Here is a 60,948-nt window from a genome sequence, read left to right on the forward strand (position 1 = left end):
CTCTTAGAGCATTGAATGATTACTCATGCGACATATTTGGAATGTAGATTTTTTGTAAGTGTATTATCTTTATGAATCACATTTTGTGTTGGAGCAAATGTTTTTTTTAGTTTGACAGTCAAAGGTGTTTTCTCTCTTGCGGCTTGGCTGCTAAGTGGCAAGCCGCAAGAGGTTGTCAAGTTTCAACTCTGAATTTTATAGTTGATCTCTGTTGCCACTTGAGCTACTCATTTGCTCGGTTTGTATCGGAGCTAATGGTGAAACTTTGTAATTGGTGCTTAGAAAATCTTTCCCTTTTACAACTCGTTTAGACGGTGAGAAAAGAAGAGATAAAAAAAGGGAGTCATTTCTCATCAAATATCGTTATTTTGGTGAGAAAGGGGAAGAGCTAATCAAAACTGTTTTGGTTTGTACTTTTCATTTCTCACCAAAATGTTCAATTCAAACGAGAAATTTCACAAAAAAATCACAAATTTTCCATTTTTTTTCTTTTCTCATAGAGAACCCCTTCATCCAAAGGGTTGTATAGTAATCATTACTGATTATTATGAGTGATTAAAACAATACAATTATAGAGAAACACTGAGGACCCTTGACAGCCCACATCCAGCAAATAGGACAAAATTGTATAACGTGATTTTAAGGAATTCGTAATTTATTAGTACTCCTTAAGAAAGTGTTACTGTCAAGGCGACATCAGCAAATTCTATCTGGTACACTTTACTTGGCAAATTCTCTGTTTTATACGTATTTAGCAATATTTCGTACTAACCAAAAAAAAGAGAGGCACTTTCCTATTTTAATATTAAAAAATTGAAGAAATAATTTTAACTGTCTCTTTTGTTGCAACCACATTTCTTTTGTTGTTTATACTCACGTGAATTTACATTATTTTCTTTTGGTTTACAAATGTTTGTATGAAAAACAAATTCAATAAAAGAAGTTTTATTGTGTTTTTTTTTTTTTTGATCCGCAAGTTTTATTGTGTTTGAAATTAATTTTTCAAAATATGGGCCCTAAGGAAAATAGAAATGTAAAGCGCGACGACAGATTTTCCTTCAACTTTAGTTCTTTTCCTTGTAATTTCACCTTTTCCCCTTTGACTGGCCCCATAAAGGAGCAATGGTATCAGTGCTTTTAGCTTTGCTTTGTTTCAGGCACATATCCTCCATTCTCAGGTGCTTTCTCGGCAATGAGAATGGCAGGGTTTCCTTTCTCATTCTGGAGGAAAGGCATATTCCTTTCATGATCTGATGGAACATCTTGATCATAAGGTAAATGGGTCTCCCTTAATTTCAGTTTTCTTCAATGGGTTTTGCTTATTTATTAGTCTTGTGTTTCTTGCTATATGTTTAATACCCATATACATTTGGGATTTATATTCTCTGTTGGAAGCTGCATTTGCTTGATCTCATTATTTTCTCTATGGGTTTCGTTCTGATTCCGATCTGCTCAGTTCATTTGCATTTTTGCTCTCGTGTTTGTTGTTGCATGTTTGATACCCATACACATTTGACATTTCTATTCTGTGCTGGAAGCTGCATTTACTTGATTTCATCATCTTCTCTCTGGGTTTTGTTTTGAGTCCGATCTGCTGAGTTCATCTGGATTTTTATGCTAATTTCATATTGTCTGTGGCTATTTTTTTTTGCTTGGCGGAAGTTAGTATTGTTAGGGTATCTCCAATGGTATAGCCAAAATTGGATAATCAAAACTTGTCATCTCATTTTTTGATTATGAGTTGCTAAGATTAATAATGTGAAGTCCCATAATGGTCCATAATCAATAACTCATTTTTAGTAGATAGAGATAGAGAGAGTTGAGAATTAATGTAAGTAGGTGGGTCCATGGATATTGATGGAGGAAAGAGAAAGAGAGGGAAAGGGAAGAAAGAGAGTGTGGTCCCTATTAAATTTAGTTATCCAAAGAGAATAGGTTGCTAGTTTTGGTTATTCTAAGGCCAAAATTTGCTTATTGGTTAAGGGGTTGCTAAGTTTGATTATACCATTGTAAGCCATATTTTGGACAAACATTGCTAATTTAGAAATCTCTTGGTTTGGTTATGCCATTGTGTGGATACCCATACAATAGTTAGATTAGCAACTTAAAGGAGTTAGCAGCTAAGTGCACCCTTGATGCTGTTGGGCCAAAGGTCTCTTGGTTGTCTATGGCTATTCTCACTCTTTCTCCTTCACTTCACTCTATTTGTATAACATTTTCTTGGTGCTAATTTGGAAAATACATCACCTTTGGGAAAAACAATCAGATTTTGGAGTTGATGCTGTAGCTTGGTGATGGTGAACCATGTTTCATTTTGTTCTGTTTTTTTTTTTATTTTTACTTTCTATAATCCACTTCTGATTTAACTTTTGGGCTGAGTCTTAGTTTATAACTGTGAAGAGTTTGCACCCAACTATCTCATACCTGGATTGTTTGGAAAACAGGTTCTTTAAAGTCTGCACTCCCGCAGTGAACTTACACAAAGAAGGATTGTGAATATGCAAGCCTGAGACAATGTTTCCAATATACCATACCAACGTAGTTTCTTTCAAACTATAAGCCTCCTCATCATTTCTATCTCTCCTACGTGACGTTTTCTCAGTAAACGTCTTTTTTATGTACTTTTCTACTCCTTATGGAATACACTAGCTTTCGTTTTGATGTGCTATTCCTTTTAGGGTGTAGGCACTTGGCACCTTTCGGCTTAGAGAGCAAAGGGGGAACCCCGTGAGGCTAGTCGTTGGCCAGGGGCAAAATGTACAATACTTCATGTGGGGGTTTGGCTGCGCATCAAGTGATGTGGCTATTTTTCTATTTTTCTATTTCACGCTGAATTGGTAATTTTGAACATGCATTCTCTATATATTCACTAAATACAGATGTAGAACTGAATGATATACAAGGGCAGATGAGTGAACACATAGTTGGAGTTAAATCAATATAGGTTTAGAATCGGTTGCGATTGTGCAGCGCCATCTTTAGTTGCAGCACCATACTGCATATTGAGGAAACAAAGTTTTCTGGTTTTTCACCCAAACCAATCCAAGCAGTGTGTCCCAATCAAAATCAGTTGCCTTGTGTAATCAAAATCAACAATGTCCTTACTGTGGAAACTGAATTTCCAATGTGGATGAGAGATAGGCCAAGGGTTAGTGCAACTGATGCCAAGGAGGGAAACAAATGGCATGCTAATAAATCTGTGAGTAAGTATTCATACAAATGGCATGGTAATCAAAGCGGATGCTGGAGTGGGACTCTCCATAGCATGAGCTAACCAAGTACACAACTGTGCTTATTTCCCAACAGCACCATGGTTATTTGACCATAATCTTCCAAATTGACTTGGAAAGTTCTACTTGGGAAGACATTGGCTATAATTGTATGGTCAAGTATAGTGTTCCTTGAAACTCTTGGCTTATGAGTCGCAAGCAGTGTGCTTTGAAGATTTGTTGTACCTTTTTGATGATGCTGATATTCTAGGTCCTTCCATGCTTAGGCGACATGTTCAGATTTTTTAGCTTCTGAATGTTCTTTTTTTTTTCTTATTCTTCTTCAAACCATTAGATCTAACAAAAAAATTAAGCTCGACTTTTGATTCATATGGCATTATTTTTTTGGGTAAGGTAGAAAATTTAGTATAAACTATATGCAAGATGATCTAGTATAAACTAGATGCAAGATAATTTGCTCATCTTCTTTTCTTTTGTATCACGTAATAGAATTTGTTTGAATGTTCTATGAATCTAGTTCATTTTCACCTGATGATGAACTCTTATGATGATGAACTCTTATGACACGTTTGGCCCGTCTTCCTATATTGCAGGTAAGAACTAGGTATTGACTGATTCCGGGTTTCACCCTTACTCATGAAACCTGGATCAAAGAAGGGCTGGCGCTCAGTCATGCCTCTAGCTTCACGAGACATTTTGAGGACCCATTTTTGCATGTTCCCAAAAGTGAAGTCAACAAGCTATGATGCAGGCAGCTCTCCTGTGTATCTCAATGTGTATGACTTGACGCCTGTCAATGGTTATTTCTATTGGGCTGGGCTTGGTATTTTTCACACTGGTGTGGAAGGTCAGCTTACTATTTTTTATTTTCATACACCTTGATCATGAGCCTTTGAATGTTTTTGATACTTGAGATATCAATAAAATTATAGCTGTTTCAACTCAGAAATATGTGTGCTATCATCAAATATTTTGATCCAGTGTCTGAAAAGAGAGGGCACGCATTCCCCTTAACAAGGTAAAGTGAGGGAAAGAATAGAAATAGACTGAGAATAGCTGTCAACTAGGCTGCTTAGATTTGCATGCAAAATTTCAGAAAGTAGTAAGCTTTTGAAGCCCGCCTTTCCTTGTAAACCTCTCTTATGAAGATGAGAAGTACCCCAAAAAAGAAAAAGAAAAGAAAGGCACAGTATAGATGACCTGAAAGCACAGTGACAGAGTTTGGATGACAGTAATTGCACTAAATATGTTGCCTCGCTTACTTGTCTATTTACCAAATTCTTGTTTAATAAGGCAGGTAGATTGGAAGAAGGGCCACACTTTGGTAAATCTTAAACCATTTCCTTTTTGATACAAGTGAAAGCATTGGTTTTAAACCCATGTCACCAAAGCAATTAAGTTTCCTCACGTATCATGGCTTAAAATTGTCTCCGACTCGAGTAGTAGACTCAACAAGGCCTTATCCTAATTAACTATGGTCGGCTGCGTGGATCCAATTCCTTAATTGGCTTAAAAAAGACGTGCCCTCAGTTGAATCTATAGTGCTCATGTTCATTCTTACCTCCCCCCACCCACCCACACACCCCCCACCCACTCACCCACCCCTTGAATGTTTAGTAAATGTTATGCTGCAAAGTTATATTTATGACGTAACATCTTTGTGTTACATGGATACGCTACATATTCAACCACCTGGGATTTCTGAAGTGCTTAAAAATTAAAGCACTTGTGTTCTTGCAATGTGATTTGTAGTGCGGACCTGATTTGCAGTCATTCATGTGCTTCTAGTAATCTTATTGCCAATAGTGGCCTGAAACGCTATAGAAAGTACCCCAGCGTGGATGTTTAATATCCGTTAGAATCTGTTGTCTAGAGGTTTGAAGCACATGGGTCCATTCAAAGCTCTTTTACTTATTTCCAGTTGGATTATGTGCGAAAAGTTAGATCCAGTTGAGCTTCAAATCATACCTAGGTCGTGGTTCATGTGCTATAACGAATAACTCATAATCATTGAACATCCTATTTTCATCACAAATTTCAGTAAACAGCTCGTAATGAAGTATGATAGGATTTTTAATTAAGTAGCTGCAGACAACACTATAAATTTGTTAATCACATGTATTGGAGGGCAGTTACTCAGTTGCTCCACCTTTTTGCATTTGTAAAGCGCATTATTCACTGATGGAACCAAAGATTTTCTGATTGACCATATATGCATGATTACAGTTTTTTTAAAATTATTATTACAGTTCACGGGGTGGAATATGCTTTCGGAGCCCATGACTATCCAACGAGTGGTGTCTTTGAAGTTGAACCTCGGCAATGCCCTGGCTACAAGTTTAGAAAGTCAATATTCATAGGCACAACATACTTGGATCCTATTCAGGTTAGAGAATTCATGGAGCGTCAGTCTTCGAGCTATAGTGGTGATTCATATCAATTGGTTGTGAAGAACTGCAACCATTTCTGTGAGGATATATGTTACAAGTTGACTGGGAACCAGATTCCAAAGTGGGTAAATCGACTAGCAAGATTGGGTATGGATGTCTTTTTCATTCTATCATCTTTACATTTGCTTAGATTAAATCTAACCATTTTTTTATATAAAAAATTCTGACCCAATAATGTGCTCACTTAAACCGTGCGTTCATCTTTAAAAATCTTATTTCTTGAATAATTGTAGCCCAAAGCATTCATTGTTTTGCCCAATGAGCAACCTTCTCATGTGAATCTCGGTACCTTCTTCATTAGTACAAAAGAAAGTCAATTATGCAACGAATTTTTTCCTCATACATGGGGGGCAAATCCCTAAACTAAATATAGCCCGTAGCCCAATAGACTCACAAGGCTCCGAATGACAACTCGAGCATACTCTCCACAAGATGTTTGGCCTAGTACACACCAACTCAAATTGACTTTCCCATGATTTGTTTATTTTTTTGTTTATTTTGAAAGTCGAAGTTGCGGGTGTCCTTAACTTTTTTTGCTGTATAATTTAATGAAAACATCGTGATTGCATTTGCTTGAATATTTCTATCAACTTTATAATAGTTCAGAGCGATCCTGTAATGATACGAGGATCTGTTCATTCTGAACCTTTTATGCATTTTCCCTATAGGTTCACTCTGCAACTGCATACTCCCCGAGACACTTAAATCTTCTGCTGTGCCGCACGACCCAAATTTCCAAGCCCATGACAGTGAAAAGAAGAGACTGAGAAGCTCCTTCAGTTGCTTCTCATCATTTTCTATGCACCAGAGGGAAAAGGAGGTATCGATATCTTCATTTTCTCTACAATCCCACTACCAAGGCTGCATACCACAATGGGAGTCCAAAGAATCTTGAAAGTGTTTCTTCAAGGAACAGCAAGAAGACTCCATTTTAATCGCGATTCCAGTTTTAATTGTTGCTCAGTTCCAAGATTTTCCTGCGGGCTTCCAGAATGTTTAATTTTGCGAATGGAAGCAGAGAATGCTTGTTCTTGTGTCTCCTGTAATAGCAGAATTGATGCTTGTTGCTGTAAGATTGGATTTTTTGGTGTTAGAAAACTTTTGTTGTGCAGAATCATATTTCGGTACGGGGAAAAAAAATATCGAACTCCGATAGGTTACTGCATTTTACTCATTAGATTGATGGATACTTTATTCATTTGCTATTTCAATTATTTTTTGATGTATAGTTCTCCATTTACTGATATAACAGAATCATTTTGCTCACTCCGAGTTTAATCTGGAAAATATTTGATATTCCTGAAGTTGACCAGAAAAGGTGCAACTTACTCAAGTTTGTGCACACAAAGTTCTATGCTAAACAGCCTCCTTGTTACTACTAGGCGGGTCGGAGTTGGGTTTATTGTCCCCGCCCCGTTTTTTATTGGGGCGAAGGGAAAGCAGGAAGGTGTCCGGGGAATAATTGGGTCTCTATTCACCGCAGGAAGGTGTCCGGGGAATAATTGGGTCTCTATTCACCGCAGTAATTTTCACTAACTTAGTTCTCTTATAAGTGTTTTGACTAAAAACAAGATATTGATGAGAGTTGGAAAGAACTAGAAACAGAGACATAAGATGGTGATTTATTATTGTGTATGCTGCTCTTATTATTATATCAAAAGAATTTATATAGACATATAACTGCAGTTAGATCGGGTTAAAATGAGACGGGGAAAACAAATACTATTCCCAACCCATTTGCTTATCAGGTTGCGGAATATCCACTCAAATGGAGGTGGAGAGGTCGGACGTAGGGTCAACGGTGCGGAGGTAATTGCCATCCCTGTGATTGAACGAACCTCTAGGGGGTGACTGAAATTCACACATGGCAGCACCATATGTTGTTACTTATGTCACATAATCTTCTAATAGGTTTTCGAAAAGCGCTATCACATTCTTGCTCACAAATGCACGTCATGTGACATAATTGTTACTTATGGAAGGAACTGAAGTACTTCTGCGATTAAATTCTGGACTTAATGTTTTTTTTCTTTTTCTGCAGTTTCATGAATAAAAAGATATTTTTCGTTACAATGAAGGGAAATATATGTCATAAATTTTGATTGCAGACAAGTAAACAAGACTGACTTCTTCTGCTTCTTCTTTTTTTCTTTTTTTCAATTATTCATTTCCTTATTGAAGCCATAAGGAAACTCTAATATTCGTTGACCCACGAACTAATGCCGGCTCATTGATATCAATATCATGATTTAAAAATTCTATGATTGGACGGTCAAGCTTTTTATTGACCAGCCGACCTTAGGTCATTTTAAAAAAATTGCTCCAAAGCCCCCATATAGAAAGAAGTCGTATGTAAAATATTTAATTTCCGAGGAGGAGTTCCACTTAAAACATATCCTTAAAAGAAGAGCATCGATTTTTGCAATAAGGGCTCATACATGAGTCAAACAAGTCAAGCAACTTGTTCAAGTTTTGTCTGAAAATATTTAGTGATCTTTATACATGTTCAACTTTAGGTTGTTTATAAAGGGCAAATATTGACGAGTTTAGTCAAGCGATTTCGAGTAGTTTGAATTTTTTATACATGATAAGCTGTACAAGCTGAGTAACTTTTTTGAGTTTGCTTTACTTTAAAAATTGTTGTAATTTGATTTATTTGTATAACATAAATTGATTTTGAATAACAAGCAACTACGAGTTCAAACTGAAATACCTTGGTTTGTTTATCAACTCTACTCGCAATTCCATTTCTAACTATCATATGTCATTGTGTGAAACTTCTGGTAGTTTTGTGTCAAAACTTTGTGAATTGATGCTTCGTATTCGTTAAGGAAATTTAAAAAGTAACAAATTGTAAAAAATTATTATAGTATATTACATACAAATGATTCAAACTTATTGAAATTTTTTGTCTTTAATAAACTTCATAAATTTTGTGGTCATAAATATTTGGTTCTTAAATTTCTTTTGTCGAGCTGAATCAATAATCCATACAAAAGTGACAAAAAATTAAACAAAAAATTACAAAGGATTTAAGAATAACAAATCAACAATAATCTTAACCTAGACTACATTCAAATTTACAAGTATATCCTCTTTTCATAGAAAGTGAACAAAATTAAAACGTGAAAGATGACTAATAATATAGGACGGCGAGTTTATGATCCTACATGATTAGTCAAGACTTGTAAGCGAATCCGAACATATAGTTATAAAAATAAAAGATACACATTTTGTTTGGTTTGCATTTCTTAACGAGTGATAATGAGTTGAGAAATACATAGAGAAAAAAATATTGAGAATCGTATAAAGAAAAAAATGAGATGAGTTGAGATATGAACCAATGACGGTAACTAGATCCTCGTAAACAATTTAGTGCGAAAATCAAATCTGTGATTCTCTCCAGCTTTTTGACAACTGCTCCACTGCCAGCTGAGCTTCCCTGGGATATTCGAACGTTCAGTGTTCTCACTCCCATAAATCTGACTCTTTACAACTCACTGGTAACTCAGGTCAACTCCATCCTAGGGAATATATGTTCTGGAATTGGAGTTTCTGATCAGATTTCATCAAACCCATCTTTTCCCACTTGAGAAACAAGAAGTACAATCATCACACAGAGTGAGAAGATTACTGGGTATGACCCAAATTTCTGTAAACTCGAACTAGTTTTTTTGTTTTTGTTTTAGTATATATTGCTGCCCATACCTTTTCTTTGAAATCTGTAATTGAAGAGAAAATCAGTTATTCCTTATGGGTAAAGGAGGAGGGTGTTGTGCCACCAAGTACAGATCACCTTTGGATGAATCTGATAATGATATTTTGCCAAACCCACAAAGGGATAGTAGGTCAGTAACCTCTGTTCAAGAGGGTCAAAACCCTAGAACTGATTCCACAGTCCCACTTCAAGATGGGGCTTTACTCAAGAAATTGAGGATATTCATAGTGTTTTACTCAATGTATGGTCATATAGAGGGTTTGGCAAGGATGATGAAGAAAGGGATTGATGGGATTGAGGGAGTTGAGGGGGTTCTGTTTCGGGTACCGGAGACTCTGTCGCCGGAGGTTTTGGATCAGATGAAGGTGCCATCTAAGGAGGAGGAAATCCCAGTGATATCTGCGGAGGAGTTGGTGGAGGCAGATGGGTTGTTGTTTGGGTTTCCGACGAGGTACGGGAGTATGTCTGCGCAGATGAAGGCGTTTTTCGATTCCACGGGCCAGTTGTGGAAGGAGCAGAAGCTTGCCGGAGTGCCTGCCGGATTCTTTGTGAGCACTGGCACACAAGGAGGAGGGCAAGAGACCACCGCGTAAGTCTAGTTCAGTTATTTATCTTTTTTCACTCGAGTTGAATTGGTAATTTAGTTGTCAATTTCATGGCATCAAGATTTTATGGTAATCAGTATATTAATATCTAGAGTTTATAAATAGAAAGTAAGTGTTAGTTGCTTAAAAGATGGCGTGGTTGGCCATTCGTATTGGATTGAGTTTTTGGTGAATTAGTGAGGGCGTCTATTTGAATTAGTCATTGATTTGCTTTGGTAATATTAGTAACTTAGTTGTGAATTCATGGCGCCAAGATTTTATGGTAACTAGTGGGGTATAATTTTCTTGATTTTCAGACTTTGGAAATCAGTATTTTTCCATTAATTAGCTCAGGTTGCATAAAAATGGTGAGGTATTGGCTTTTCCATTGTAGGTTGAGTATTTGATGGACTTGTTGACAGCATCTACTCAGGTTGTGGAACTCGGAGGAAAAGCGAAGAAGTAGTCCCTACCTATTTAGTATTTACTCTGGGAAGACCTCAGATGTTTGAGAATCGATACTTTCGCTAAATAGTTCGTCTCCTTAGGTTTTGCTTTTATTGCCAGAATTTGGGCAAATTGGGATCAGAAAAGAGGGATTGGAAAGAAGCACCAAGTGGTATCATGAACTTGAGTAATTTTATAGAGGGAGGGAGGCGACCACCATCTCTTTAAGTTTTAATACCCTTTACAGACTTCCTGCCACCTGTCTCCTCAGTCATTTGCTACTTCCTTACAAGATGCTTGTCTAAATCCATCAGACGCTAAGTTACACTGTAATTTGTCTGGCAGAATGCTGTTAACGTTTTCGGCATCATTAAGGCTATGCTTAGATTGCAATAGGGTATGCGCACCTCTAACTTACTCAGGGCTTGGGAACTGTTTGACATTGGAAACTTTTTCATGTGTCCTTTGCTGCTAAGTGTCGCATACCATAACTTTGCAGTAGTGTAGGAGGTGCAGTGCTTGTCTTCGATGGTCACTGACCAAGCCCACTAAAGATTACCTTGAAAACAGCACATGCACGCACCCACGGGGACAAGAGTAACAAATGAAGGTGCAATGTAAACGCAAACGGGTGATGGAGTTCTCAGGTGGGATATTAGGGCGAGTGTTTTGAACGGATGAACAATCCAACCAGAAGGAAAGAATTGTCTTAGTTATCTTGAGGGTTCTTCTTAGTTTCCACATTAGAAGTAATGAATTGGGTTCTGCTGCTTTGTCATTCGGAATTAAAGTTTGATTCATTAGGTTCTTCAGATTAACAATGCGTCGTTTATCAATTGAAGGAGGCCAGATAAGAACTAGTAGACCCTATAACATTTTGAAATTACGAAAAGACCCGGCGACTAGTCACCACTTAGTCAACATTAGCCGACCAATTGCTGCCTAACCAATTAATCCCCAGGTAATGTACTAAACGCCTAATCAATGCCTAGACCGTAGATTCTAGGGGTTGGGTGGCTGCCTAGCGCCTAGGCAAGCTTTTAGAATATGGCAATTCTAAAAGGATCCATTCTGTTTTTTACTCAAAAAAGAGTCCGAACTTCGACTCGAGTAATTGTGGTCTTGCCGAAAGCTATTCTGACGTGTTCTAAGAAGCACGTGTATGGTTACGAGTACGGGTACCGGTACTGGTACTGGTAGGATTCGGGTATATTGATGTTGTGTTTAATTTAACATTTTGTGCTTATATTTTAATTATCATAGTTTGTCTTTGAGGTACCGTATTTGTTGTCAACCCTCATTTGATAAGAGCCTATAGTTATGGAGTAATATCCTCAGAGTAGATACTTAAAAGGTTTTGGAATCAGTCAAACCGATTGTCATGTGCACTTCTTTTTCTCCTAATTGCTAGGATAAGTTGTTATCTAAAGCCCTATATAAATATCAGCGGACCTGCTCACAAAAGATATAGAGATATCACAGTCGTATCACTACTCAAGAAAACATAGTATCCACTCTTTCTTCCTCTTCCTATATACATATAAACAGAAGCTTATATCAAACTTTTTGTTGCAAATTTTGATTCAGTATATGACATTATATTTTATGGTGCTTTGAGTGTTGGACAACTCTCGGTTTGTGAGCTTTGCTTTGCAGCACAAAAGAAAGCTTGAAGGTTGTTGTATTTTGGGGAAAGAGTATCATTCAACCTAGTGCAGGAGGGGTTTTATCGTTCCTTAGGAAAGTGCTGTCAAGTGCCTCGACCACACCCCACAGGCTTTTCTAATCCTTTCTCTATCTATTTAGTTTCTTAAATTTGTTTGATAAATATTATTTAGAATTATTATTCTATCAGAAATTCCTATTGCATATATTTTCTCCAACAGTTGATGCGGTGAAACCCAAAAAATGTAGGGTACAAGTACGGTTGGGGTATGGCTATAACAAATATATATTTACAATGTAGAGCAATGTATACATGTATTAATTACACTTCAAATAAAGGAAATAGCTGCATGAATTGGGCAATTAGGAATCCAACATCCAATAATTGTTTAATGTCAAACTTATGTTGCAAATTAGAGTTTAATGTCATTCTTATTACAAAACTATAAACCAAATTCATTACTGTATAATCATGCTAAGTATAGAAAAAGAAAGTCTTATCAACTTAGTTTCATTTCTGTGTGGGGTATGGCTTGATATATAGTGGGGTACTTCTAAGGTATAGCAAAAGTCAAAGAGAAAAATTACGATACATGTTTCGTGTACCCAGTAGGGAAGAAATACCATGCAAAGTACCGGTACCTAGTACCTTACACATACCTAAATGAACTGAGCCGTTCGTGAACTGTTCGAGACTCGTTCGAGTTGGATTCGTCTACTAAATGAGCCGAACCTGAGTCTCAATTTTAGGCTCGTTTCATAAATGAGCCGAACATGTCGACTCAATTAGGCTCGTGAACCTTGAGTGTATATATATATCAGGGGAATTTTTTTATATTAACATAATGAAAATGTTAGAACTTGTACAAGTATAAACATTTACAATTACTGAAAACTTATTTAGGAAAATGTAGAGAAACCGCATCTCCTTGTCTATAAATTGACGCAAAAGCAAGTTGAGACTAGGGCGATGGGCCTCTGCAGCATTCTCAAAGCTCTGTAGTGAGTAGTAAAGTTTTTGTGGACGCCCTTCAAATTTTTATTCAAATGAATATTTATTCTTTTAGATATTGAATTGGAGAGTAACTCGGTGAGTCTTGGTCTCCTAGCGTATTATTTCTATATGGATTATAGGGCACGTAAACTAAACTTCACACTTGCAACCCCTAATTTGTTATTAGATGATAAGTGTTACAACGCTGAACGTGATATATTAGGGTACCAGATCGGGATCTGCATAGTTTTGGCAATCATAAAGAGTAGGGTTGATCGTGCAAATGCCGCACCAAACGCCAGACGTGGACCTCCAACAACAAATGAGGGTAATGGGCCTCGGGCAATAATCAAAGGAAGTGGGTCTCCAACGACAAAAAAGAGAGCTGCGTACTAATGACATTTAGGATGTTAGTTCTAATTACTGAAGGGCCAATGAAGACTGCAAATGCTAGAGACGCACATCTCAAAACATGTTGGATCTGCACCTCCTGCTACTAAAGAGTTAGGGAACTAGTATTAGAGTATTTCCATTTGACATTTTGAAAAATTTTCCTGCGCAAAAAGAGGGACTGTTTGAAAACAGTGTTTGGTCCCAGATAGATGAGAATTTCAACAAAATTGCAAGGGAAATTTTGTTGATCAAAGTTTGCGGCCCTTGCAAGTTTTTTTGAAATTCTCATTTATCTTGGACCAAACACTGTTTTCAGACAGTCCCTCTTCATACACAGGGAAGATTTTTCAAAATGTCAAATGGAAATGCTCTAATACTAGTTCTCTAACACTTCTGTAGTAGGAGGTGTGAATCCAATATTTTTTGAGATGTGCTTCTTCGTTGACCTTCAGTAGTTGGAACTAACATCCCTAATGTCATTAGCCGACAACTCTCTTTTGTCGTCGAATATCCACTTCCTTCGTTTGTCGCCCGAGGCCCATTTCCCTCGTTTGTTTGTTGCTTGAGGTTCACGTTCGGCTTTTGGTGTGGTGTTTGCACGACGACCGACCCTCCTCCTTATCATTGCCAAAACTATGTAGACCCCGCTCATCTGGTACTCTAATTTATCACGTTCAACATTGTAACTCTTTTTATCATCTAGTAGCAGATTAGGGCTTGCAAGTGTGAAGTTTAGTTTATGTGCCCTATAATCCATATATAGATAATACGCGAGGAGAGCAATATTCACCAAATTACTCTCCAATTCAATATCTAAAAGAATAAATATCCATTTGAATAACAATCCGAAAGGCGTCCACAAAAATGCAAGGAGACCAATATTCACCAAATTACTCACCACAGAGCTTTGAGATGCCACAGAGGCGCATCACCCTATTCTCGACTTGCTTTTTGCATCAAAATTTAGACAGGGAGGTGATTTCTCTACATTTTCCTATCTCCTTGGTAAATCCTCTACACATTCATGAGCCCAACAGTGTGCATGAGGAGGTAAGTAAGTAATGTTTGGTTAGTTAAAGGGGTAAGTGTGTGCAATTGATAATTTAAGGATGAAGTAAATAAAATTTGGATAGTTTAAGGGGGCAAGTACATATTTTACCCTATATATGTATATAGTTTGACAAAGATGTTGCTTGAAGAACGTTGTTGGTCAAGTCTTGTGGGATGCGGGTTCAACTCTTGTGCTCAACATTAGGGTATTTTTTTTTTTACCTTGTCACTAAAACTAAGGCTCTGTGTGGAACCTAGCGAAAGAAAGAAAAAAAAGAAGAGAAAATAATTAAGAAAGAAATGAGAGAAAAAATTAAAGAGAAATTGGGAGAAAGTTGACCTGAGATTTGAAATTGATTATTTTTTTTAAACCAAACAAGAAAAGGAATTTTTTTAAAATTTTCTCTTTTCTTCCACTTCTTTCCACAAGTTTCACTGAAAACCTAAGACCATATAGCTGCATAGTGACACTATATATCTTTAGCTACATTCTTTTAATGACATCTTTATGACAACAATTTTTTGTCACTAATACATTTTAGTGACAATTTTTGCATGTTAATATAGGTCAATATTTTTGTAGTGTGATTTGAAGAATTTGCTTCAAAAAATGCAATGCAAAGATGTTATCTTGAATCGGATTGTGCTAATCATAAAGCACTGTATCCAGGGTTACATTTTAATTTTGATTTTTTGATGTAATTCAAATTAAAAGCACAATATAACTTTATTTTTTTTTTTTTGACTTACATGTCTTTATATTTAATGAGTTAATAATAAACGGGCAACCAAGTTTGGAGTTGGGTTTGGGCAAGCCAAACATTGGAGCCGGTCCTGGCAGCTACTCGAACCCTAATGTCAGCCCTAACCAACAGATTTGTCTCTGTGTACAAAGGTCTCCATTAAGGACATCCTTCAATCATTAAGGACATCCTTCAATGAAGAGAACCCAAGAAGGTGGTTCCTCTGTTGCATAAACTATAATGTAATGAAATGCAATTGCTTTATTTTTGCTAATTCTAATTCTTGGAATGTAAACGATCGATTTTTGGATTTATGACAGCAACAAACTGGGATTACCATATAGAAACCAGCATTATTATCACATAATGCAAATCCATATTTTAATCCGTAAAGGGAACAATTATTAGATAAAAAGTGGATTATTATATATAAAGTGGATCATTTTGCTTTCCTTCCACTTTGGTTTTCTCAACTTCAATAAAAAAAGACTTACATTTTGGTTTCCTTCCATTTGGAGCTCTCAAGATCCATGCCATCCTTAATCATTCACCAAAGCAGTTGTAAACCCTAGGTCGAGCAATCTCTCTCTCTCTCTCTCTCTCTCTCTCTCTCTCTCTCTCTCTCTCTCTCTCTCTCATTGAGTATGTTTCCGCAGTTAGGGTTTGCGGCTAAAGCTCCCAAACCATTTCCTCAAACTCTGTTTTTTTAGGGTTTCGGAGTAAATGTCATTTTGGTGCCAAAAAGAACCAAGTCAGGGTTAGGTCATAACTTTTCCGTCCAACAAATGGATGGAATGTGATAATTGGATGGAGTAAGTAACGTTTAGGTAGTTAAAGGGGCATGCGTGTTCAATTGATAGTTAAAGGACTAAGTAAACAAACATTGGATGGTTGAAGCGGCAAATACATATTTTACCCTTTTGACATCCATGACTTTCATCTCCAATAACTGATAGTTGATACATGTACTGTGGGATTGCCTTCCTTGCGTCTATATGAACCACCAGGGATTCATGCAACACAAAAACATGATATCACTAGATTCTTTGGCCATGACCTACTCATTGATAATCGAAAATAGGTATTGAAGGATTAAAATCCAAATTTGTCTTCTAAAAAATTAGCTGTTTCTTTGTGATGTTCTAACATCTATGAAGATAAAAATCCTGAAATGCTGCTTTAAGTAAAGGAGATTTTGATGAGGTTATATCCACTTTTCCATTGCCAGCCCATATGTAATGGCTCATATTTATCCTTTGCAGTTGGACAGCCATCACCCAATTAGCCCACCATGGTATGCTCTATGTTCCAATTGGATACACGTTTGGAGCTGGAATGTTCAAAATGGACTCCATTAGAGGTGGCTCACCTTATGGTGCAGGAGTATTCTCTGGGGATGGAAGCAGAGAACCAAGCGACACGGAGCTGGCACTTGCGGAACACCAGGGCAAGTACATGGCTATGATAGTTAAGAGGGTTGCCCGGCCTTATGAATCCATAGCTCCTGATCACAGCACTTAGGCTGCGTCTGGATCATGAATGCGGAGGGAAGAGAAAATGACCGGGAAAAAGGTATTCAAAACTTCTTCAATCAATTCCCAAAAATCCGAGATCCAAACACAGCATTAGCTAGTCCTGTATAGGAGTCAACGTTTCATTTTCCATGGAACATACATGTTGATTGTGTGTACGGTCTACATATTTTGTGAGCGGTAGACTTCAGATAGCCAAGAATCCATTTCTCATCTTTTTATTTTAGCTTGAGTTTCTATTCTTCCCTTTTTTCACCGATGCCGGTACCATTTGTCGGAAGTTCATTTGTATATGTTCTGGTTTTCTTCTGTTTGAGTTTGTGTGATTCACATTGAGATTGTAGGTTTGTGCCCTCTGGTACTTGTTTATAGGCCCAGTGGTGTGGGAATAGATTTTCTTACCATTTCATAAACATTTAGTTTTATTGCTTTATTTTTCTAGTTGTGGTACAGAGTTTAGTATGGTGTGGGGTCACTTCTGGAATAATTGGATTTTGAGAATTCTAATTTTAGGTCATTTTTCAGTGCAGTTTTGTGGCTATTGTGGATTGTAGTTAATTTTGAATTTCTGCAGTTGTTCTTATTTGGAGCTTAATTTTGCAGTCCATGGAACTGTGGAAGGTTTCCCAAGCAAATTTTTCTAGAAATGCAAGGAACCAACCGAAGTTTGGAGAGAAAATGGAAATTGAGTATTATATGGATTCAAAGTTTGGACTAAATTATATAGTAGTTTTTTAAATAATGATTTTTTTTATTAATGAACTTTTGAATATTTTTTTCGGTCAAATTGTATTATATTCCGGACTAGTCTCAATAAGAGGAAAAAGAAAAAAAAAATTGAACTGAAATTGAAAAAGTTCGGATTTGACAAATCTTAAATATTGACTGTTTTGAATTATTTTCTTCATTGGTGATCTTTTTTTTATATTGTATCATGAATTTTTTTAGACTCTTTTTGCCGAGAGCAATTCGAGTAGCACAAAAGAAAAATTGACTTACAAAACAAACAAAAAAATTTAGAAGCAGCAAATAGTGATTTAGTCGATAAAAGCGCGATAACCTCCTTGGCTCGTTCAGTCCCTCTCAATTCATCACCTCAATATACGTTGTTTCATACGCTAAAGCTCGAATGAAAAATGTATGCTAACATCACAGAATACATTTTTTTTTTACATGCGTCATAGAGGATGATATTAGTTATATATGCATATTTTCATTATGTTTGATTAACATTAAAATAAAAGAAATGGAATAAATTAATCTGATCTCTTACAAGATGTGAACGTGTTCAATTGGAACATGAAAGCGTGACTAAATTATTGGCCCTAGTTACTCTTCAGAACGGAGTGAAAGAAAGAAGACGATTTCCGAACGAGGACCAATGACTTCGAAAAAAATTGAACGATGAGCTATATAAGGTGAAAATCTCATGTATGGTTCTGTAGAGTGGCCAATCCAAGGAGATTGGATTAGCAATGTCATATTATCTCCCCTTCTCCCATGGTTTTACTAACGGAAACTTAATTAGCCATCCTTTTTACCTTATTTATTTAGGTGCTCATCCTAATGTGTTTAAATACTTATCTTTCCATCCTCAAATTCAATTAAATCCTAAACTACCCTTTCTTTCTCCTAATTGTTCAAATCTTTCTCTTTTTTTATCCTTTCTAATTACTCCCTCCGTCCCAAATTCTTTGTTCGGTCCGCAAAACGGAGTGTTAAAAATAATCCAATTTTTTCAAGAAAAAATTTAAACTTTTTTCACAAATTAAAAATACTCATTGATATCTAATAAGTTGTTAAAAAACTTTTGATTTTTTCTTGCAAAAATTGTACAGTATTATTTTTAACACTCTGTTTTGCGGACCGGACAATGAATTTGGGACGGAGGGTGTATCTCGATTCTCTCTCCTATTTCAAACATTTCTCTCACCTAATCTTTTGAATTTTTTCTCTCTCATATTTTCATTCCCCTAAAATCTAAAAAGAGAAAACTCGACTCTTACAAAAACGAATTTGTAAGTCGAAAAACATGGCAAAACCTGATTGAGGTAGATGAACAAAACAAGATCAATTAAAAAAACATGACAACATCGAAAAATATGGCAAGTTTCGAGAAGTGTAGGTTTCGATCGAGGTAGATGAACAAAACATGATCAAATAAAAAACATGACAAAAATCAGAAAACATGACAAGTTTTGAAAGTGTAGGTTCAATCAAGAAAGATGAACAAAACATCATCAATTCACAAACATGACAAAAATCGAAAAACATGACAAGTTTTGAGAAGTGTAGGTATCAATCGAGGTACGTAGATGAACAAAATATCATCAATTCACAAACATGACAAAAATCGAAAAACGTAATACTTAAAACTGATATTCCGGCAACGGAATCAGGTAACGGCGGCGATTAAGAGGACGGAAGCAATGTGACTCAACCTTAGAACCTCAATCATTCATGACTGTTTTGATGTATAGCATCTCTTCCATACAGATTATGAAAAAATAAAATATAGGACAAGGAATAACATCAAGAGTACAGAGTAAACCCCAACAAGGTTTTTGGATGAGTAGTACTTGTACACGGCCAAATCTGGTGCCCAAAAATTGGTGGGGTAATCAAGATGACAAACTAAAAAGATGGACCTTGCCCGGAGGAACGAAAAAATAGATCACGGACATCACCGGAGTATTTGGCGACGATCTCTCGAGTAGTATGGCTTGGACAAGGCTGGGATCGTAGGCATCGCCTTGCCTCACGACCTTCGTGTTCTGGTCCATCCAATAGCACCGCCGATTTTATTCTTCTTTAGCAACCAAACTACACTGATGCAATCTAGGTTGATTTCGGGGGGAGAGAGAGAGAAGCTATTTACAAATATTGCCGGCGAGGATGTTGTTCGAAGGGAGGGGAGGGAGGCGGTGGGCATCAATTTCGGTGAGAGAGAGAGAGAGAGAGAGAGAGGGAGGAGGAGGAGGAGGTGGTTTAATGGGGGAGAGGTTTATGGGAATGCAGAACGTGGAAATAAGAACATACAGTGATATGATTCAATTGGGATTTTGCCCAATCCCGGTAACTGTGGGATAATGGGGAATAAATATCAATACATATATAGCATATATATAAACACATTTATAACTAGGGGTATAATGGGCTAAGAATGCATTTTGAGGATGTGAACATAAGTATTTAAACTCATATGGATGGACACCTAAATAAGTTTGTTATTTAGGATGTCTATTTAATTTCTTCTTTTACTAATCTCGCCTATTCTGTATTAGCAGTCCCATTGAGTTATCAATCGGGGCTCCTTTTTTCAAACAGACATGATAATATGGGAACTAAAATTATTGTGCAACATGTGGGACCCACACAGACTGAGCGAGATTATTTATTTATCTTGGTTGACACTTCTCATCATTTTATTAGGTGGTGTTCATGTGTAAGTAAGGAATTGAAGTCGATCTACAGTTATAATTTTGCATAATATCTAAGAGAGTCTAACGTGAGACAGTAGGTCAATAACAATTTAATAAGCTGATTAGCAATTCAACAATGACAGTATCACTCTCAGGTCCCGCACTCTCATCTAATGTGGGACGGCAGCCAATGACAATTTAATAAGCTCAACATTTCAGTTATGGTGGCGCCAAGGATTGTTTTTTGAGAGACAATAAACTTTGCTTATAGGGCAAATTTCACTGACCTCCCCTGAGGTTTCTGACACAGGCAGAGACCTCCCCTGAGGTTTCTGAAATATCACTAACCTCCCCTGCTTTTGCTGACAATACTAATATTGCCCCCTCCGTTACTTCTCCATTATAAAAATTGACAGAAACTGCTGATGTGTGATGATATCAACATTTTATACCAAATACGATACCTTTTTTTACGCTTCCTTCCCTTTGTTTTTTTCTCCCACCACACAATTAATGTCTTATTAAGGCCCTGTTACTACTAACAAAAATCACAAAAAGCTTAACGCATTTTACTAGTATCTCATTTCCATTAACAAAAAATACTAAAAACTTAACACATTTTACCAACTGATTTTAACTAACAAATTTTTTTTTACCAATTCAACAATTTTTTTGCTCACATACCCAACAAAATAAAATTCACTACCGAAAAATAACTTGACATTTCTCAAACAATTTATTCATTACCGGAAATACCTAACAATTTTTTAACTACAAATAAAAATCTGCAGATTTTTCACTACCGAAACAACCCCTAAGAACAAAATCTCTCTTTTTTTTACTCCAGAAAAGCTAAATTGCATCTCCCACCACCATATCTCTAATTCAATCAAATTTTGAGCTGACCCTTATGACTCACCTTTAACCCAATCGAAAAAAAGAAAAACACCAACTTGTCCATGAGAAATCCGTTTTTGAAAAAAATTGATGTCCCCATCATTTCTGTTTGGGAATCAAAATAGAATACCATAAAGTTAAAATTGGTGATGTTGAGCTTTGATATCAGTGATGGAGTACCAGGAATTCATCGAAACATATCTCAATTTTGAAAGCAGTGTTCGAATTTGACGGGCTTTGATCTAAGGATTTCAAAGCAAGATTTGAGACTTAGAGGTTTACTACTCCTTCCTAAGATCACATGTTCGAAACCTTTCAGGTGGGATTGGACCCTCAAAATTAGTCGAGATATGCGTAAGCTAACCCAGATTCCTGAGTTATAAAAATGGTGGTCATAATAAAAAAAATAGTGGTAGATAGTGGCCCGTAGAAGTATTATGATTATCTTTTCTACGCCAGTTTTCTTCATCAAGTTCATCAGTAGGACCATTCTTCCTAAATTTTTTGTTTGGTATTTTTTTTACTTTTTGTTATTTTTATTGAGGGTTTCGTCGTAATTTTTAGGATTAATGGTCTATCTCAACAAGAAGAATAAGAAAAGTGCAAAAAGTGTGAACTGAAATTTGAAAAAGTTCATATAATACAATAAAAAAAATTAACAATACCAGTTGGTTGATTTTTTTTCCGTCTCAATAAATTTTTTTTTGCTTTTGGTATGACATTATTTTTTAGACTTCTCTCACCAAGAAGGATGATTAATCGAATCTAATACAAATCCAAAAAAAGGAAAAAAACATCATTTAAAAAACCCAAAACTTTAAGGGAAATGGGGTGGCAAATGGGTTAAGCAATGCACTGTATATCTCTAATTCAATCAAATTTTGTGGAGTATGCAGTTTAGCTTTTCAATCATAAGGGTTAGCTCAAAATTTGATTGAATTAGAGATATGGTGGTGAGAGATGTAGTTTAGCTTTTCTGGAGTAGAAAAAAGAGAGATTTTGTTCAAAGGGGTTGTTTCGGTAGTGAAAAATTTGCAGATTTTTATTTGTAGTTGAAAAATTATTAGGTATTTCCGGTAATGAATAAATTGTTTGAGAAATGTCAAGTTATTTTTTGATAGTGAATTTTATTTTGCTGGGTATGTGAGCGAAAAAATTGTTGAGTTGGTAAAAAAAATTTTGTTAGTGAAAATCAGTTGGTAAAATGTGTTGAGTTTTTAGTATTTTTTGTTAATGGAAATGAGATAACTCAATTACCAAGCTTGCGCATTGAAGCACAGTTTAATTATCATGCCTCTCAATGACGTTATCTCGATTGCAATTAATGATGTCTATTTTGTTATTTTGTTGTTTCTATTCCTCTTCGCATGTGGCAGTGACTTCATTTGAAGTGGACCCTTCCTCGCCTTTCAGCGTTGGAGTACCTGCATGTGGATTCCTCATTTTCTTTAGCTCCTGTGGATTCCTCATTTTCTTTAGCTCAGGATTGTGTTTTTTTGTTTTTGATGTTCAGAAGTGCCCGGACTAACTTACGTGTACCTCGACTTCCCCTCCAGTTTGAGACTGTTTGAAGGTTAAGAAGGTTAGATCATGCTATTTTGGATCCTTACTCCCTAGCTCTGGATTTTGTCGATGCTTCTCCCTCTATTCCAAATTGCTGGACCCCTACGAAAAAAACATGCAATTTTGAGATCAAAAATATAAAATGCTTTTACGCATCATTTTTTAAATTTCTTTGCACCATTTTAAAGAGCTCTTGAAGTACTTTAATAGGGTGCAAAGAAATTTGAAAAATGATACTTGGAAGTACTTTCTTTTTCGAACAAAACATTGCACGACTTTTCGCAGGAGGTGGGCGATTTGTGACATAGGGAGTATATTTTACACTGTTTGTAATGTTAATTTGTGTCTTTTTATTTTACTCTTCGCTTGGTGGTGCTAGTGTTTTATTTGGTCTTTATTGTATTTTTGTATCACGGAGTCCATTTATTTTGTTTTCATATCAATGAATTTCTGTTGCTAACCAAAAACAATTTTTTGGGAAAGGAGTGGTAAAATTAAAATGACTTATCCTCTATTTGTTCATGTTAGAACATATGTAAACGTTGAGTCCCACATCGGATAAACAAAAAAAGAGTTGAACCTTAATATATAATTAGATGGCTTTCCACTTACAAGGCTTAGCCTTTTAAAGTGGATATGGGTCATTCAATGTATATTGGGCCCAAGTAATGTGGTGGACTATTTGTCGTTACTCCCATTCAAATTGGGCCTTGAGCACGCAATGGCGGGTCGATGCATCGGACGAACTCCCCAACAAGTGGTATCAGGGCCAGGTCGACGATCTATGGGAAGACTCTCGGCGCACCATTGAATGGGTTTGCATAGAAGACACTCGTGGAGCGGTATAAAATCCAAAGGTGTCTCCCAATGAAACAAAGTGGCTCGATGTTGGAGTGCTGTATTGGATGGCTCATTGTCGATGGAGTTGACTTGTTGGGGAGCATGGTGCTATTGAATTAATGAGTACATTGGCTCTCAATGAAGTTCTCGTCGGGGAGCATAGTGCCGGTGACTAGGCACGTTGGCTTCCAATTGAGATGACTCTGAATCGATGGAGTGGGTGCAGAATAAGCCCAGTTCGGGAGATAGGGTTAAGAGTTGTAGATCAGAATCAAGGGGGAGCTTGGATGCAGAGAGAGGTTAAGGCCCAATGTTCGGTTCACACATGAGGGGGAGATTAATTTGTTAGAACATGTGTGAACGTTGAGTCCCACATCGGATAAACAGAAAAAGAGTTGGACCTTAATATACAATTGGATGGCTCACCACTTCCTTTTAAGTGGATATGAGTTATTTAATGAATATTGGGCCCAAGTAATGTGGTAGACTCTTTGCCGTTACGCTCATACAAATTGGGCCTTGAGCACGCAGTGACGGATTGATGTATCGGATGAACTCCCAACAGTTCCGATATGATAAAATAATGTTGGCTCCATTATAATTAAAGATAAAGAAAAATCAAACAAATTTTATGGCTTGCTAGAGTCCTCAAAGTACTCATTTCTAAGATTTATTTTATTAATTTATACACAAAAAGTGCAAATGGTAGTCACATGACAACTAGGAATTTCAGGAAGCTTGTTGTGTGAAATTCGACTCCCGCCCGCGTACCGTAAATACTTGACTTGAGTTAATTCATATATAAGATTTTTTTCCCGACTTCAATTGGAGCACTCCCTCGCTCACAGACGATTAGATTTGTGTTCCCGATTAATTAGCGAGTCAATTTTTAGCAAGATACCAAGAGTTCTGGGTATGGAAAAGTAAGTAGCAAATGATTGTTCAAATGGAGTAACAATAGTACTTATCTAAAAAACATGGATAAGGTTTCACAAGAAATTACCTTTTTAATTACGACCACAATAATCAAACACAGGTAAATTCCAAAAGGAGTAAATCCACCAACCAACTGGATTACTGTTTGATGTCTACATACATGCACTAATGTTGTCATACACATGACCCCACACAACATATTTATGCAATGAATTAATGTTTGTGAGACTTGTTAAACTTGTTAATTTTCCTTATTAAAGGTTAAACCATTTATGTTGTTTCCTCTTTGCTAAGATTTTATTGTAGTAAATTGTTATTTACACCATTAATATTACTTTTTTCTGTTACTACAATGAAGGAATCGTTTGTTTAAATTAGGAAAAAAAAATCTGTATAAATGAGTAGTGTGTGTGAGACCCACCGCTTATGTGTGTTTGAGTGTGTGTTGTCAAAGAGAGCATCAAATTGGACAAGAATCAATGGATAAGGTTTAGATTCTTCAATATGAATTGCTCTAAATTAATTTAAGATGGGTTGTGGACCAACTCATTATTTAAACTGTTCATCTGGTAGGGTCCTCAAAGAAAATTATGCCGGTTGCCATAAGATCGAATATAATTTTTTGTAATGAAATGAACGATACATTCTGAAAGTCAAATTTTATCTAAGAAAATGATGATCAACGGTAAATTCTAAAAGTCTCATACTATTTGTTGTCTAGACAAATATATGATCAGTCAAAATTTTGAAGTCCGACGATAGTGGTGGCTCCAGAAATTCTAAAAAAAGGTGTTCAAAATTTTTTACGACCACAAGTATCTATAAACAAAAATTTGTCTATTAATAAAAACAATGCCCCTCAAAATTGGAAAATATATACTCCCTATGTCTCAAAAAGTTAGTCTATTGTGAATAGACGTGCAATGAATCCAAAAATATAGTACTCGCATTCACAATTTTTCAAATTCTTTTGCACCGAATAAGATTCTTTTTGGTGAGAAGAAATTTGAAAAATTATGTATGGAATTACTTTAATTTTTATCATAAATTGCACGTCTTTATGCAGTGGACTAACTTTTTGGGACGGATGAGTAGGATTACAATTGCCCTCGACATATGAAGAAATTTGAAAACTTATAAATGGAATTACTTTATTTTTAATCCAAAAATTGCACGTTTTTTTTTAAATTTTTTATTATTACAATGAACTAACCTTTTGGAACGGAAGAGTAGGATATTACAATTCCCCTCGACGCATTTTCATATTTTGAAACAATTGCATAATAGCCTCATTATCAGTGATATCAAATACATCGCTTGATATAAGTAACCAAGTAATTTTTCATCCATTGAACCCCTATTTGATTGCGTAGATTGCACTTTATTACATCGGATTGATTTGTGGGCTATTTTTTAGGGTTGAGTGTTCAAATGTTTTTGGGTTGGATGTTCAAATAATTTTGGTTTGGGTGTTCATGAAAGAGCTAAACTAGAATTAAACTATAAATATTACTTATATTCTTAAGAATTTTTTTTTTGGGTGTTCAAGTTACCACCTTCTTTCGAGTTTTTTTTTTTTAAAAGTGACCACCTTGGGTCCAATATATAGAGAGACGCCTTCGATTCGCCGGAACATAATATCCGATCAATTGATATTTCATGCACGGGATATCTCCTTAGTAAGCTTTACAAGACGAAAGTTTCCATGATAGACCCAGTAAGGACCCACAAAGTAAGGGCCCACAAAATCTAGTATAAAAGTACCATTTTGGATCTAGTATTGTCATCATTCTTAAAAAAAAAAGAAGCTATCCAACGTAGCTAGCAATATCTCATCAAGTCTCAACCATGAATTTCCATATCATCAACTCCCATGCATTCAACAAGAAGAAGGTTGTGTTCATAATGGGAGCAACCGGCACCGGGAAAACCCGGCTCTCTCTCGATCTCGATCCACAACACCACCGAGTGGTCCGTTAATTCTAACTAATTAACCCAAAGTCACGTTTTTTGTTTCGATTAGGAAATACATACTTTGTACTACTCAACCATCCCAAATTACTTTTGGTCTGCAAAAAGTCAACGGAATTTTTAAATCAAAAAATAAAATACTTTCATGGAAATTTTTTAGAATTTTTTTACACCAAATTAAAGAACAAATCAAGCACTTCATATTGATGCAAAGAAAATCAAAAAATGATACACAACGTAATTTTTTTTTCCCGAGAAATTACAATTCTATTCGTAGGGGACAAGTAACCGCAAACGGAGATTGTACACTACTACTCTAGTAAGTATATACATAGCCTACTTTCTGTTGTCCTATATATATCCCATCACATTACCTGGACTAACAACGTGAGTGAGAGAGAGAGAGAGAGAGAGAGAGTGGTGAGAGATCGAGAACAAGATATGAGCGTACCAGTGGGTTATAAGTGTAGGCCTATAGACCAAGAACTTGTTATCGACTATCTTGAGAGCAAGTCCAAGGGTAAAGCCCTGCCTTGCGACGTCGTTTTCGAGCATGAGATTTACGGGACTGGAAACAAAGCTCCGTGGCAGATTTTCACCGAAAACAACCTGTGGACAGAAAGCAGCGTCTACGTTCTCTCCAAGTTGATCAAGGCCAAAGGTAGCGACAAACGGATAGCTAGAATGGCCGGCTGTGGCTCGTGGCACGGAGAGACCAGTCCTTTACCAATATACGACCAACAGACCGGTCCTGAACCAATATACGATGAACAGACCGATCCTAAACTGATAGGGTACAAGAGGACGATGTGTTTCGGACCACGGACGAATCAAGAGCGATGGAAAAAGGCCGTTGGATCATGCATGAGTTCAAACAATGGCCTAAAGGAGAATATGTTCTTTGTAGGATAAAAAGAAAATACGACTCAAAAGACACCAAGATATTTCCGAGGAACGTAAAGTGCACCAAGAAATCTATGGGGAGAGCAGAGAATGTTGAGGCGGCTGCTGCTGCTTGCGATGCTGATGTTACGCTCCGAAAACCCGCAAAGCGTACTAGGAGGGAGTCTGAGGAAGAACAGAAGGTGGAAGCATCGGAAACAGAAACTGTTCCTTACTCGCGAGAACTTTCGGAGGTGGAGAAGGAAGAAAATCATTCGCGGATGCTTTCCGACAAGGATGCAGATCTTGAAGAACAAGTTCCTATGTTGGAGCAGCTACGAAGTTTCGGTCTTGATTTTGATGTGTTGGTCCCTCAAATCCTATCTTGGCTTCCCCCGACACCTTTCTCTGAAGAATTTTGAGAAGCGGAGAAGCAAGGAAACTATTTACAAATGCTTCTTGACATGGATGCAGATCTTGAAGAATAAGTTCCTATATTGGAGTTGGAGTAGCTACCAAGTTTCGGTCTTGATTTTGAGGTGTCAGTCCCTCAAACCCTATCTTGGCTTCCCCCGACACCTTCCTCGGAAGAATTTTCGGAAATGGAGAAACAAGGAAACTATTCACGAATGCTTCTTGACATGGATGCGGATCTTGAAGAATAAGTTCCTATATTGGAGTCGGAGCAGCTAACAAGTTTCGGTCTTGATTTTGATGCCTTGGACCCTCATACCCTATCCGGGCTTGTCCCAACACCTTTCTCAGAAGATATTTAGGAAGTGGAGAGGCAGGGAAATAACTCACAAAGGCTTTCGGACATGGATGCGGATCTTGAAGAACTAGTTTTCATATTGCAGTGGGAGCCGCTACCAAGTTTCGATCTCGATTTTGATGTGTTGGGCTCTCAAGTTGTTGCTGATAAATTTTTCCTTGTTTGATTTGTTAGTTTTGCATTTCTTTCGCAAGTTGATATCGTTGGAATCCCAAAGCATAAGTTCTCTTTGTGAGACTGTGTTTATATCAAAAGCTAACAGTCCCGTATTTGATTTTTATTTATGTATTGATATTTTTACAGTCCATAAAAATGTATAGTGAACGTGATTGTGTGCGTATTTAACAATGAGTATTCTTCGAGCTGTTGAGAGCTCATTTTTTGTTTTGGAAAAAAAAAGAAAAGCTCTCAACGGCTCGAAGAAAACTCATCGAGAGCTCATTTCGTGGGAGCACATCCCTTGATAGCAACCCAAGCTTGATGTAACTCTGGTTTTTCCTCTGCCCAATAAGGCGAACCAAGAGTGTGCGCGAGGAAGACACATTATATGTGGATGCTATGCTAGACCAGATGCTAATTCTAATGAGAAATATTGACAATTCTCAACCTGCATTACTCAATTTTGGCTTCTTGATATGATTTTGATTAAACAGGATTTTGAAAACAATTAGCTTGATGGCGGCATCCCTTCAACGCTAGCACTAGCCTCATATTCGTTTCGACACAGAGACTCATTGACATGTTATTTTGTTTCTTAATGGTAGATTCTCAATCTTTAGATTGAGTCTCACATTGGCAGCGCAAATGATCTGGCCTTTGCAATTCTCCGTAATAAACTTCTGGTTGTTACCCGTGGAGATGGAAAAACGATTAAGGCAACTTTCGACGCCCGAGTCTCCTATAGTTATATTGTTTCCAATCCAGCATTATACCCTATCCGTATCCATAGCCGTAGATGTTGGCATGGCTCTCCTGTTTTTTCTGTTTGCCTTCATGTCAGGGAAAACATTCTTGTAACGGAAAGATGAAATTATGGACATATCACTTCGTAATTTTGTTACAATTTGATCTCCACAAATGGACAATCGGTTCTACATAGTAACTATTGCATTCGTTGATTTTAAATTTCTGAAACCGTATGGCACTCCCATGATTCGTTTCGATTAGTAGAATGGCACGGTACTGGCTTCATCAACGAAAAACTATTAGTCGTCGCAAGCTCATAAAACTCCTTGATTTATTGTCGTAACTCAGGTCAGTTCAGTAATCATGCCAAGGGGATCTAAACCAAATTCCTGTTGAACCATTCAATGGATTTCCAAATAGAATATGCTTTTGTAGTCACAAATCCGCCCTATCTCTAACATTGGTAGCTGACATGGAAGATTTAGCTTTCCTCAATATACGCATATTGAAGATGAGGCCTTGAACCCTTTCTGTACCCTAGTAGCGCATAAAGAATGGTCAGGTAAAAAGCATGCAAACATAATTACAGAAGCACATACACACAAATAAGAAAGCTAGTGTTTCTTTTATCTCTTCTTTTGAGGGTGCAATAGGAAAGATCTTTCTTACAGTTTTGTTACTCAATACATGGAAAGCATCCTCACGATCCCACACTATGCTACGTCTCCCAGGCTCATTGGGTGTCTCTTGGTGTACAATTCTTCTTCCCAGGCTCATTGGGTGACTCTTTGTGTACAATTCTTCTAGCCATGTCGCGGAGCAGTTGATCCATAATCAACTTATTCCCTTCTCCAATTGTTATGAGGCCTCTATCCACAAGGTTTTCAATTCCAACTGTTGTATAGAAATTACATTCATCCAGCATTTTGACCACATATTCCTTGTCCTTCCCAACAAAAAATGAAGCAATGTGGAGGAATAATTTCCTGTCGTGATCATCTTGTAAGGACATAAAGCTAATTGCCAGTGTTTATAGGATCTGATTTCCAGTGAATGATTCCATTTCTTCCAATGAAGTCTCCCATTCCTGTGCACTTCTATCACGGAGAGAAGAACCCAACAGTTTAAGAGCATGAGGGAGTCCTTTGCACTGTTGGAGTACACTTTTTGAGTACTCCATGAAACATTCAATAGGATGTGCTTGTCTAAAGGCATGCCAACTGAAGAGCCGCAGTGACTCATTATAATCAATTTCTTTAACCTTAAAGGTCTCGTCAACTTTATATGGTTTCAGCAGTTTCTCATAACGCTTTGTTATAATAACCTTACTTCCTGGACAAAACCAGTCTCGCATTCCAAGTACTGCATTCAAGTGATCCAGTTGATCCACATTGTCAAGAACAACGAGAACCCTTCTGTAACTTACTGCATTTTTAATCTTAATCATTCCTTCATCAACACTGCCAATTTTTAGTTTTCCACACCTCGAAATATCTGAAAGTAGTTGTTCTTGTAAATGTACCAAACCATTGGGCTGTTTAGAAGTCTCTCTAATATCTAAAAGAAAGCTACTGCATTCAAACCTGTCAAAATTTGAGTTATAGACAGTTTTGGCAATGGTAGTCTTCCCTATTCCACCAATCCCGGCGAACACCCCAATACCAGCATCAGTTGCCCATTTTGTAACCAATAATTTATGCTCTCAACTCAAGAATCAATTCCAATCTGGTATTGGGTAACACCCAAGACCCCTACGATTCAGTTTGTTCGAGATCTCTTTGATAATTTCCTGGATGAACTTCGATTCATGCCTACAGATTTTGATCAACAATACAAAAAACAAAAGAGCAGAGTAAGGATTTCATGTTTCTTACAAACACATGGAAAGGGAAACTATCAAGAAAACTACCAGCCGCTAGAACAATATTTCTAGACTGATTTCGAACTCTTTTCTAATTAATATGTATCATGTTCCTGTCAGAATCTTTATGTAAATACTGCAAAACTATGTGTGGGCAACATCTGAATGAAATTACGGGCACATACAGCCCAATGGTGCCTTATAAAGAATTCCGGGACATTTACCCATCAGATTGATTTTGCAAGACCATCCCTCTTAATTTTGCAACTTCCCTGAGACCTGCTCTCCACCTCTCCACGTTTTCCATCAAATCCTTTCCCTTCCATCTGTTGTTGAAATGAATTGTTCTTCATGATTAGCAAACGCTTCTCCGAAACTCCCAGTCTGCTTCCCAACTTCAGATGGGTCCACATTGTAGTACACCGGCAATATTTTGTGTCCAACTGCCTTCCAGCGTTGGAGAACATCTAGAAGTTCATCAAGGTAGGCACCGTCCCGAAGAAGCATAGCCTTTCGAGAAGACAATTACTGAAACACTGGATTCTTCGGTGGCTCGTTGACATTCTGACTGCATATTGTGCCCTCTCTCAATTCCATCATCTGCTCGACAAGTGTGAATTCCAGAGCGAACCAGCGCTGTATAATGAAGTAACTCTTGGATTATGCATCTTCTAGGTTTAACCATGGAGTAATTCAGGGAGGAGTTGAACTGAACACTCTTTAACCGTAATTCCAATCAGAATAATTTTTCCTTTCCGTGATTCCAAACACAGGGTAATTTGTTTGCAATTATGAAAGATGTTACAAGATAACGAAGCAAATAAAAAAAATCTAAAAAGTATGATATTCCAATATTTATTTAAATCTTTGTTTTTTATCTAATGAAGTAACTCTCCATGTTCCTAATACATCTCTCTCTCTCTCTCTCTCTCTCTCTCTCTCTCTCTCTCTCTCAATTAAAAAATAAAAAAAATTAGAAAATTAGGGATGATTAATACTCCTCATATAAAACTAAATCGCTTTTGTATTTGCTTGCTTAAAAATGAATGTGTACATTTGTCTTGCGTACTTTCAGTTTTGGAAAATAATACCTTTATTTTCGGCTGCTGATTTTGTCACTCCATTTTTTGTTAACGCCACTCCTCTGCAAATGTATTTTTGGTGCAAAATACACTTGCAGGGGAGTGGCGTTAACAAAAAAGGGAGTGACAAAATCATTTCCCTTATTTCCATGCCTTCCGATTACTTTATTGCGTTTCAAAAGAAAAAATTATACTAAACTGGTATTGTGGATTACTTCTTCTTTTTTTTTTTTTTATCCTTATTCAAAATTTTTTATTTTTTATTTGTATTTGTTAGCATTGTTCAATCCATGCCTTCCGATTGACAGCAATTCATTTGCAAAAAGTGTTTCCATATTCATGAAACAAGCACAGAGTTTGTAAACGGGGTATTCCTAATTAAGTTCAAAATGTATATTGAAAATTTAAATTCTTTACCATTGAACGTATAATATCCACAATTATTGATTGGTGGTTATTGACGGGAGTGGAAATCCACTAGTTTCCCACCACCCTCACAAAATTTAGAAAAAATATTTAGCGGTCTTGAAACATCGTCACGTGAGGTTCTGTCATACATGTTTGCGTGGGGCTCAGTAGTACAAAGTATATTGACTCCACAAAAACGTGTGACGAATTAAGGTGTTGCGACACTGCGCGACCACTGAATAATTACTCCACAATTTAACCCAACATCACCGACTGGTCCGTTAATTCCAAATAAGTAACCCAAAGTCACGTTTTTGGTTTCGATTAGGAAATACATACTTTGTACTACTCAACCATCCCAAATTACTTTTCCTTTGCAAAAAGTCAACGGAATTTTTGGATCGAAAAATAAAATATTTTCATGGAAATTTTTTAGAATTTTTTTACACCAAATTAAAGAACAAATCAAGCACTTTATATTGATGCAAAGAAATTCAAAAAATGATACACGACGTATTTTTTTTCCGAGAAATTACAATTCTTTTCGTAGGGAACAAGTAACCGCGGACGGAGATAGTACACTACTACTCTAGTAAGTACATACATAGCCGACTTTTGATTGTCCTATATATATCCCATCACATTACTTGGACTAATGTGAGATGAGAGAGAGAGAGAGCCAAAGATTAGAGAGAGGAGAGAGAGAGAGTAGAGTGGTGAGAGATCAAGAAGAAGACATGAGCGTACCAGTGGGTTATAAGTTTACGCCTACAGACCAAGAACTTGTTATCGACTATCTTGAGAGCAAGTCCAAGGGTAAAGCCCTGCCTTGCGATGTCGTTTTCGAGCGCGAGATTTACGGGACCGGAAACAAAGCCCCGTGGCAGATTTTCACCAAGAACGACCCGTGGGAAGAAGGCAGCGTCTACGTTCTCACGAAGCTGATCAAGGCCACCGGTAGCAACAAACGGACAGCTAGAACGGCCGGTTGTGGCTCGTGGCACGGAGAGACCGGTCCTGTACGAATACTTGACAAAAAGCGTCGTGTGATAGGGTACAAGAGGATGCTGCGTTTTCGGATCAAGAACGGATCGGGAGCGATGGACGAGAGCGGGGAAGGAGGCCGTTGGATCATGCACGAGTTCTCTTTGTATGGCGGTAATGGTACTACTTCGACTAGGAATAAGCAATCGCCTAAAGGATCAGAATATGTTCTTTGTAGGATAAAGAAAATATATAACTCAAAAGACAACAAGAAATCTCCGAAGAAAGTAAAGAATGTTGAGGTCCCGAGGCCCGCAAAGCGTGCGAGGAAGGAGGTGTTTGAGCAAGAACAGAAGGTGGAAGCACTGGAAACAGAAAATATAGTTCCTTACTCGCAAGAACTTTTTGAAGCGGAGAAGGAAGGACATTATTCACAGATACTTTCCGACGTGGATGTGGATCTTGAACAACTACGTCCTATGCTGGAGTCGGAGCAGCTAACAAGTATCGGTCCTGATTTTGATGCGTCGGACCCCCGAACCCTATCTTGGCTTCCCCCAATTCCTTTCTCGGAAGAATTTTCAGAAGCGGTGGAGCAAGGAAATTATTCGCAAATGCTTTTTGACATGGATGCGGATCTTGATTTCGATGCGCTAGACCCTCAAGCCCTATCTGGGCTTGTCCAAACACCTTCCTCGGAAGAACTTTCAGAAGCGAAGAAGCAAGAAAATTATTCGCAAATGCTTTTTGACATGGATGCGGATCTTGATTTTGATGCGTTGGACCCTCAAACCCTATCTGGGCTTGCCCAAACACCTCTCTCAGAAGAACTTTTGGAAGCGGAGAAGCAAGGAAATTATTCACAAATGCTTTCTTCCATGTCGGATGCGGATCTTCATGAGGAACTAGTTTCTATATTGGAGTCAGAGCAGCTACCAAGTAGTATCGGTCTTGATTCTTGGCTTCTCGGCCCGACAGTGCCAACACCTTTCGTTGAAGACTTTTCAGAAGCGGAGGAGCAAGGAAATTATTCGCAGATGCTTTCTGACGTTGATGCGGATACTGTAGAACTAGTTCCTATATTGGAGTACTTGGAGCAACTACCAAGTTTCAGTCTTGATTTTGACGCGTTGAGCGAGGAATGGAGCTTGTAAGAGCAAGAGCAAGAGAGTAAAAGGCCCGTTGTTTGTTGTTGGAGGGGAATGAAAAACAAAAGAAATATGAGCAGTAGATGTTAGTTTACTAGTAGGTCATTGATCGAGCCCATTAGTCATTCATTTATAAGGAATCGATCGAAAACAGAATCGTAGATATGGAATGTTCTTATCAGTTACGATTGTTCTAGGCTTTGGAGTATAGACCTGCTTCTATTTTCCTAATGGTTTGCTTCTTTAATTTGCCTATTGGTTTGCTTTTCTATTTGCCTGTTCTTTTGCGTTGTACGTACGTAGCACACAATCGTTAAGTACCAAAGGGATATGAAGGAGTCACTCTGTCATTTATTTCTCTCATGGTAGTTTGTGCAAATTAGATTTCGCTATTTATCCTGTCATTGATAAAATGATGTCCGGTGGCGATGTGATGAATGGAATAAGGTTGTTGGGTGGACGAAAACAACGTACATATGCTGGTTTCTATATTTCCTGAAAGAAGTGTTTTGGTTTGAAGCAATAACGTTTAACTGATAGGAGCTACAATTTTCTTACCAAATGCTCCTTACTTGAAAGCTCCTTCATCATGGGAATTATATCTTGAAACTTTCGAAACTCAGAGCGCCGATGCTGATTTTTTTTCTGTATTAAAAATTATTGTTGCTGATAAATTTTGCCTTGTTTGATTTGTTAGTTTTTCATTTCGTTCGCAAGTTAATATATCTTGAAACGTTTGTATGAGGAAAAACAAAAAGAGAAGCAAAGGAGTGTACGTATATCCTTGGAATCTCAAAGCAAGAGGGGAGAAAGTGAACTCAACGATGAGAAAGTCCCGAATGACTTCGTCTTCAGAATCAATCCTTCCCAATTTTGGCCTTCTCAATTTTGGCTAGACTCTGAATCTTTCTTGGCTCTCATCTTTCAATCAAGAAACTCATTGACCAACAGAGACTCATTGACATGTTATTTTGTTTCTAAAGGGTAAATTCTTAATCTTCAGATTGAGTCTCACATTGGCAGCGTAAATGATCTTGGCCTTTGCAATGCCGCGCGTAATAAACTTCTAGTTGTTACCTGTGGAGATGGAAAAACAATTAAGGCAACTTTCGACTCCCTAGTCTTTTGTAGTTATATTGTTTCCAATCCAGCATAATACACGAACCGTATCCATAACCGTAGATGTTGGCATGGCTCTCCTGTTTTTTCCCAGAACTTCTAGTGGCGGTAGTAAAACCGCTGTTATAATAGCCAGAAACCTTTACCGGCGGTAATTTACTGCTGTTTTTGTATTTTCAACAATTGTTTTACTGGCGGAACTTTTACCAGCGATAATTTACTTTAACCGGCGAGGGTTTTGGGACTGTTATCGGTGGTTTTAATGCCAGTTTTTTTGAACAGCAAAAAAATATTTCATTAATTTTGAAATTGTTACAAGACTAATTAGGAGTAAGGAAATAACGTCTTGTTCAGAAGAACAATCAGTCCAATCCGAGACCCAATAACTAAATTGGCAAGAAGCCAATTTAGAGTACCCAATGGGACAAAACCCCTTTAAAGGCCGAAGACCAATCACCCTAAATGGGTTTAAAAACCCAGATCAAAACAATTAAGAGCAAAAGGCCTAGTATGCCCAAATCATGCAATCACGAACATCAATGGGCCAAACCCAATCAAAGAGGAGCCAAGCCTTGCCCAATCCCCAAACCTAACCCGAACCAATTAAAACACAGCCACCACACACCACCGCCGCCCAAAGCAACCGCCGACCACCATACCCAGGCGAACAACCACCACCTAAAAACCCGAAGCAAGTCGCAATCAAAACCACTAGACCCGTAGTCAATGACCAACGCCGTCTCCCACCTAAAAGATCGGAAAACAGCAGCCCACCACCAACACAGAATCACCTTTTGAAGCTTTGAGCACCATTGAAAATAATAAGCCCAGATCTAGCGGCCACACCAGCGCGCCATTTGCAATTTCCCCAACGTCAATGACTACACCTCGCCGTTGAGCAGAACCGATAATACCAACTGTGATAGCTGGCGGCACGATCGGAGAAGAAAACACACGATCCTCCCTCCAACCCCAAGACGGCACCTTACCGTTGAGCAGAACCGGCTACACCAACTGTGATAACTAACGGCACGATCGGAGAAGAGGACGAGGTGGGAAGGAGGTCGGTGGCCAAAAGGGCAACGAGACAGATGGAACTGCAAAGTGCCTCCCCCCAGTGGCGGAGGAAGATGTTGAAGCCGAAGGGTTTTTGGGGGGGTTAGAGAGCCGGTTTTAATGCCGTTGATGCAAAAATTTGGCGTAGTGTATTGAAATTTTAAATTTTTTTACCATTGAACGTATATTATCCAAACTTAATGATTGGTGGTTATCAAATTCTACTATCTCGTGGTGCGCGCAAACTGGCTCAGAGACTACGTTACCAAAAACAACTACTGTCAAAAGGAGGAAAAAGTTATGATTTGAATGGGGTTGCATCATACGTGGGACAATTTCATTAGAATTGTGATGTGAAAGTCACAAAATAAATCAATTGATCTGAATAATAAGGAATAAATTTACAAAACCTTTTTTCCTAAAACTAATTTGTACGTGCAGAAGTCTAGGAACGAGAGAAAATTAGGGAATACACCAAACTCTTAATTAGGCTGCGTTCTTAAACTTAACTTAAAATGAGTTGATTTCTCATTATTTGAATTTTTTTTCGCATTTCTTAGTTTTGCGTCAAACTTTTATGGAATATTGAATATTGATTCGTCTCGACGTGAGGAACTAGAAAAGTAATTTTTTCTTACTTTTACCCAAATATTTTGGGAAATAATCACTTATTTCTCAAACTAATTGAACTTATTTCACTTTTTCTACTAAAAAGTGGTTATTTCTCGAAATACTTAGGTAAAAGTACAATTTTTTTACTTTTTCGATTTCTCTTGTCGAAACAAATTAATAATCCATATAAGTTTGGCGTAAAACTAACAAGTAACAACTACAAAAAAAAATTCAAAATCTAGAAAAATTTTAAATTGGCTATTGACGGAGAGGAAATCCACTAGTTTCCCACCACCCTCACAAAATCTAGAAAAAATATTTAGCGGTCTTGAAACACCGTCACGTGGGGCTCTATCATACATGTTTGTGGGGCTCAATAGTACAAAGTATATCGACTCCACAGAAACGTGTGGCGGATTAATGTGTTGGAACACTGCGCGACCACTGAATAATTACTCCACAATTTAACCCAACACCACCGACTGGTCCGTTAATTCCAACTAATTAACCCAAAGTCACATTTTTTGTTTCGATTGGGAAATACATACTTTGTACTACTCAACCATCCCAAATTACTTTTGGTCTGCAAAAAGTCAATGGAATTTTTGGATTGAAAAATAAAATACTTTCATAGAAATTTTTTAGAATTTTTTACACCAAATTAAAGAACAAATCAAGCACTTTATATTGATGCAAAGAAAATTAAAAAATGATACACGACGTAATTTTTTTTGTTGAGAAATTACAATTCTTTTCGTAGGGGACAAGTAACCGCGGACGGAGATAGTACACTACTACTCCAGTAAGTACATACATAGCCGACTTTCAATTGTCCTCTATATATCCATCACATTACCTGGACTAACAACATGAGATCAGAGAGAGAGAGAGAGTATTGCCAAATATTAGAGAGAGAGAGGGAGAGAGTAGAGTGGTGAGAGATCGAGAACAAGATATGAGCGTACCAACGGGTTATAAGTTTAGGCCTACAGACCATGAACTTGTTATCGACTATCTTGAGAGCAAGTCCAAGGCTGGGTAAAGCCCTACCTTGCGACGTCGTTTTCGAGCGCGAGATTTACGGGATCGGAAACAAATCCCCATGGCAGATTTTCACCGAAAACGACCCGTGGACAGAAAGCAGCGTCTACATTCTCACCAAGTTGATCAAGGCCAAAGGCAGCGACAAACGGATAGCTAGAACGGCCGGCTGTGGCTCATGGCACAGAGAGACCGGTCCTGAACCAATATACGACCAACAGACCGGTCCTGAACCAATATACGATGAACAGACCGATCCTAAACTGATAGGGTACAAGAGGACGCTGTGTTTTCGGACCACGGACAAATCAGGAGCGATGGAAAAAGGCTGTTGGATCATGCATGAGTTCAAAGAATGGCCTAAAGGAGAATATGTTCTTTGTAGGATAAAAAGAAGATATGACTCAAAAGACACCAAGATATTTCCGAGGAACGAAAAGTGCACCAAAAAGTCTACGGGGAGAGCAGAGATTGTTGATGTTACGCTCCGGAAACCCGCAAAGCGTGCTAGGAGGGAGGCTGAGCAAAAACAGAAGATGGAAGCACCGGAAACAGAAACTGTTCCTTACTCGCGGGAACTTTCGGAGGCGGAGAAGGAAGGAAATCATTCGCGGATGCTTTCCGACCTGGACGCGGATCTTGAAGAACAAGTTCCTATGTTGGAGCAGCTAAGAAGTTTCAGTCTTGATTTTGATGCGTAGGTCCCTCAAATCCTATCTTGGCTTCCCCCAACACCTTTCTCTGAAGAATTTTCGGAATCGGAGAAGCAAGGAAACTATTCACAAATGCTTTTTGACATGGATGCCGATCTTGAAGAACGAGTTCCTATATTGGAGTCGGAGGGTTTCGGTCTTGATTTTGATGGGTCAGTCCCTCAAACCCTATCTTGGCTTCCCCCGACACCTTCCTCGGAAGAATTTTCTGAAATGGAGAAGCAACGAAACTATTCACGAATGCTTCTTGACACGGATGCGGATCTTGAAGAACAAGTCCTATATTTGAGTCGGAGCAGCTACCAAGTTTCGGTCTTGATTTTGATGCCTCAGACTCTCATACCCTATCCGGGCTTGCCCCAACACCTTTCTCAGAAGAATTTTTGGAAGTGGACACGTAGGGAAATTACTCACAAAGGCTTTCGGAAATGGATGCGGATCTTGAAGAACTAGTTTCCATATTGCAGTGGGAGCCGCTACCAAGTTTCGATCTCGATTTTGATGCGTTGGGCCCTCAAGTTGTTGCTGATAAATTTTGGCTTGTTTGATTTGTTAGTTTTGCATTTCTTTCGCAAGTTGATATTGTTGAAATCCGAAAGCATGAGTTCTCTTTGTGAGACTGTGTTTATATCAAAAGTTAACAGTCCCGTATTTGATTTTTAATTACGTATTAATATTTTAACAGTCATTTTGGAAACAATGATCGTATGCTGGGAGAAAATGTAGTGAACGTGATTTTGTGCGTATTTAACAATGATCGAGTTTTCTTCGAGCTGTTGAGAGCTCTCTTTTTTTTTTCCAGCTCGAAGAAAACTCATCGAGAGCTCATGTCATGGGAGCACATCCCTTGATAGCATCCCAAGCTTGATGTAACTCTGGTTTTTCCTCTCCCTAATAAGGCGTACCAAGAGTGCACGCGAGGAAGACACATTATATGTGGATGCTATGCTAGACCAGATGCTGATTCTACTGAGAAATATTGGGCTTAGTTTTATTCTAGATCTGACAATTCTCAACCTGCATTATTCAATTTTTGCATCTTGATATGATTTTGATTAAATAGGCTTTTTGAAAACAGCCAGCTTGATGGTGGCATCCCTTCAACGCTAGCACTAGTCTCATATTCGTTTCGACTAATTAACAGAGACTCATTGACATGTTATTTTGTTTCTTAATGGTAGATTCTCAATTTCAGATTGAGTCTCACATTGTCAACGTAAACGATCTGGCCTTTGCAATTCGATCGGCATAATAAACTTCTGGTTTTACCTATGGAGAAGGAAAAACGATTAAGGCGACTTTCAACTCCCAAGTCTCCTAGAGTTATATTGTTTCCAATCCAGCATAATACAGTAACCGTATCTATAGCCATAGTGCTGGCATGGCTCTCCTATTTTTTTCTGTTTGCCTTCATGTCAGGGAAAACATTCTTGTAAGGATCAATTTTAGCTCCATTTTTTTTTCTGCTTATTGGATATAGATTTCTGTTTATTTTCCCTTGCCTAATGATTTTAGGCTTGACATTCTTTTTTTTTTAGTTTATTTTTCAACTTCCACCAATGGAAAGATGAAATTAATCAATTATGGACATATCATACCTCCGGAGCCCAGCTTGTATGTCGTCTTGTTTGAATCGAGTAAAGCAAACACGGTAGAGCGAGAAGCCACAATGGATTGGATACACCTTCCGATTACATTGTGCAGTTTGATACAACAAAAAAAAACCATTTCTGGGCCTGCTGGTGATAGCCATTTTATCAGATTCTGGGAAATGGATAGTGTCCATCTCCTGTCAATTCTGAAGCTGGAGAGATTTACCCCTAAGTCACTCCGTAATTTTGTCGACTTGATCTCCTCAAATGGACAATTGGTTAATCAAATAGGGCTATCTTAGCTGACCAGTACTATTGTATCTCACTAGGAAGTCCGAGTCATTTCATTGAGTGTGGATATTATTTTCTTTGTATTTGTTGGAGTTATTTCTCCCCTTAATGAGGCTTGTAGTTGGGCTTATTTATCCTGTTGGTTCAATTGTTGGACTTGGTTATCTCGCATACTCACAAACAATAGATGTAGTGTTCCGTAGCTTGTACTTTGTACTTCATACATGATGTAATAATCTATCCTGCCGATTGGCAAAAAAATGAAGGGCAATTCATTCTACATACAGAGTAGTAACTATTTCATTCATTGATTTTCAATTTCTCGAACCGTAAGGCAATCCTATGAATTCGTTTCAATTAGAAGAATGCCACGGTACTGGCTTAATCAACGAAAACATCTATCTCCGTCTCTTCCCCCACGTCTCTCTCTCTCTCTCTCTCTCTCTCTCTCTCTCTCTCTCTCTGAATTAAAAAATAAAAAATCTAGAAAATTAGGGATGGGGCTTGGAAACTTTTGGTGCTCAAACACATTTATATAAGATATTGATTGATTAATACCTCAGATAAAACTTTAATCGTTTTTAATTTGTATTTGCTAAAAAATGAATGTGTACATTAATTTGTCTTGCTAATTACTTTTAGTTTTTAGAAATGATACCTTTATTTCCATGCCTTCCGGTTACCTTATTGAATTACAAAAGAAAAAATTACAGTAAGTGATTGAAAGCTATTGATTTGTAAAAAGTGCTTCAAAATTCATGAAACATGTAGAGTTTGTAAACGCGGTATTCCTAAGTTCCAAATGTATATATGGAAAATTTTAATTTTTTACCATTGAAAAGGAGGGAAAAGTTATGATTTGAACGAGTTGCATCATACGTGGGGCAATTTCATTAGAATTGTGAGGTCATATTCACAAAATGAATTAAAATTTTGATCTGATTAATGAGGAAAAAATTTACAAAACTTTTCCCCCTAAAACTAATTGGCACGTCCTATTTGGTGTAGAAATCTAGGAACGAGAGAGAATTACCGAATACACCCTAAATTAGTGAAAATGTGCTAATTTCCCCCACCATCACAAGAACAATAGGAGCAAGAAAATAATGTCTTGTTCAGAAGAACGGGAACGAGAGAGAATAACCGAATACACCCTAAATTAGTGAAAATGCGCTAATTTCCCCCACCATCACAAGAACAATACGAGCAAGAAAATAATGTTTTGTTCAGAAGAACAATCAGTCAAATCCGAGACCCAATAACTAAATTGGCAAGAAGCCAATTCAGAACACCCAATGGGACGAAGCCCCTCTAAAGGTCGAAACCCAATCACCCCAAATGGGTCTAAAAACCCAGATCAAAACAAAATCCAGATCTAAAAGCCCCTCTGATTAATGAGCAAAAAAAATTTCATTAATCTTGAAATTATTACAAGACTAACAAAAGCAAGAAAATAATGTCTTGTTCAGAAGAACAATTAGTCAAATCCGAGACCCGATAACTAAATTGGCAAGAAGCCAATTCAGAACGCCCAATGGGACGAAGCCCCTCTAAAGGTCGAAGCCCAATCACCCCAAATGGGTCTAAAAACCCAAAGCAAAAAGCCTAATATGCCCAAATCATACAATAACGAACATCAATGGGCCAAACCCAATCCAAGAGGAGTCAAGCCTGGCCTAACCCCCAAACCTAACCCTAACTAAAACACAGCCACCACACACCACCGCCGACCAAAGCAACCGCCGACCACCATACCCAGGCAAACAACCACCACTTGAAAACCCGAAGCAGGTCGCAATCAAAACCACCAGACTCGTAGCGATGACTAGCACCGTCGCCCACTAAAACGATCGGAAAACAACAGCCCACCACCAACACGGAATTACCCTTTGAAGCTTTGAGCACCACTAAAAATAGTAAGCCCAGATCTAGCGGCCACACCGGTGCACCATACGCAATTTCCCCAACGTCGATGACCGCACCTTGCCGTTGAGCAGAACTGATAACACCAACAATGATAGCTGGCAGCACGATCGGAGCAAAAAACATACAATCCTCCCTCCAACCCCTCGACCGCACCTCACCATTGAGCAGAACCGGCTACACCAACTGTGTTGACCGGCAGCACGATCAGAGAAAAGGACGAGGTGGGAAGGAGGTCGGTGGCCAAAAGGGCAGTGAGATAGATGGAATTGCAAAGTGCCTCCCTCAGCGGCAGAGGAAGATGTTGAAGTCGAAGGGTTTTTTGGGGGGTTAGAGAGCCGGTTTTAATGCCGCTGATGCAAAAATTTGGCGTAGTTTATTGAAAATTTAAATTTTTTACCATTCAACGTATATTATCCACACTTAATGATTGGTGGTTATCAAATTCTATTGTCCCGTGGTGCGGGCAAACTGGCCCAGAGACTACATTACCAAAAAAAACTGCTGTCAAAAAAAGGAAAAAGTTTTGATTTGAATGGGGTTGCATCCTACGTTGGACAATTTCATTAGAATTGTGAGGTCAAAGTCACAAAATAAATCAGTTGATCTGATTAATGAGGAATAAATTTACAAAACCTTTTTCCCTAAAACTAATTGGCATGTCCTCATTGGTATGTGTAGAAGTCTAGCAACAGTAGAAAATTAGGGAATACACCAAACTCTTAATTAGGCTGTGTTCTTAAATTTAACTTAAAATGAGTTGATTTGTCATTATTTGAATTTTTTTTGCATTTCTTAGTTTTGTATCAAACTTTTGTGGAATATTGATTCGTCCCGATGTGAGGAACCGGAAAAGTATTTTTTTTTTTTTTACTTTTACCCAAATATTTTGGAAAATAATCACTTATTTCTCAAAATAATTTAACTTATTTAACTTTTTTTTTGCTAAAAAGTGGTTATTTGTCAAAGGGTAAATTTCACTTACCTCCTCTGAGGTTTCTGACAATGGCAGATACCTCTCCTCACGTTTCTGAAATTGCACTTACCTCCCCTGTCAGACTCTTAGGCTAACAGATGTTAACGGAGCGCATGAATGTACAGTTTTACCCTTTTATTGACGTCCCCTGAGGTTTCTACCAATTGCAGGTACACACACACACACACACTCTCTCTCTCTCTCTCTCTCTCTCTCTGTTATATAATTTAATTAAGTTATTGGAGTTAATGCAATAGTTATCTAGTCTAGAATTTTAAAATTAAAAGTTTACTTCATCTTATCTCTAAATTTCTTGTGGAAACAAACTTTAAAATTATAATTATTTTGCCTATTTTTCAAAGATTTAAATTTCTAGTTTTAGATTTCTAGTTTCATTGAAGTTATTAAAATTTAATTTCGGCAAAATTCTAAAGTTATTTGTTACCGATTGGGAACCCATTACCTTTTTTTCAATTATGATTTTGTTGCTTTATAAATTAAATTGAATTGTATTAGAATATCCTATCATAATATCATTATCGGAAAAAACATATGGGTAAATCATGTAGCCGTAAGGTCCTTTACTGAAAAATAGGAGAGTAATTTTGACATGTATACTTCTAATTTAGACTGGCCTCGATTAGCAACTATATTCATTATACCATAGAATTTTGTAATACCATGAAACTTGTAATCTTTTAATTACAAATTTGTCTTACAAGATCCAAAAGTTCGGAAAAAAATCAGTTGGAGAAAAAAGATGATTTAGTTAAGAAACTGTGTAAGAGTTTTAGCAAAAATATGTCTTTTTACTCCAATTAATTTTTTTTCCAGACTTTTGGATGATTTGTAACCTTAATTTAAAGCTATGTATTTTGTAAATTTTTGATATTCTTTGCAAAAATAATAAAATTGAAGCTTCATGAAAATGGAAAGAAATTGTAATTTCTTTGGGATCATGCCTACGTGTGCGTTTGTCTTCAAATAATTCAAAAGTTTTTTCAATCTCCGTAGAAAAAAAAATTTATACATGCATATTTAAAACCAAATGTATATATCTAATCTAAAAGTTCAAAAAAGAAATCGGTTGGAAAAAAAATATGTTTTGGCTAAAACTTTTAACATAATTTTCTTGGTATAAAAAAGATGCACAATGTAGGGTTGGAAAAAAAAAAAAGTTTACCTTAATTTAAAGCCATATTGTTTGTAGAAATTTATGTTATTCTATACAAAAAAAAAAAGACTTTTGAAGTTTCATGATAAAGGAAAGAAATTGAAATTGTTTTGTATTTATACCTACATATGCATTTGACTTCAAAAAAAGTCAAAATTGTTTCAAGTTTCCTAAAAAATGATTAAGAAACGAAACTGTAATTTCTTTATATTAATGTCTACATATGCATTTGACTTCAAAAAATCAAAAGTGTTTTCAAAGTTTTGTAAAAAAAAATGCTTATACACGCATATTTAAAATCAATGTATATATGGGTTTAATTTTGAAGACACGCGTGCATGTGAGATATGTATAATAACTTGATCTCTTTTAAATAGTTTTGATTAGGAACATGAACATCTTTTAAATTGAGTGTAGAAGGGCATTAATTTCACAAAACGATTCTAAAGGGGTAAAATTGGTAATGAAATGAATTTAGTAACTGATGTAAGCATTTTCCGTTACCTAGTAACAGTCTTCTAATGGCAATGGGGGAATCTGCAGCCGATAACTAAAGCAGAGGGGAGGTAAGTGTAATTTTTAAAACGTGAGGGGAGGTGTCTGTCATTGTCAGAAACCTCAGGGGAGGTAAATGAAATTTACCCAATAATATACTTGGGTAAAAGTACAATTTTTTTACTTTTTTGATTTCTCTCATCGAGACGAATTAATAATTCACATAAGTTTGGCGCAAAACTAACAAATGCGACAAAATCTAGAAAAATTTGTAAATTGGCTATTGACGGGAGTGGAAATCCACTAGTTTCCCACCACCCTCACAAAATTTAGAAAAAATATTTAGCGGTCTTGAAACATCGTCAAGTGAGGTTCTGTCATACATGTTTGCATGGGGCTCAATAGTACAAAGTATATTGACTCCACAAAAACGTGTGACGAATTAGGGTGTTGCGACACTGCGTGACCACTGAATAATTACTCCACAATTTAACCCAACATCACTGACTGGTCCGTTAATTCCAAAATAATTAACCCAAAGTCACGTTTTTGGTTTCGATTAGGAAATACATACTTTGTACTACTCAACCATCCCAAATAACTTTTCCTTTGCAAAAAGTCAACGGAATTTTTGGATCGAAAAATAAAATATTTTCATGGAAATTTTTTAGAATTTTTTTACACCAAATTAAAGAACAAATCAAGCACTTTATATTGATGCAAAGAAATTCAAAAAATGATACACGACGTATTTTTTTTCCGAGAAATTACAATTCTTTTCGTAGGGAACAAGTAACCGCGGACGGAGATAGTACACTACTACTCTAGTAAGTACATACATAGCCGACTTTCTATTGTCCTATATATATCCCATCACATTGCCTGGACTAACAACGTGAGATCAGAGAGAGAGAGAGAGCCAAAGATTAGAGAGAGAGGAGAGAGAGAGAGTAGAGTGGTGAGAGATCGAGAACAAGACATGAGCGTACCAGTGGGTTATAAGTTTACGCCTACAGACGAAGAACTTGTTATCAACTATCTTGAGAGCAAGTCCAAGGGTAAAGCCCTACCTTGCGATGTTGTTTTCGAGCGCGAGATTTACGGGACCGGAAACAAAGCCCCGTGGCAGATTTTCACCAAGAACGACCCGTGGGAAGAAGGCAGCATCTACGTTCTCACGAAGCTGATCAAGGCCACCGGCAGCGACAAACGGACAGCTAGAACGGCCGGTTGTGGCTCGTGGCACGGAGAGACCGGTCCTGTGCGAATACTCAACAAAAAGCGTTGTGTGATAGGGTACAAGAGGATGCTGCGTTTTCGGATCAAGAACGGATCGGGAGCGATGGACGAGAGTGGGGAAGGAGGCCGTTGGATCATGCACGAGTTCTCTTTGTATGGCGGTAATGGTACTACTTCGACTAGGAATAAGCAATCGCCTAAAGGAACAGAATATGTTCTTTGTAGGATAAAGAAAATATATAACTCAAAAGACAACAAGAAATCTCCGAAGAAAGTAAAGAATGTTGAGGTCCCGAGGCCCGCAAAGCGTGCGAGGAAGGAGGTGTTTGAGCAAGAACAGAAGGTGGAAGCACTAGAAACAGAAAATATAGTTCCTTACTCGCAAGAACTTTTGGAAGCGGAGAAGGAAGGACATTATTTACAGATGCTTTCCGATGTGGATGCGGATCTTGAACAACTACGTCCTACGATGGAGTCGGAGCAGCTAGCAAGTATCGGTCCTGATTTTGATGCGTCGGACCCCCGAACCCTATCTTGGCTTCCCCCGACACCTTTCTCGGAAGAATTTTCAGAAGCGGAGGAGCAAGGAAATTATTCGCAACTGCTTTTTGACATGGATGCGGATCTTGATTTCGATGCGTTAGACCCTGAAGCCCTATCTGGGCTTGTCCAAACACCTTTCTCGGAAGAACTTTCAGAAGCGAAGAAGCAAGAAAATTATTCGCAAATGCTTTTTGACGTGGATGCGGATCTTGATTTTGATGCGTTGGACCCTCAACCCCTATCTGGGCTTGCCCAAACACCTTTCTCGGAAGAACTTTCGGAAGCGGAGAAGCAAGGAAATTATTCACAAATGCTTTCTTCCATGTCGGATGCGGATCTTCATGAGGAACTAGTTTCTATATTGGAGTCAGAGCAGCTACCAAGTAGTATCGGTCTTGATTCTTGGCTTCCCGGCCCGACAGTGCCAACACCTTTCTTTGATGAATTTTCAGACGCGGAGGAGCAAGGAATTTATTCGCAGATGCTTTCTGACGTTGATGCGGATACTGTAGAACTAGTTCCTATATTGGAGTACTTGGAGCAACTACCAAGCTTCAGTCTTGATTTTGACGCGTTGAACGAGGAATGGAGCTTGTTTGTTGTTGGAGGGGAATGAAAAACAAAAGAAATATGAGCAGTAGATGTTAGTTTACTAGTAGGTCATTGATCGAGCCCATTAGTCATTCATTTATAAGGAATCAATCGAAAACAGAATTATAGATATGGAATGTTCTTATCAGTTACGATCGTTCTATGCTTTGGAGTATAGACCTACTTCTATTTTCCTAATGGTTTGCTTCTTTAATTTGCTTATTGGTTTGCTGTTCTATTTGCCTGTTCTTTTGCGCTGTACGTATGTAGTACACAATCGCTCAGTACCAAAGGGATATGAAGGAGTCACTCTGTCATTTATTTCTCTCATGGTAGTTTGTGCACATTAGATTTCGCTATTTATCCTGTCATCGATAAAATGATGTCCGATGGTGATGTGATGAATGGAATAAGGTTGTTGTGTGGACGAAAACAACGTACAGATGCTGGTTTCTATATTTCCTGAAAGAAGTATTTCGGTTTGAAGCAATAACGTTTAACTGATAGGGCTGCAATTTTCTTACCAAATGCTCCTAGCTTGAAAGCTCCATCATCATGGGAATTATATCTTGAAACTTTTGAAACTCAGAGAGCCGATGCTGATTTTTTTTTTCCTGTATTAAAAATTATTGTTGTTGATAAATTTTGCCTTGTTTGATTTGTTAGTTTTTCATTTCTTTCGCTAGTTAATATCGGTATGAGAAAAAACAAAAAGAGAAGCAAGGGAGTGTATATCCTTATTGGAATCCCAAACAAAGAGAGGAGAACCCTCAAAACCAAAAACAAGCAAAAGAAAAACCAAGCCATTGCGACAAACCAACCTACAGCAGTCGCAGCTAGGATTTTTCTAAAGGTCACCATGTACAGAAAACCGAAACCATGACAGTTAGGGCAGAAACTTACAAGACATTACCCCGGCCTTCCTAAACCTTTGATTTTCCACCTAGTAATATATCAATCCGGAGAGTGCTAGTTTGAACTCACATGTAATAGATCTGGCATTGCAATGCTGAATAGAGAGTAAACTCAACGATGAGAAAGTCCCGAACAACTTCTTCTTCAGAATCAATCCTTCTCAACTTTGGCTAGACTTTGAATCTTTCTCGGCTCTCATCTTTCAATCAAGAAACTCTGGCTATCTTTCTTTATGGACCCCATATCCTTCTGCTTGTTGGTCGCTCTCAGGATCTAAGTAGACGCAGTTGATTGAGATAAAAAGTATTTTTCTTGGTAACGAAGCATCTGGTGCTACATATGCATATCTTGCACTTACATTTCTTATCACGGCAAAGCAAATATTCAGAGGAATTAAGAGGTAGGTCCAGGCTCTCATATTCGTTTCGACCAACAGAGACTCATTGACATGTTATTTTGTTTCTTAAGGGTAGATTCTTAATCTTAAGATTGAGTCTCACATTGGCAGCATAACTGATCTTGGCCTTTGCAATGCTATGCGTAATAAACTTATAGTTGTTACTTGTGGAGATGCAAAAACGATTAAGGTGACTTTCAACTCCCGAATCTTCTATAGTTATATTGTTTCCAATCCAGCATAAATACAATAACGTATCCATAACCGTAGATGTTGGCATGGCTCTCCTATTTTTTCCAAGAACTTTTAGCGATGGTAGTAAAACCGCCGTTAATAGCTAGAAACCTTCACCGGCGGTAATTTACTGCCGTTTTTGTATTTTCAACAATTGTTTTGCCAGCGGAAAATTTACTAGCAATAATTTACTTTAACCGGCGGGGTTTTGGGACTGTTACTGGCGGTTTTAATGCCACTTTTTTTGAACAGCCAAAAAAATTTCATTAATCTTGAAATTATTGCAAGACTAATAGGAGCAAGGAAATAACGTCTTGTTTAGAAGAACAATTAGTCAAATACAAGACCTAATAACTAAATTGGCAAGAAGTGAATTCAGAACACCCAATGGGACGAAGCCCCTCTAAAGGTCGAAGCCCAATCACTTAAAATGGGTCTAAAAACCCAGATCAAAACAATTAAGAGCAACAGGGCTAATATGCCCAAATCATACAATAACGAACATCAATGGGCCAAACCCAATCCAAGAGGAGCCAAGCCTGGCCCAACCCTCAAACCTAATTACCCTAACCAAAACACAGCAACGACACACCACCGTCGCCGAAAGCAACCGCCGACCACCATACCCAAACAAACAACCACCACCTAAAAACCCGAAGCAAGTCGCAATCAAAACCACTAGACACGTAGCCAATGACCAGCACCATCGCCCACCGAAACGATCAGAAAACAACAGCCCACCACAAACATGAAATCACCCTTTGAAGCTTTGAGCACAACTGAAAACAGTAAGCCCAGATCTAGCGGCCACACCAGCTCACCATACGCAATTTCCCAGCGTCGATGACCGCACCTCGTCGTTGAGCAGAACCGATAACACCAATTGTGATAGCCGGTGGTACGATCGAAGCAAAAAACACACAATCCTCCCTCCAACCCCAAGACCACACCTCGCCGTTGAGCAGAACAGGCTACACCTACTGTTATTACCAACGGCACGATCGGAGAAGACGATGAGGTGGGAAGGGGGTCGGTGGCCAAAAGGGCAGTTAGACGGATGGAACTGCAAAGTGCCTCCCCCGGCAGCGGAGGAAGATGTTGAAGCCGAAGGGTTTTTTGGGGGGTTAGAGAGCCAATTTTAATGCTGCTGATGCAAAAATTTGGCGTAGTGCATGTATTGAAAATTTAATTTTTTTTACCATTGAACGTATATTATCCAAACTTAATGATTTGTGGTTATCAAATTCTACTGTCCCGTGGTGCGCGCAAACTGACTCAGAAACTACGTTACCAAAAAAACCTACTGTCAAAAGGAGGAAAAAGTTGTGATTTGAATGGGGTTGCATCATACGTGGGACAATTTCATTAGAATTGTGAGGTCAAAGTCACAAAATAAATCAATTGATCTGATTAATAAGGAATACATTTACAAAACCTTTTTCCCTAAAACTAATTGGCACGTCCTCATTGGTACGTGTAGAAGTCTAGGAGCGAGAGAAAATTAGGGAATACACTAAACTCTTAATTAGGCTGCGTTCTTAAACTTAACTTAAAATGAGTTAATTTGTCATTATTTGAATTTTTTTTGCATTTCTTAGTTTTGCATCAAATTTTTGTGGAATATTGATTCGTTTTGACGTGAGGAGCTGGAAAAGTATTTTTTTTTACTTTTACCCAAATATTTTGAGAAATAATCACTTATTTCTCAAAATAATTTAACTTTTTTTTTTGATCGGCAAAAGATGAATTTTATTAAAAAACGGGGAAAGGGGAAGGGAATCTAACAAACAGTTGGATAATACACCACAAGGCAAAGCCCATAACATCCAAAGGTCGACCAAGGTCCACATCAAATCATACAATAAAGCTCAACCCAACACCCAAATAAATCAAGGAAAGCCCATGCAAACACCTAAATCTGGCCGAAGCCTCGATTGGCCCACCCAAACCATCCCACAAAACCCTAACTACACTGGCAGCCACTGTTGTACAAACCACCGGACCCTAACCTTGCCGTTAAGCCAAGCCGGCCTCTCCCAAATGTACGTAGAGACCAGCAATGGGACTTATTTTACTTTTTCTGCTAAAAAGTGGTTATTTCTAAAAATACTTGGGTAAAAGTACAAATTTTTTACTTTTTCGATTTCTCTCGTCTAGACGAATTAATAATCCATATAAGTTTGGTGCAAAACTAACAAATATGAAAAAAATTCAAAATCTAGAAAAATTTGTTAATTGGCTATTGACGGGAGTGGAAATCCACTAGTTTCCCACTACCCTCACAAAATCTCGAAAAAAATATTTAGCGGTCTTGGAACACCATCACATGGGGCACTGTCATACATGTTTGTGGGGCTCAGTAGTACAAAGTATATCGACTCCACAGACTGGTCCGTTAATTCCAACTAATTAACCCAAAGTCACGTTTTTTGTTTCGATTAGGAAATTCATACTTTGTACTACTCAACCATCCCAAATTACTTTTGGTCTGCAAAAAGTCAAAGGAATTTTTGGATCGAAAAATAAAATACTTTCATGAAAATTTTTTAGAATTTTTTTACACCAAATTAAAGAACAAATCAAGCACTTCATATTGATGCAAAGAAAATCAAAAAATGATACACGACGTAATTTTTTTTTCCCGAGAAATTACAATTCTTTTCGTAGGGGACAAGTAACCGCAGACGGAGATAGTACACTACTACTCTAGTAAGTATATACATAGCCTACTTTCTGTTGTCCTATATATATCCCATCACATTACCTGGACTAACAATGTAAGATCACACAGAGAGAGAGAGAGAGAGAGAGAGAGAGAGAGAGAGAGAGAGAGAGAGAGAGAGAGTGAGTGTGTGTGGATAGAGATCGAGAACAAGATATGAGCGTACCAGTGGGTTATAAGTTTAGGCCTACAGACCAAGAACTTGTTATCGACTATCTTGAGAGCAAGTCCGAGGGTAAAGCCCTGCCTTGCGACGTCGTTTTCGAGCGTGAGATTTACGGGACTGGAAACAAAGCTCTGTGGCAGATTTTCACCGAAAACGACCCGTGGACAGAAAGCAGCATCTACGTTCTCTCCAAGTTAATCAGGGCCAAAGGCAGCGACAAACGGATAGCTAGAATGGCTGGCTGTGGCTCGTGGCATGGAGAGACCAGTCCCGAACCAATATACGACCAACAAACCGGTCCTGAACCAATATACGATGAACATACCAATCCTAAACTGATAGGGTACAAGAGGACGATGTGTTTTTGGACCACGGACGAATCAGGAGCGATGGAAAAAGGCCGTTGGATCATGCATGAGTTCGAGCAATGGCTTAAAGGAGAATATGTTCTTTGTAGGATAAAAAAAAATACGACTCAAAAGACACCAATATATTTCCGAGGAACGTAAATTGCACCAAGAAATCTACGGGGAGAGCAGAGAATGTTGAGGCTGCTGCTGCTGATGTTACGCTCCGGAAACCCGCAGAGCGTACTAGGAGGGAGTCTGAGGAAGAACAGAAGATGGAAGCACCGGAAACAGAAACTGTTCCTTACTCGCGAGAACTATCGGAGGCGGAGAAGGAAGAAAATCATTCGGGGATGCTTTTCGACATGGACGCAGATCTTGAAGAACAAGTTCCTATGTTGGAGCAGCTACGAAGTTTCGGTCTTGATTTTGATGTGTCGGTCCCTCAAATCCTATCTTGGCTTCCCCTGACACCTTTCTCTGAAGAATTTTCGGAAGCGGAAAAGCAAGGAAACTATTCACAAATGCTTCTTGACATGGATGCGGATCTTGAAGAACAAGTTCCTATATTGGAGTTGGAGTAGCTACCAAGTTTCGGTCTTGATTTTGAGGCGTCAGTCCCTCAAACCCTATCTTGGCTTCCCCCGACACCTTCCTCGGAAGAGTTTTCGGAAATGGAGAAACAAGGAAACTATTCACGAATGCTTCTTGACATGGATGCGGATCTTGAAGAACAAGTTCCTATATTGGAGTCGGAGCAGCTAACAAGTTTCGGTCTTGATTTTGATGCCTTGGACCCTCATACCCTATCCGGGCTTGCCCCAACACCTTTCTCAGAAGATATTTTGGAAGTGGAGAGGCAGGGAAATAACTCACAAAGGCTTTCGGACATGGATGCGGATCTTGAAGAACTAGTTTCCATATTGCAGTGGGAGCCGCTACCAAGTTTCGATCTCGATTTTGATGCGTTGGGCCCTCAAGTTGTTGCTGATAAATTTTTCCTTGTTTGATTTGTTAGTTTTGCATTTCTTTCGCAAGTTGATATCGTTGGAATCCCAAAGCATGAGTTCTCTTTGTGAGACTGTGTTTATATCAAAAGTTAACAGTCCCGTATTTGATTTTTATTTACGTATTGATATTTTTACAGTCCATAAAAATGTATAGTGAACGTGATTGTGTGCATATTTAACAATGAGTTTTCTTCGAGCTGTTGAGAGCTCATTTTTTGTTTTGAAAAAAAAAAAAGAGCTCTCAACAGCTCGAAGAAAACTCATCGAGAGCTCATTTCGTGGGAGCACATCCCTTGATAGCATCCCAAGCTTGATGTAACTCTGGTTTTTGCTCTGCCCAATAAGGCGTACCAAGAGTGTGCGCGAGGAAGACACATTATATGTGGATGCTATGCTAGACCAGATGCTAATTCTAATGAGAAATATTGACAATTCTTAACCTGCATTACTCAATTTTGGCTTCTTGATATGATTTTGATTAAACAGGATTTTGAAAACAACTAGCTTGATGATGGCATCCCTTCAACGCTAGCACTAGCCTCATATTCGTTTCGACACAGAGACTCATTGACATGTTATTTTGTTTCTTAATGGTAGATTCTCAATCTTCAGATTGAGTCTCACATTGGCAGCGTAAATGATCTAGCCTTTGCAATTCCGCGTAATAAACTTCTGGTTGTTACCTGTGGAGATGGAAAAACGATTAAGGCAACTTTCGACGCCCCAGTCTCCTATAGTTATATTGTTTCCAATCCAGCATTATACCCTATCCGTATCCATAGCCGTAGATGTTGGCATGGCTCTCCTGTTTTTTCTGTTTGCCTTCATGTCAGGGAAAACATTCTTGTAACGGAAAGATGAAATTATGGACATATCACTTCATAATTTTGTTACAATTTGATCTCCACAAATGGACAATCGGTTCTACATAGTAACTATTGCATTCGTTGATTTTAAATTTCTGAAACCGTATGGCACTCCCATGATTCGTTTCGATTAGTAGAATGGCACGGTACTGGCTTCATCAACAAAAAACTATCAGTCATCGCAAGCTCATAAAACTCCTTGATTTATTGTCGTAACTCAGGTCAGTTCAGTAATCATGCCAAGGGGATCTAAACCAAATTCCTGTTGAACCATTCAATGGATTTCCAGATAGAATATGCTTTTGTAGTAACAAATCTGCCCTATCTCTAACATTGGTAGCTGACATGGAAGATTTAGCTTTCCTCAATATACGCATATTGAAGATAAGGCCTTGAACCCTTTCTGTACCCTAGTAGCGCATAAAGAATTGTCAGGTAAAAAGCATGCAACCATAATTACAGAAGCACATACACACAAATAAGGAAGCTAGTGTTTCTTTAATCTCTTCTCTTGAGGGTGCAATAGGAAGGATCTTTCTTACAGTTTTGTTACTCAATACATGGAAAGCATCCTCATGATCCCACACTGTGCTACGTCTCCCAGGCTCATTGGGTGACTCTTGGTTACAATTCTTCTTCCCAGGCTCATTGGGTGACTCTTTGTGTACAATTCTTCTAGCCATGTCGCGGAGCAGTTGATCCATAATCAACTTATTCCCTTCTCCAATTGTTATGAGGCCTCTATCCACAAGGTTTTCAATTCCAACTGTTGCATAGAAATTACATTCATCCAGCATTTTGACCACATATTCCTTGTCCTTCCCAACAAAAAATGAAGCAATGTGGAGGAATAATTTCCTGTTGTGATCATGTTGTAAGGACATAAAGCTAATTGCCAGTGTTTATAGGATCTGATTTCCAGTGAATGATTCCATTTCTTCCAATGAAGTCTCCTATTCCTCTGCACTTCTATCACGGAGAGAAGAACCCAACAGTTTAAGAGCATGAGGGAGTCCTTTGCACTGTTGGGAGTACACTTTTTGAGTACTCCATGAAACCTTCAATAGGATGTGCTTGTCTAAAGGCATGTCAACTGAAGAGCCGCAGTGACTCATTATAATCAATTTCCTTAACCTTAAAGGTCGTCAACTTTATATGGTTTCAACAGTTTCTCATAACGCGTTGTTATAATAACCTTACTTCCGGGACAAAACCAGTCTCACATTCCAAGTACTGCATTCAATTGATCTAGTTGATCCACATTGTCAAGAACAACGAGAACCCTTTTGTAACTTACTGCATTTTTAATCTTAATCATTCCCTTCATCAACACTGCCAATTTTTAGTTTTCCACACCACGAAATATCTGAAAGTAGTTGTTCATGTAAATGTACCAAACCATTGGGCTATTTAGAAGTCTCTCTAATATCTAAAAGAAACCTACTGCATTCAAACCTGTCAAAATTTGAGTTATAGACAGTTTTGGCAATGGTTGTCTTCCCTATTCCACCAATCCCGGCGATCACCCCAATGCCAACATCAGTTGCCCCATCTTGTAACCAATAATTTATGTTCTCAACTCGAGAATCAATTCCAATATGGTATTGGGTAACACCCAAGACCCCTACGATTCAGTTTGTTCGAGATCTCTTTGATAATTTCCTGGATGAACTTCGATTCATGCCTACAGATTTTGATCAACAAAACAAAAAACAAAAAAGCAGAGTAAGAATTTCATGTTACTTACAAACACATGGAAAGGGAAACCATCAAGAAAACTACCAGCTGCTAGAACAATATTTCTAGACTGATTTCGAACTCTTTTCTAATTAACATGTATCCTGTTCCTGTCAGAATCTTTATGTAAATACTGCAAAACTATGTGTGGGCAACATCTGAATGAAATTACGGGCACATACAGCCCAATGGTGCCTTATAAAGAATTCCGGGACATTTACCCATCAGATTGATTTTGCAAGACCATCCCTCTTAATTTTGCAACTTCCCTGAGACCTGCTCTCCACCTCTCCACGTTTTCCATCAAATCCTTTCCCTTCCATCTGTTGCTGAAATGAATTGTTCTTCATGATTAGCAAACGCTTCTCCGAAACTCCCAGTCTGCTTCCCAACTTCAGATGGGTCCACATTGTAGTACACCGGCAATATCCTATGTCCAACTGCCTTCCAGCGTTGGAAAACATCTAGAAGTTCATCAAGGCACCGTCCCGAAGAAGCATAGCCTTTCGAGAAGACAATTACTGAAACACTGGATTCTTCGGTGGCTCGTTGACATTCTGACTGCATATTGTGCCCTCTCTCTCAATATGCACTAGGCTTGTAGTTTCACTTATTTGGATAGCTAAAGAAAGATATAAGTAATGGTGGAAAAAAGATGGAAAATAAACAAAAGGACGAATCTTTATTGGGTCCAGTTTGTTTCTCACCAAATCTCATCACTTTTAGCAAGACTTGGTATGAAACTACAACCCTTTCTCTTCTCTTCCTTTCTCACAAGCAAAAGCCAGTGGACGGAAGAAAAAAAAGCATAAACTTAGCATAACACAAACTAGCACAAATGTGAAACAGAAAAGAAGACGACGATCAACAACAAGAAGTAGCGAGATTGCGAAAATTACCCAACTGATCAATCGGAACCCTAATTTTTCCTTTCTGCGATTCCAAACACAGGGTATTTTTTTCCGGTTCCGTTTATGGAACGAGCACGACGTTAATTGATAAAAAAAAATTCTGATTTTTTTTTCAGCTCCATATTTGATGCACTATAGCATTGTTCCATTCTATACACGGGAAGACACACACAAATATATTATTAATTATTACCAAGTAAAAATTTGAATTGTGAATAAGACAAATTCAAATTAGTTTGCAATTATGAAAGATGTTACAAGATAACGAAGCAAATAATAAAATCTAAAAAGTATGATATTCCACTATTTATTTAAATCTTTGTTTTTTATCTAATGAAGTAACTCTCCATGTTCCTAATACATCTCTCTCTCTCTCTCTCTCTCTCTCTCTCTCTCTCTCTCTCTCTCTCTCTCTCTCTCTCTCTCTCTCTCTCTCTCTCAATTAAAAAATAAAAAAATTAGAAAATTAGTGATGATTAATACTCCTCATATAAAACTAAATCGCTTTTGTATTTACTTGCTTAAAAATGAATGTGTACATTTGTCTTGCGTACTTTCAGTTTTTGAAAATAATACCTTTATTTCCGGCTGCTGATTTTGTCACTCCATTTTTTATTAACACCACTCCTCTGCAAATGTATTTTTTGGTGCAAAAATACACTTGCAGGGGAGTGGCGTTAACAAAAAAGGGAGTGGCAAAATCATTTCCCTTATTTCCATGCCTTCCGATTACTTTATTGCGTTTCAAAAGAAAAAATTATACTAAACGGGTATTGTGGATTACTTTAGTTTTTTTTTTTTTTTATCTTTATTCAATTTTTTTTTTTTTTTTTTTTGCATTTGTTAGCATTGTTCAATCCATGCCTTCCGATTGACAGCAATTCATTTGCAAAAAGTGTTTCAATATTCATGAAACATGCACACAGTTTGTAAACGGGGTATTCCTAATTAAGTTCAAAATGTATATTGAAAATTTAAATTCTTTACCATTGAACGTATAATATCCACAATTATTGATTGGTGGTTATCAAATTCTACTCTCAAAAGGGAGAAATTTTGGGTGCAGAGCGGGGCATCATGTGGTGCCCGAGCAGCGCATCCGGGCCATTCATTTTGAATTCGGAGAGAGAAAGAGGAGAGCGAGTGGTGGGGTAAGAGGACAGAGAGAGAGAGAGAGTTTCAATCTGAACTGTCCAACACACTTTTGAACAGCTCGGATACGCTACTCGAACACACACAGGGGCACGACCACATGGTACCCACCCGGCACCCAAAAATTTCTCCTCAAAAGGAGGAAAAAGTTATCATTTGAATGGGGTTGCATCATACATGGGGCAATTTCACTAGAACTAGTGTTTGTCCGTGCCTACGGTATTACGCACCTCAATAGTGTCGTAGGCACCAGCATTTTTGTAATATATTTTTGTTTTTTTATCCCAATACTAGAAGCCGAGCAGTCGGTAAAAAGAACCGATGGCATTTTGTTATATATTTGCTAGAGTTCGGGTGTTTTCTTAAGAGAGTTGAAGAGCACACATCAGCCCTTGGATCAAATGAATCTCAATCCTTAGATCAACATTTGTTTTATTAGGTAGATTGTGCAAATTCAGAAAATGAATTAAAAATTAGATCTAATTAATGAGGAAAAATTCTACAAAACATTTTTGCCCTAAAACTAATTGGCACGTTCTTTTTGGTGTAGAAGTCTGGGAAATGCTACACACACAGCAAAAGTGCACAGATTTTGTGCACAGATTTTTTGTGGGGCCCACTACGGGTCTCACACAAATAATCCGAGCCGTTCATTAAATGTAAAACATTTTTTCAAGGGCCTCCGCAAAAAATCAGCTTAATCCAATACCTACAAGGGCTTGATTCAATCATCTAACTTTTCATTATCCTGAAACTCGAATGAAAAGTTAAATGATTGAATCGAGCACCTATATATATCGGATTGAGTTGATTTTTCGCGGAGGCCTTTGAAAAAATGTTTTACATTTAATGAACAGCTCGGATTATTTGTGTGGGACCCGTAGTGGGCCCCACAATAAATTTGTGCACAAAATCTGTGCACTTTTGCTGTGTGTGTAGCATTGCTGTTACGGAATATACCCAACTCTTAATTAGTGGAAATCCACTACACCGTCACAAAATCTAGAAAAAGTAATAATTATTATTTTTATTGGCAAAAGTTACATTTTATTAACGGGATGGAGAAAGAGATTTCCAAGGTTGAATAAAACAATAAGAAGGGACAGACCCATACGCTCCTAAGGGCAAAGCCCAAAACATTTAAAGGCCTCAAAGTCCAAATATTACAGATGAAGCTCAAAACACCACATGATCTAAAAAATCTAAATCTTACAATTAAGCACAATCAAAGAAGCAAGCCCAGCCCCCAAAGACCCAAAATAAAACCTAACGTTACAAATCTTTAGCCCGCCGCCCACCAATCAGACAGCAACCAAACCCAAACCGCTGACCATTCGCCTCCGATCACCACCATGCCACCTTTGGCCAATCCAAACAGAGAAAGGAAACTGGCGATCAAACAATCCAGCCGTTGTCGCAGGAGCTTAACAAAAAATTATTATTGTTGTTGAGACACTGTCACGTGATGCCTCAACAGCTTTATCTGCCACACATGTTTGTGGGGCTCAATACAAAGTAAATCAACTCTGCAGAAACGTGTGGCGGACAAGAGTGTTGTGACATCGTGCGACCGCTCAATAATTACTCCACAAGTTAATCCAACACCACCGACTGATCTGTTCCAACTAATTACCCAAAGTCAGCGTTTTTTTGTTTCCATTAGGAACATACTTTGTGCTACTCAACCGTACTAAATTACTTTTCCTCTGCAAAAAGTCAACGAAATTTTTGGATTGAAAAATAAAATACTTTCATGCATATTTTTTAGAATTTTTTTTACACCAAATTAAAGAACTAATCAAGCCCTTTATATTGGTGCAAAGAAATTCATATATATATATATATGCACGACGTATTTTTTTTCCAAAAAATTACAATTATTTTTGTGGGGGACAAGTAACCACAGATGGAGATAATACGGTACTACTCTAATACATACATAGCCGACTTTCTATTGTGCTATATATATCCCATCACATTACCTGGACTAACAAAGTGAGATTAGAGAGAGAGAGAGAGGAGCGTACCAGCGGGTTATAAGTTTAGGCCTACAGACCAATAACTTGTTATCGACTTTCTTAGGAAGAAGTCCAAGGGTGCAGAAGCCCTGCCTTGCGAAGTCGTTTTCGAGCGCGAGATTTACGGGACTGGAAACAAAGCCCCGTGGCAGATTTTCACCAAGAACGACCTGTGGGAAGAAGGCAACGTCTACATTCTCACCAAGTTGATCAAGGCACGCGGCAGCGACAAACGGAGAGCTAGAACGGCCGGCTGTGGCTCGTGGCACGGAGAGACCGGTCTGAACCAATATACGACCAACAGATCGGTCCTGATGATGAACAAACCGATCCTGAACTGATAGGGTACAAGAGGATGCTACGTTTTCAGATCACGAATGAATCGGGAGTGATGGACGAGAGCGTGGGAAAAGGCTATTGGACCATGCATGAGTTCTCTTTGCGGCTGGATGGTAATAGTACTTCGAGTATTAGGAAACAATCGCCTAAAGGGGAATATGTTCTTTGTAGGATAAAAAGAGATGCCTCAAGAGACACCAAGATAGTAAAGTGCACCAAGAAATCTACGAGGAAAGCAGAGAATGTTGAGGCTGCTGCTACTAGTGATGCTGATGTTATAATGGTCCGCAA

General features: G+C 38.0%; 5 protein-coding genes and 1 pseudogene across 8 annotated transcripts; 4 read left to right on the forward strand and 2 right to left on the reverse strand.

Moving 5' to 3' along the window:
- The first annotated feature begins 1,086 nt into the window (after positions 1-1,086).
- Positions 1,087-6,946, forward strand: LOC131325691 (deSI-like protein At4g17486). 4 transcript variants are annotated; one of them, XM_058358088.1, is made up of 6 exons: positions 1,088-1,274; positions 2,445-2,538; positions 2,679-2,837; positions 3,824-4,077; positions 5,480-5,767; positions 6,349-6,946. In XM_058358088.1, exons 4-6 carry the CDS (start codon positions 3,867-3,869, stop codon positions 6,573-6,575), a joined length of 726 nt encoding a protein of 241 aa, XP_058214071.1. In that variant the 5' UTR covers positions 1,088-1,274; positions 2,445-2,538; positions 2,679-2,837; positions 3,824-3,866; the 3' UTR covers positions 6,576-6,946. The 4 variants fall into 4 exon arrangements, with proteins under 4 accessions (XP_058214073.1, XP_058214071.1, XP_058214074.1 ...); XM_058358090.1 differs by lacking the exon at positions 2,679-2,837 and having other exon boundaries at positions 1,087-1,274; XM_058358091.1 differs by lacking the exon at positions 2,445-2,538.
- Positions 6,947-8,992: 2,046 nt separating this feature from the next.
- On the forward strand, positions 8,993-17,239 carry LOC131325689 (probable NAD(P)H dehydrogenase (quinone) FQR1-like 2). Its single transcript, XM_058358085.1, has 2 exons — positions 8,993-9,987; positions 16,537-17,239. The coding sequence occupies exons 1-2, from the start codon at positions 9,434-9,436 to the stop codon at positions 16,793-16,795; spliced, it is 813 nt and encodes a 270-aa protein (XP_058214068.1). The 5' UTR covers positions 8,993-9,433; the 3' UTR covers positions 16,796-17,239.
- A 12,506-nt stretch (positions 17,240-29,745) lies between these two features.
- On the reverse strand, positions 29,746-31,269 carry LOC131327530 (disease resistance protein RPV1-like). The gene is made up of 2 exons (XM_058360686.1): positions 31,104-31,269; positions 29,746-30,696 (listed from the first exon to the last, which is right to left on the reverse strand). The coding sequence occupies exons 1-2, from the start codon at positions 31,267-31,269 to the stop codon at positions 30,026-30,028; spliced, it is 837 nt and encodes a 278-aa protein (XP_058216669.1). The 3' UTR covers positions 29,746-30,025.
- Positions 31,270-46,449: 15,180 nt separating this feature from the next.
- LOC131327531 (protein ATAF2-like) lies at positions 46,450-47,868 on the forward strand. The gene has a single exon (XM_058360687.1). It carries the CDS (start codon positions 46,450-46,452, stop codon positions 47,866-47,868), a length of 1,419 nt encoding a protein of 472 aa, XP_058216670.1.
- A 4,399-nt stretch (positions 47,869-52,267) lies between these two features.
- Positions 52,268-53,208, forward strand: LOC131327532 (NAC domain-containing protein 41-like). Its single transcript, XM_058360688.1, has 2 exons — positions 52,268-52,723; positions 52,798-53,208. The coding sequence occupies exons 1-2, from the start codon at positions 52,268-52,270 to the stop codon at positions 53,206-53,208; spliced, it is 867 nt and encodes a 288-aa protein (XP_058216671.1).
- Positions 53,209-54,727: 1,519 nt separating this feature from the next.
- Positions 54,728-56,647, reverse strand: LOC131327533 (disease resistance protein RUN1-like; annotated as a pseudogene).
- Positions 56,648-60,948: the final 4,301 nt, after the last annotated feature.

This window comes from Rhododendron vialii, chromosome 5a, assembly GCF_030253575.1.
Source record: "Rhododendron vialii isolate Sample 1 chromosome 5a, ASM3025357v1".
Classification (NCBI taxonomy): domain Eukaryota; kingdom Viridiplantae; phylum Streptophyta; class Magnoliopsida; order Ericales; family Ericaceae; genus Rhododendron; species Rhododendron vialii.

What these genes read in the sequence shown, in the direction of transcription:
- LOC131325691 (XM_058358090.1), top strand. Translation starts at nt 3,867, where the DNA reads ATGAAACCTGGATCAAAGAAGGGCTGGCGCTCAGTCATGCCTCTAGCT. An exon ending in TTTTCACACTGGTGTGGAAG is followed by an intron (nt 4,078 to 5,479) that starts GTCAGCTTACTA and finishes TTATTATTACAG; the next exon opens with TTCACGGGGTGGAATATGCT. An exon ending in AAATCGACTAGCAAGATTGG is followed by an intron (nt 5,768 to 6,348) that starts GTATGGATGTCT and finishes TTTTCCCTATAG; the next exon opens with GTTCACTCTGCAACTGCATA.
- LOC131325689 (XM_058358085.1), top strand. Translation starts at nt 9,434, where the DNA reads ATGGGTAAAGGAGGAGGGTGTTGTGCCACCAAGTACAGATCACCTTTG. An exon ending in GGAGGGCAAGAGACCACCGC is followed by an intron (nt 9,988 to 16,536) that starts GTAAGTCTAGTT and finishes TATCCTTTGCAG; the next exon opens with TTGGACAGCCATCACCCAAT.
- LOC131327530 (XM_058360686.1), bottom strand. Translation starts at nt 31,269, where the DNA reads ATGTGGACCCATCTGAAGTTGGGAAGCAGACTGGGAGTTTCGGAGAAG. An exon ending in TTGCAAAATTAAGAGGGATG is followed by an intron (nt 30,697 to 31,103) that starts GTCTTGCAAAAT and finishes TCTTGAGTTGAG; the next exon opens with AGCATAAATTATTGGTTACA.
- LOC131327531 (XM_058360687.1), top strand. Translation starts at nt 46,450, where the DNA reads ATGAGCGTACCAGTGGGTTATAAGTTTACGCCTACAGACGAAGAACTT.
- LOC131327532 (XM_058360688.1), top strand. Translation starts at nt 52,268, where the DNA reads ATGAGCGTACCAGTGGGTTATAAGTTTAGGCCTACAGACCAAGAACTT. An exon ending in AATGGCTTAAAGGAGAATAT is followed by an intron (nt 52,724 to 52,797) that starts GTTCTTTGTAGG and finishes AATTGCACCAAG; the next exon opens with AAATCTACGGGGAGAGCAGA.